This window comes from Oenanthe melanoleuca, chromosome 1, assembly GCF_029582105.1.
Source record: "Oenanthe melanoleuca isolate GR-GAL-2019-014 chromosome 1, OMel1.0, whole genome shotgun sequence".
NCBI classification, from domain to species: domain Eukaryota; kingdom Metazoa; phylum Chordata; class Aves; order Passeriformes; family Muscicapidae; genus Oenanthe; species Oenanthe melanoleuca.
The window spans coordinates 51,697,444-51,769,532 of NC_079333.1; the positions used below are offsets into that span (position 1 = coordinate 51,697,444).

General features: G+C 41.6%; 1 long non-coding RNA gene across 1 annotated transcript; it reads right to left on the bottom strand.

The window, feature by feature from the left end:
* Nucleotides 1–1,321: 1,321 nt before the first annotated feature.
* LOC130255056 (uncharacterized) lies at nt 1,322–29,587 on the bottom strand. Its single transcript, XR_008840855.1, has 3 exons — nt 29,516–29,587; nt 9,407–9,532; nt 1,322–1,730 (listed from the first exon to the last, which is right to left on the bottom strand). It is a non-coding gene; the product is annotated as an uncharacterized LOC130255056 (long non-coding RNA).
* Between the last annotated feature and the right edge of the window lie 42,502 nt (nt 29,588–72,089).

Genomic DNA, 72,089 nt, shown 5'->3' on the forward strand with positions numbered 1-72,089 from the left:
GAGTTGATAAATGAATCAAGAGCCTTTGAGGTATTGTGTACTGTCAACGGAATATATCTTTCAGATGCATCCACTGCAACAGAGCTGAAAAAATATATATCATGAGACACTTAATAAAAAAGATACACAGATTTGTCTTTTACAAGATCATGGGACTTGAGTCTATCTCCAGGGAGGAGTTCCAACATGAGAAAGAAAATACATAGTTCAAAAGCCCATGTTTTCAATTTGTGGCCACATGGTTTAAATTATCCCTGTATTTATTAAGGGCGCTAAATGGGCAGCTTGACTTAGGGGAAAGGGTCATTCAAGTTGAGAATAGTCATGTTTAATCCCTCAGCTAGCTGCAGGTTAAATTTACTTTAAGATTCTGAATATTCTTTACATAGTGTGTGTTAAAATACCACATGAGACACAGCTGGAGGGTTTTTGGCCATTTATTGTTGGTTTATTTGGGTTTTGGGGTTTTTTTACTTTTGTATAGCTGCACTGCAAGCAACAATATAAAATTGTTAAGCACCTAGTGTGGAAGCACAGCATTGTTGTATATGCCATACTAAACCTATCATATTGCCACCCCTTGTACTTCAGTTTTACACATGTGTGCACAGTGTTTTGCAGTCAACTCATGACTTCCCTGGTACTCAGTGTTGTACATTTTCATGTAATCAGAACCACAAAAAGAAGAGCACTGTTAGATGTGTTTTCCACCTTGTGCTGAGGCCTTGAGATAGTAGGTTTTTGGATATTGTGTGTATTTGCCCGTGAACTTGCTTGTTCAGCATTTCAGGAGGGAAAAAATGAAAATTAACTGAAATCCAAAAAGCAGAAATTACAGTAAAGAAAAGAGCATTTCCAAATGGACAGGCAATATAAAATCAAAGTATTTTAAAGCTTTGAAAGATGAAAATATATAGCTAATGATTATCAAGGCAGTTTATCCTAATGATAGTATTCTTTTGTATTGGTGGTTTGCCTACAGACACGCCCTGGTGGGAATTGAACATTTCTTGTTCTATCTATCTCTTAACTCACCTGGATTTTGTTCATGAGATGCAAACTGATATCTGCAAACATCCAAAAGGCCCCCTGTGTTTGACACAGACCTGAGCTTGTTGCTTCTGTCCTTCAGTTGTGCTGAAGCTGAAGGCTGTGGAAACTGGGATGGCTTGGGTGCTCACATTCAGCTTCAGTGTCTGAATGTTTTCAATGAGAAAAAAAAACCAAACCCAAAAAAACCCAACAACCAGAACACAGAGAATTTCTGACCAAAGTCATGTCTAAAGTCACATTTAAATTCAAATAAATATTTGTGGGAAAACTGCTTTCCCTATTCTCCTAGCACTCATAATTTAATTATAGTGGCCGCCAGGCATCTTTAACTTTTGTGACCAGAAGATCACTCTGGGTCTCAGTGACCTTGGCTGTTGTAACAGGGTAATATTTTCACAAGGATGAAATGTTCTTGAATACATTTCTCCAATGTACTGGTGTTTGCAGGCATTTCTCAGTAGATCTGACCTGAAGTGCAAACATAATTCTCTTGTTTCACCTAGAGGTTTATTGACAAACTCCAGAAATATCGTGTTCCTCTTCCATTTGCTGAATCTCACTCTCTGTGAGAAGACAAAGATGTTGGTATTCTTCCTTTGAGCTCTTCATCATCAGTGGGAGTCTGAGCCAAAGGTCTGAGCCTGGGAGCCTTTGAAAATCATCCAGTGGCCACACATCTAAATGTGAAGAGAAACAAGAGGCAATGAAAATGAGCAAGAGAGAAAACAGGTAAGAACTCAATACTTTGGGATTTTTTCAAGACAGTTCAGTGTAATATTTCATATAAAATTGCTCCTAAAGTTCATTGCAAACATTTGTCAACAAAGTTCAATGAAAAAACCCAGGCAGGTGGGAATTAGTGTTCTAAAAATGCCACTCTTTCACTAACACTTAAAGTAATAGTTGTGAAATGCAGGAATTAAATCATCAGCTCAAGAAAGATGCAATAACCAAAATCTCTGCATTTGGTGACCAGTTTTCTATTCTACACTCATTCATTGTCACTTTTGCCCATTTCTTCAGAAAATGTCACAATCTGTTTTATCATATTAAAAAATCTCATGTATTAAGACCCTGAGCTTATGACCTGTTGCCCGTTTTTCTATTTTGGATCATGCAAATGCAAATCTTTAGCTTTATCACAGGATCAAAGGATCATAGGATGGTTTGGACTGGAAGGGACCTTAAAGATCATCTAGTTCAACTCCTCTTCCATAAGCAAGGACACCTTTCACTAGACCAGGAACACTTACAGGGATGTGGCATCCAGCACTTACCCAGGTAACCTGTTTCAGTACTTCACCATCTTCACAGAGAAGAAACTCTTCCTGATATCTAATTTAAACCTACTCTCTTTCAGTTTAAAGCCATTTCCCAACATTGATCCCAGAGGAATGCCACTTGTCACTGCTTTCTGCTTGGACATCAAGCTGCTGTCTGCAATTCTTTAAGTTTGACCAACCAGCCAACTCCTTATCCACTGGGTGGTCCATCCATTGTCTCTCCTATTTAGAGAAAAGGATGTCATGGAGGACAGTGTGTACAGTCCAGGTATAGGACAATCAGTTTCTTTTCCTTGATCCAGGGTTTTAGTTTTCCTAACATGATCTCTGCCTACCCAGACAAATTATCTGCATTCTTCCCAGGCTGCATATCCTTCCTTTCACTCTCTGTAAGCTTTCTTCTTTTGGATGAGTTTGTCCAGAAAACCAGTTGAAGACCTCCTGGTATTTTTGTTTGACTTGTTCTTTGTTGGGATGCATCACTCCTGACCTTGGAGGAGGTGATCCTTGAATATCAACCAGAATTCTTGGGTCCCAATTCTCTCCAGGGGATTCCATGGTAATCTTCCAAGTAGCTCCCTAAAGAGGCAGAAGCTTGCTCTCCCAAAGTCTAGAGTAGTGATGCTGTGCACTCTCCTTGCTGCCTAATGACCTTGGATTCCACCATTCCATGGTCACTACACCCAAGGCTGCCCTTGAGTGTCCCATTCCCCACCAGCCCCTCTTGTTTGTAAGAACCAGGTTTCAGCAAAGCACCTCTCCCTGTTAGCTCCTGTACCACTTGGAAAAGAAGCTATTGTCAATGCATTCCAGAAACCTCCTGGATTGATCATATCCTGATGTGTTGTCCCTCCAAAAGTTATTGGGGTGGTTGAAATCCCCCACAAAGACCAGGACTTGTACAAGTGAGGCTGCTCGTATCTGTCCATAGAAGGACTCATCCTCTCAGTTTTCCTGGTCAGGTATAGCAGACCCCTACTGCGATGTGACCTCTGCCCTCCTTTTAATCCTGGCCCATAAGCTCTGAGTTGGCTCTTCATCCATTCCCAGGCCAAGCTTCATGCTCTCCAGCTGGTCATTGACAGGGAGGGTAACACACCCTCCTCGTCTCCCCTGCCTGCCCTTTATTGATCTGAGTCGTCCATAAAAGTTTCAAGGAAGCTTAAGAAGGCATTCTGAGCACATTTGTCTCATTCAGAGAAATGATGTACAGCTTGCTTTTCCAAATGCCATATTTTGGCTAAGTACAGTTAGTCTTTCTCTGCTGGAAGCTATTATGTTACTCCTGGAGAAATCATGGTAGTATGATACCAAGTATACAAGTGACATGCCTTAGGAAAAAATATAAGGTTTTGCATTCTTGTATGGTTAATGTCATTTTCTTGAACAAGGGGATAAAAAGCCCAAAATACTGGAAATTTAAGAGACAAGGAATAGGCCTTCTCAGAAAACATTTCAGCTAATTTTTTCAGACCCCTGAGTTTGAACAGTTAAATGCTGATACAAGTATTCTCTTAATCTTTGGGCTCTTACAAAATGGAGAGACAACTCCAGTTTAGCCTTTATTTCTATATCAAAGGCAGATTGATCAACAAAAACCAAAAGGTTTTGACTATCTGGAGTGGTTGCAGTGTGCTTAATGGGCCTCAGACACTTTGAACCTAAACCACAAATTCAGTCTGGTACAGTTTCATTATGTAAGAAAATCTTCACTGAAGAAGGTTTCATTAGCTAATACAATTTGATAAATAACAAAGATAGGCTTGACCTGCTGGGTTTTGCTTTATATGCTAATGATTTTTGTTCACAATCCTATTTTTCCCAAGAAAAGATAGGTGGTTATTTCTTATTTTAAATCTAAGGGAGTGTTTTTACTCAAAAGGAGTCTCAACACATACATCTAAAAAGTTTATCTGACTGATATGACTAGAAAACCACCATATAAGTTACTATAATGCAACCCAACTTTAGTGTTATGGGTTAGTTTACTGGGTAGCTTTATGGAACTGAAGTTGAAACTAGGAAATTTCAATAAGAGCAATATTTGGAGAGCCAAGAGTACACTTACAACATCTATCTATTCAGAAAGCCTCAGGTACTTTTGGCAGGAGACAAATGTTTGTCTCTTCAAACCAGGAGACCTGTCACCATGCTCAGAGCTTGACTTCAGATTCCTCGAGTGACATCACATGAAGATTCCAGGATGCCTGAATCTTCTCCATGTTCTAGGTAATTATGACCCCATATCTAGTGTGCCACTTAAAAGCCAAAGTCATTAGTTTAACATACATGCTGTGTTATTAATTCAAGTATGTAGGTACCCCAAATGCCATATAAACTTGTATTTAAGGCCAAATAGGTTACCTTGACTTCCCTGCCTAGAGATGAGGTCAAGGTGGTCCCATCACAGTTGTGTAAAAGCACAGATCCTCTGGGTAGTAAGAAAGCAATCACACCTACAAGGTTATGACTAATAGTTTTAGTAAGAATCTTTTCTTCAACTTACTTTCTCTTCAGATGGTTTATGAAGGGTTGACAGCAATACATCTCATACTACCATGCTGGATTGCAGCTTTTTTTTAGCAAAATAGGCAAATATGCAAGGTGTCAAAGCTCAGCATTTTGAGGGCTGTTTCCTGCAATGGTCATGAGAGCAGGGGGTGAGCAGGAGGAATGGAGGAGGAATCCCAAGTACAGATGTACTGAGCACAGACCCAGTGCAACCAAAACCAGATTGTTCATCAATGGGCTGAGGCCAACTGGATGAGGTTCAATAAGGCTGAGTGCCAGGTCCTGCACTTGGGTCACAACAACCCCTGCAGTGCTGCAGGCTGGGGGCAGAGTGGCTTAAATCTGCCAGCAGAAAACAACCTGGGAGTGCTGGTCAGTCGTGGTTGCACATGAGCCAGCAGTGCCCAGGTGGCCAAGAAGGCCAAGGGCATCCTGGCCTGGATCAGCAGCAGTGTGGCCAGCAGGAGCAGGGCAGGGATTGTCCCTCTGTGCTCATCATTGGTGAGGCCACACCTCAAATCTTGGTGCAATCCTGGGCCCCTCAACTCAGGGTCAGTCTCCCAAGTCAGTAGTGATGGGACAAGAGAAAAAGGCCTTATACTGCACTAGTGTAGGGTTAGATTGGACATTAGCACAAAATTCCCCTAAAGGGTTGTCAAACATTGGCACAGCTCCTCAGAGAAGGGATGGAGTCACCACCCCTGGAGATACTGAAAACATGGAGATGAGGCACTTGGGGACAAGGTTTAGTGGTGGGCTTAGTGCTGTTACATTAATGGCCATATGTGATGATCCTAAAGGTGTTTTCCAACCTAAATGAGTCTTTCTTTCTATGGTTTATTTTTCTGCCAACAGCAACTTTAGGGACGGATTTGCTGATTTTAAAAGACTCCAAGCAGCAGCATGTTTGCTGTCTCATCCAATATTTTAGTTCTGTGTTTGATTACCTTCACTACAGAGAGGACATAGCAAGTATGCTAGAGGGATATTACAGACTTAAGAAATCACAGTTAATTGTTCCACAGGCATTGTTCCTCTGCTATAATAGATCTTATTGTAAAATGAATTATTCATTCAGTTTGTATCTTTCTGTAAGTTTAAAAACAGAATCATCAGTTTAACTGCTGGCTTGGAATAATTTAGATTAGACTGCTGGAGGTCATGAAGCCCAACCTGCTCAAAACAGATCCAGCTGGGTTAGGTTGCTCAGCACAATCAGGTTTGAACACCTCCAAGAGCAAAGACATCAAAACCTCTTGGGACAACCTGGGCCAATATTTTTACTTTTTCCCTTTTTTTTTGGTTGAAATTCTGTCTGCTGCCTATTATTTTATCAATGTGCACCTGTGTGGGCAGTATAAGCCTGTCTGCTCTGTCTCCTCCCATTAGCTAATGAGTAGCAGGGCCAACAGCACACCTTAGGTAATTGGCTCATGGATCTGCAGTGTCAGAAAATAGCTCTTGCCAGTCTTCAGAAACTTGCTGGATTGCCTGTGCCCTGCCATGGTGCCCACTCAGGTGGTTAAAGTCAACCATGAGAGCCAGGGCCTGCGGTCAACTCCTTTCTTCTCTCTGCCAACTTCTCACAGACCAAAAAGTGTAGTGAAACTGAAATCACAGATTATGAAGAGTGATTTCAATTTTTTTTTCAAATTGAAGCATTTTAACCACAGCATTTTGGTGAACATTTATTGTTCTCTAGTCTTTTTTTACATCTACAAAATGACAACAACTTTGTAGCAAAACTTTAAAAATCACTCATTCTCACAGTTATGCTGGAAATTCCTCCTCCTCCTCATCATCATCATCATCATCTTCATCATCATCTCCACAGGTAATAAATTTACTTGTCTGTGGCATATCTCTCTTGATTGCAGCTAACAACATTCCATGTCACAACCCAGCATTTCAGATAGGCACAAAAAAATCATTTATCCACCTTTCTCCCTTTTTGTATTGGCATTCATGATTTTATCACAGGTATCAATAGGCAAAAAACTATTTGGGCTTTTTACAGGCTTAAAAGAACAGCTTATCTTTATAAACTCCATTGAGATCATACCTTTTTTCTGTTCTTTATATATTTTTAATGTTTCATTCATTCTTTGTTTTACTAGGGAAATTTTTTGCAGGTGGTCTTCTACATAACCCTTTTTTTTATGTTGATGAAATCATAGGGTTTAGAAAAAAATAGCATGATATTCTTGAATAATTCCTTATTTTTTTCAGTGCCTTTCCCCTTAAAATGCCTATTCTCAGTCAGTTATGCCAGCAAATGCTTTAAGCTTTGGAAAGCTGCCCCTATGAAAGTTCCAAATGGGCAGATTTTGGTCAATGCCCTATTTCATTTGTATAAAATAAATCTAAATTGACTGTGATCTCTGGTTGCTCAGCAACTGCACTTTTTTAGGTTTGTGACTAACACTTTCTCATGCAGCAGACTTAAGTCCACTATCAGGTTACCTTATACTTGATACAGGATTTCCTGTTTTGCAAAGAAAACATTATTATTATTTATAGAAACACTAAGGAAATTTGTTATTGGCTGTGGGACATCAGCACCAAAAAGCTCTCTGGTTGAAGTCATCCATGATAAGTTTCTTTCTTGCCTTTTTGACTGGTGGTATTTCCCACATCCCCTATAAATTATCAACTGATGCCTAAAGAATGGCCCCTTTTATCTCCTAGAAAATTTTCCTGAGATGTGAAAAACCTTTATCTGTAACCTATCTTTTGCTTTATATAACTATGAAATCTGAGCTTTTAGGTTTAAGCAACCTTAAAGATACATCTAGAGAGTGTGAAGAACTGGAGTAGAGAGGTTGGCACATAAGTAGGGACCCTTGGATACAGCACAACACCTGCCTCTTTAAGAGGATGAGTTCCAGAGGGAACTTACCTCAGTAACCTGGACACTGCTCAGGACACAGCAGGTGTCAGCACTGCCACCTTCTTTGTTTGGGCCAGACAAACATGGCTAAATTGCATCTGTGCACTTGCCTTCCTTCCCCAGCACACATTCAGCTAGCTCAGGTGTCTCTGTACCCACCATCACCAGCTTTCCTGGCACTGAGAGCTCCAGGTTTAGTGTGGAAGAGTAAGCTCAGATATCTCTGAACCTGTCACTGTGATCAAGATCAAAATCTCCCCTCACTCTTCTGTTTTTCCCCTTCCATTCTCCATCTGAACCCTTGGCTTTCTGGAGCAGAGGCAGGGAATAGCCAAAGAATTAATCAGGAATGAGAAAAGCTGACAGCACTAGCTGTCTCATTCTCCTTTTTCTTTTTACCATTAAGTATAGGCACTGTTTTAAATTACACAAAAATAGCCTGTAAAACTCTCATCAATCTCATTTGTTCAAATGCAGCTTTTCCACATGAATCATTTACTGGGACACAAGTAAACAGTGCCACATGTTTCAAGTGAATGGTGCTCTTACTTTATTCATTTGGCTCAAGGTGCACTGGTTTGCATGAAGTCTTACTCCCTCTTTCCTCTCTTTAAAAAAATCACATGAAAAAGAAATCATACAACCATGTTTTCATTAAAGAGTCAAACACAGGAATACTCAGGGAGCAGTTGTCTGCAGGCTGCCCAGCCAAGGAAAGGAAAGTGTCACATTTCAGCCTTCCTGCACTCATCCTTCCTTTTTCTTTCTGCCAATAAAGCCACCCTAACTAGCTCTAGACATTCATGATTAAATATTGCAAACACGGCTGCTTCATTAGCTCAGTGTGCCACAAAATCTAACTTTACCTGCTTCTAAGCAGACATATGACCATACTTCTTGCTAGCCCAAACCAGCTTGCTGTCTGCATCCAAAGTATTTTTCCTTTATTTTTCCCCACTCAGTGTAACATTTTGGTGTAAGAGAGGGGAGCATCCAACAGTTGTTCAAGAAAACTGACTTCCCACTTTTACACATAGTGAGTTATGCTAAAAAGTCATGGACAGGTTTTAACCATCTGTTCATTGAGCTCTGCCATTTAGATACACTTTATAGTATTTTTTTATTTTCAAAATAGATTTCAGAGTAGAAGGAACTTCAAAAGCAGAGGCTGAATCTCAAACCCACAAGCATTCAGTCCTGGGGTGTAAATCAGACTCTATCCCCAAAAAAAAAAAAAAAAAAAAAACCAAAAAAACACTCCCTGTTGCTACAAGCTCCCCTGATTCATCCAGCATTTCACAAATGTAAAGCTGGTGTTCAAGTCCCAGCTTGGAATGAAGACACTGAACACAAACCTCAACTCTCATTCCTGCAGGAGAAGTTTCCGTCCCTCCTGTTTGCAGAGAAAGTTTGAAAACATGACCTGACTGGGCTCAAGCAAGCTTCTGGGAAGGGAGAAGGAGCTGACTCATGATTTTTTCTACCCAGGGATTGCAGTGTTGGGACATTAGCCAGAAGGGAGAAGGAGACTTTGGAGCCTCATTTGTTATTACAACTGTGCTGTTACTCTGGAAGATGGCACTCCTTGCTAGAAAGGAGGCCAAGGCAAAATGGTTTGGTTTTGAGGAGAGTTGTCAGTCAGGTGACTTCTTCTTATAATCAAACTTACCTTGGAGAGGGCTCCATTTAGTGTATTACAAACAGAAGATCTCTGGTGCCTGGCTCCTCCTGGCTCTTCCTTCATGGATGATGTTTGTGAGCATCATTGCTTACAAACTTCCTCCATCAGTGGTCCCTAGTGAAATAACCCAAATGGCCCCTTCTGTTAGTCTTGGCTATCTCTGTAGAGTCCAACCTCTTGACAAAGCTCATATTAAAATACAACAAAACAACTGCTCTATTTTTATAAGAACTTCCTAATTAAAAAGCATAAAAGCACCAATACTGTGATATTAAAAGGGCAATTGAGTAGGTGTGGTGGTACATGGCACTGATGTATAACAGTGTATCAACTCTAGCCTCATAACTGGCTAGGAAAAACTAGGGAGAAGGAAAATGGTGTAAGCTTTTTTCCAGAATATGAAGAGGAGGAGAAGGAGAAGGAGAAGGAGAAGGAGAAGGAGAAGGAGAAGGAGAAGGAGAAGGAGAAGAAGAAGAAGAAGAAGAAGAAGAAGAAGAAGAAGAAGAAGAAGAAGAAGAAGAAGAAGAAGAAGAAGAAGAAGAAGAAGAAGAAAGAAAGAAGAGAGAAGAGAAGAGAAGAGAAGAGAAGAGAAGAGAAGAGAAGAGAAGAGAAGAGAAGAGAAGAGAAGAGGAGAGGAGAGGAGAGGAGAGGAGAGGAGAGGAGAGGAGAGGAGAGGAGAGGAGAGGAGAGGAGAGGAGAGGAGAGGAGAGGAGAGGAGAGGAGAGGAGAGGAGAGGAGAGGAGAGGAGAGGAGAGGAGAGGAGAGGAGAGGAGAGGAGAGGAGAGGAGAGGAGAGGAGAGGAGAAGAGAAGAGAAGAGAAGAGAAGAGAAGAGAAGAGAAGAGAAGAGAAGAGAAGAGAAGAGAAGAGAAGAGAAGAGAAGAGAAGAGAAGAAGAATTGTGAACAAAAAAGATGGGATTTTTAGTATGGTATATTGCTGAAGCTTCCAAAGCTGATAAGAATTTCATTGTCCATATTAACACATGTAGAAATGCCAATCATCAAGTAAATTCTGTCTGTTTGCATGCTAAAACCAGCAATAACATACTCTTGGATTAAGAAAAACCTTGGCTAGCTAGAAAAAAATATGAAACCTGCATTTAAACTGTGTATTCTCTGATTGCAAGAGGAAATGTTGGCAGGAATGAGTGAATGGCAATAAGTGATTCAAGAGGACTAACTGAGATCTGACCATTCTGCTAGAGTTCCAGCTGAACAAAACATGAGGGTCTACACAGCTCCTGCAGAGCACTCTGTACCCGAGTTCTGGCTACATGCTGGATGCTGAGCTACTTGCTAAGAGTTTGAGACTTGTTTCAACAAGCAGAGATGCTGTACGTGCCCAGTATCTGGATTTCTCTTCACAAATTCCATATAGCTTAGCAGCTATCTGGAAATCTGCTTAGGATGAGAAAATGAAGAAGTGAGGAAGGGCAGGAAGGAGAGAAGTAATGTGTGTGTGTATATACTGATATTTTTTTATGTGCTGAGATCTTTTTTTACCAGATTGCATTAATTTTTTGGCATTTCATTTCTCACTGTTATCCTGACCTTTGGGTGTGGTGGGTTCTGAGTTTTGCCCTGTGTGCCTTTAGAAACACTATTCTCTGGTCAAAATTGCTTTTCCATTTCATTGCAGCATTGTGGTTATGCATTTATTTCATAAGGAAAGAGGGTTATTTGGCAATTTAGGTTCATATTGCGGGTGTGATCCCTGACAATGTTTTTTTCCTGAGTTGTCTTTGTGAGTGGTTATTTCTCTGGTAGTACACCAGTGAGGACCACACCATTCTCCAGACAGGATTTCATTTTGTCTCCCATTTTGTGAAATCACCTATTTCATCTGGGCCACCATCTGTTCTTTGCTGTGGCAGTCCTGGGCTCTTCTCAGGGCAAGTGGCTTGGCTACCACCATAACTTACCTGCAGCACAGAGCCTTGCACAGGCATATTTCCCCATCACTGGCACCCTGCAGTATCCCAGTGCTCTGTCCAAAACTAGCCCAGGCATCTCTCTTTGCACAGCACTTGACTGGAGCATAAACCTACCTGCCCCAAAGAAACTCTTCTAGCTCTAGAGGGAGGATACAGGGAGAAGGAAGGGACACAGAAGCTGGCAATGGAAAGCCATTTCAGATGCCACATAAAGCATTTTTTATGCCTCATGATCACTCAAGGAGCAAAGAGCACTTCTGTTCAACCACAGGAGCAAGGGAAGGAGTGTATTCACACCTCCCATGGCAGGTGTTCATATTGGGAAGGGAGTCTCCCTCTTTGCACTGTGTATTCTCTCTCTTTCCAGAGTACAATTAAGTGCTTGAGCATGATTTCTCTCAGCTGACTATGGATATGGAGCTAAGGAGAATAGCCTCTTAATTCCAGGTACATCAGGTATGTGTCTGTCATGCAGTGATGTGAATGTATCATTAGACCTGTTCAGAGTATGAACCTCTTTGCTACCCAAAATCATACCTTCTGCAAGAAAGCTTCGCTGGGCAAGCACCCCAAGGTTTGCACTGGTGCATGTCTGTTTAGTATGTCCTGAATATATCACAGGAAATGCAATTCCTAGCCAGAGGATCAGGTCATACCTGGATGAACCTGCTCCTCAGACCCAAGAGTCTGGAAAATCAACCTGTTTTCCATTAAAACGAGGGGGTGGGGGGCTTCACTGGCCAAACACCAGGCAGACATCCCAACAGCAGCAGGGCTTGTGCCTCCAGCACCAGGAATGTGACCTAAGGCAAAGCTTTGCCTCCAGCTGCAACAGGAACTGCAACCCTAGCAGAGCCATTATTATGGAGAGGCAGTAAAATCACACACATCACACCATGGTATTACAGGCACAAATTAAAGCAGGTCTAAGGCCCTTTAAAAAAATTAAAAAGGCCCATTAGGTTTAATTTAGAATCTCCTTCCTCTCAACTACAGAGCAGATTGACAAAACAGACTTTTTAAATCACCTATGAAACTTCAACGAATGACAGGATAGCAAAAAGACTCTTTTGTGTTAAAGTGTTAATTATTAAAACATGACCAAGCAGTTAGTTCAATTTACAGCATCGCCATTAGAAGGAAGGCTGGAAACAATGTGCACATTAAAAGGCTATGTTATATGTTCTGTTACTTGGAGAGTCTCTGAAGTGAGAAAAGACAAGTTGTGGAGCCAAAAAATTCTCTGCTGGAATGGTGGAAGCTCTTTTTTTTCTATCAGTACAATCTCATTTATCTGAAATGCAAAAATAATTCAGCCAACAAGAGATTCAAATCACCAAAAGAAATCCTGGGGAAGCAATTCAGCCAAACATTTGAAGAGAATGGACAGTTTGGAAGAAAATGTCAGTTGCTCAGGCTAAGTGGAAGTCCATTATCCTCCATCGTTAGTTTGTGGCTGAACCACTTTTCTTGCAGTTTCAGGGATCATTTGAACGATTTATAAAGCAATTTACAGAAGGTTTCCAAAACATTCAAGAACAGATGGATGTGTATGTAGCTGCAGCTTTCAACATTTCCCCTCAAAAGTGTCTCTTTCTGGAAGACAAGGAAGGGTGTCAGGCTGAAAAAGCCACTTTGCTGATTTAGAAAATTCACTGCACAGTCAGACAAACAAGAAAGATACCAAGGTTGTAACTCAGTGATTTATTTCAAAGCATGTAAATACCAAACTGAGATTTGGGCTCATTTTGTAGCAGCATGAATCCATTGAATGGAGACAATAAGATGAGTATTTCTGTATTGACTTGGGCTAAACAAGTACAGCATATTAAAAAAAATTAAAAAAGCAAGCCATACATAAAATATTGAAACAAGTTTAGTTACAATTTGTATAATTATCTACTATTCATAGCAGCAAAAAAGGAAGCACACCCAAACTGCCCTGAAGAGCCCAAATCACATCAGCTCTTCTGAACTCATCGAGATTTGTGTAATTTACCCTCATCTGGGGATCTGTCCTGGAATCTACATGTATTTCACAAATTTTTTTCCCAGACTTTTTTTTTCACTCAGACCTGTCATGTACAGTAACAAAACAGGTTCAAAGCTGTGTAGAAGTTTTTAGGTCAGTGATTGCAAACTGGTGTGAAACAAGAGCACAACCAGATCCCGTGACTTGCTGAAGGTTTTTGTCCTTCGCTCTCATTCTCTCTTTAATTTACAGCCTCAAGTTCTATTCATCTTCCTCCATTCCCAAGTCCTTAGTAATAACCCTATTTCCTCATCTCTTTTCTCATAAATAATTCTCCTGAAATAACATGAGGAGATCCTACTTTGCTAGCACAGTCCCCCCTGGAGAAGGCCAGGAGATCAAATACTCCCATTGAAACACCACGGGAAAGGAGAATTTCAGAGCAGGATTTCACACAGCAGCTTGTAACAACAGGCTGGGAGAAGGAAAAGCAATGGACAATTTTATTGTGTGCTCCTATGTAGCAAAAAGAGTTAAAAAGCACCCAGACATGACTGAAAGTTACTCTCCTCAGTGCTTATTTCCAATTGACTTTCTCAATGTCCAAGTGTTATCATCTCAGTGACAGCTGCTGTAGCAATATACAGACTACACTATACAACCACAGTTACCTTTAAGTTAGCCTACAATAAAATCAGACATCTGTGCCACCAACTCACTGCTGCATTGTACAGTGAGACAACGTAGGGAAAGGACTTAAAGAACTTAAAACTAATTCTGGTGCAATGGAAAAGATCTCTAAAAAACCTGTTTATTAAATGTAGCAACTGCTTTTACTAAATGTGTTTTACACTTCATGTAATTTTACATTGCTTTTGAGTAAAGTGGTTATTTAATTAGCAATAAAAATGCCCTCATTGTAATATTTGGAGCTAATGTTTGTGGATTATTTCTAATGCTGTGCAAGTCTGTGAATACAAATAGCATTATTTCAACTTAGTATACTGGTTTAATTAGGACCATCAAAGAGTACAGTAGCAGTATCTTTGAATAAAAAATACACTTTTGAGAGTGGGGGAGGTAATAACACGTATTTGTCCATATGGTATCTAAATGAACCTTCCTTTTTCTTCCCCTCTTCAAAATAACTCTCAACTCCAATTTTAAGTGCAGAAGTAAGTGACCTGGCTGGAGGAGGCATGTTTGAACATGTCCTCAATGATAAGGACAATTTCTTAATTTCTCTGAAGGTTCCCCACCTAGATTCAGTCCAGTCAGTTTTAAAAATAAAGATAAATATGTTTGAAGCTTTTCACCTCTGAATCTCTCATTCAGTTTTAGGGTATTTTACTGGCCTTCTCCATTTTAAAGAGGCTTTTCTTTCCTCCAGGAGCAGGGGGACCTGGACCAACAAAAATGCTCTGGATTTGGATTCAGTGAACAGGTGATAATCAGGGATGTTAAAGGATCAGTTTACACATACCAGCAAACGAGCTAAATAAAAAGAACAGCAGGAAAATTTTCTCTTTCAGTTATGTCTCTTGACACATTAATATTAATTTAAAACAAATGAACAAACAAATAAACAACAAGCCCCAGCAACAAAACTGTTCATTTTAAACTCCCTAAATTTCCAGGACAGGAACAAATTTTATACTGGTGTAGCATAGTGTAACTCAATCACAGAACTTTGCCTATTTATGCTGACTGAAGGTCTGTCATAAAACCTTCTATTATATGAAGATGTGCTGGTTCTTTCACAATGAGCAGGATATTGTACTGATTTAGAAACATCCTTCCTTTCTTAAGACCTTGTCCTCTTATTTTTGTTGCTGATTAGTGCCAGTTCCATCAAATTACTTTTGGGTTTACAGCCAGTGTGAAAATATAGAGACCAGACCAAGAAGATGGAGGCAAACAGCAATTATTTGTTACAAGAAAGCTTGATTTGTCTCAAGTGTAAAGGTTTTTTATCTCCTGCAATGACATCTCCTGGCTCCCTGAGAAAACAATGATTGTCAAAGGCAAAACTGTCTTTAACACAGAAGACCTTAAGCAAGAAAAGAAAGTCCAAGGGGAAAGCAAGGAGGTCAAGAAAAATTATTCTGGAGGAAAGATTGGAGGTCTGGTGCTGTTGAGTCTAGAGAAGACACAACTGGTGGGGACAGTGTGGCAGAAAAAATCCACCCTTCCATGCCATACTGAATATAGTAGGAAAAGTAGAGCTGGAATATACTTTAGCTGGTACAAATAGCTTCCCAGGCACAGGACATGGTTGGAGACATGTGCCTGCCGTGATCTCAGCATGGGACATCACCCAGGAGCGAGGGTGGCCAGGTCAGCACAGACCTTTGTGATTCCATGGGAAGGCAAACAGTGGCCAGGGAGAGAGAAAGCACTCGGTGTGAGTCAGAGCAACACATCTTTCAGGGGATTAGGAGATGATGTAGGAAGTTGAGACTGCAAGTTGCCGACAATGAATAGCAGACGGCCGGTGAGGAGCTGCCAGCTCATCAAGGACCTGACTCAGCAAACAGCTCTGCTTTCTGCCACTGCTGCCAAGGGTGTGCTGTCCCATGCCTCAAAAGACAGAACAACCTCTCTCCTTTTTCTTTCTTCCTTTTTTTTTTTTTTTTTTAACTGAGGGAAATCCTAAGCCAGTGTCTCCTAGCCTGGGAAGGCAGAAGATAAGTGAAGAAGAGAATCATGGCTCCAGAGCTCCCTGTGCTTCATGCCCGCCTATAGACGCACAGCAGCTCTACAGTTCTACAGTTCTACACATCTGTTCTCTGTAAAACAGCTGCTTGCCAGTCATCCCCCCACCCCAGCTACTGTGGAAACCCTCCTGTGGCAACCACAGTGTCTGTGCTCCTCATCTGCTCCACTTGCCTGCTGCTGGGCAGGGGCTCCCTCTGTGCAGCAGCAGCCCTTTGCCACCCACCCGCACATGGGAAGAGGATAAGCTACCCAGACAGGGTACAGACATACACAGGGGGGAAAGAGAAACAGGAAGGGGGCTTTAATAGATGGTAGATTACCACAGGTGGAAAAAAATGGGGATAAAGTGAGCAAAAAAACTTGCTGAGTGGCACGGATCAATGGTTGGTGGCAGTTTGCATCTCCCATGAATGACAAATGGGCATCCAATATGTCTCCTTGCTTCCTGCCAGCAATGCCCAGGTTCTCAGACAGTCTTTTGCTTGCCCTTTCCACCACCACATGGACACTGGCTGGTCCCAAGGTCAGTATGAAGCTCTGCAAGTGGGTTTGTATTATGGCCTCTATTCTAAAAACAGCTGAAAAAAATGGTTTTTACATGTTGCATGTGAATTCTGATGTAAATAAAATTCCTCCTTCAAGCTAGAGAACAAGACTGCCACAGATCATTGTTCAAAAGGAAACAAATTTGAAAGATCTAGCTGATTTATTCCAGAACAATTAATTGGGCTGTTCCTTGCAGTTTGGACCACAGGGTCCAAGGCCCCCAGCAGTGTTGCTGCAGTGCCCTAGGTATCAGCACAGGAGACAGCCTGCAGTGAGCTCCCAGGGAATGGATCTGGTCCTGACAGAGACCTGCCTGTAATACACAGGGACACCTGTAGGTCTCCTCAAGACTCCTGCAGTAAAATTCTTGTTCACCCACTGCAGGTGTTTAATCAGAAAGTTTATTGGTGTGTTATTCACAATCTCACCTGCAATATTTGGTCTATTTTATTATTTGTTTGGTTTAAAATTGTTTATTATAAACTTTAATGCCCTACAGATAAACTTTCAATCAGTGCACTACTAAAGATAAGCTATTAACATGTTCCTCTTAAGAAGCAATAATAGGGTTAAGTATTTGCATTTATTAGAAAAATGTGTGCAAGTAACTCAAGGAGTTTTCAGTGAGTTACTCTTTATGAGTTAGATTCAATCAAGATTTCTCCTGGCTTCAAGGCTGCAGTAATTGTCCAAGGCAGAGCAGCTGCCCAAGCCTTGGTGCCTGCACCAGGCTGATGTGGCTTCTCAGGGCAGCTGAGCATGCACAGGGTCTGTGCCCTGCTCAGCCACCACACAGCCAAACCCAGCAGGTCTCCAAAGCACTCAAGAAGGGATCCCCAGGATCCCAGGGGGCCTCTCTGCCACAGCAGAGTGGAATGGCAGTGGTATGATGGGGTGGTATCCCAAAGGAAGCCTCAGATGGGCCAGGTCAAGTGTCAGGGAGTGCCAAAGGTGGGTTGAATGACCCCAGCTCCTCAAGAGCTCCGAATTTACCTGAGCCAATAACATGGGATGTTTTCTCACGGAATGCATCTCTGGATCTTCCACATGGGAAAGAGTCCTGCTCAGCAAGCCTTGCCATTTACCTAACTGCAAGCATTAGAAAGTGGATTTCTCTCTCTCCCCCATCCACAATAGATTATTCTTATTTTTGGATAAGATTTATTTGACCTGAAATAATAATTTTTATTAGCCTAGATGTATTCATTCCCATTTTCAAGCTGAAATCTTCTTAAATTGGTGTTTAGAAGATGTTTTCAGTTAGAGACTGACTCATTTTATTTATTTATTTTATCAGGACTAAGCAGGCCAAACCCGAGTTGTTCTATTTTGGATTAAATAAACCCTTTCAGGTTGACTACCCCCTCTCATGCACTTGAAGTACAAAAAAGAAATAGGCTTTGTTGAAACAAAGATAAATGTATAAAACACTTTCTGGCCCATTTTTCACACAGCTGCAGTCAAAACCTCTCCTACTTGGATTAACTCTTCCCACTTCTTGACACAGCTTGCTATATTCCAAGCACTCAAGCAGAAGATGTGAAAACCACCTTCAAGTAAATAAGAGCTACCTGCCAGCTGCAAAACAAAACACTGGAAAGCAGAAACAAATCTCTTTTTAATCTGAAACAGAAATTGCAAGCACTGAAATTTCAGCATGTGGCCCCACCCTTAGAACTGCCTGTGTTGGCTCCGCTTGTGGTAAACCAAGCCACAAGCAGAATGCTGAAGCCTTTGGCAAACCATATCCCTAAGGAGCAAATGCAGTGTGAATGACACTGGGGGCCAAGTCTTTGGTAGATTATATTGGGGTGGCTTTGCTGAAGTCAAAGATGACACAGCTGGAACAGCAACAGTCAAGACCCAGTGTTCTGAGGTCTCTGTACCTTGGGGCAAATATTCAGTGTCCATTCTTCAAAAACTTTGCTCAGTTTAAAATTAGATAGTCTCTAGCAGCATTTATTCAGAGGCAACTACCAAAACTCTGCCTTCATTGGATGAGTGGTTTTCAACTCCTCAACGTGTGTTTTTCACGTGCTGGAAAGAATAAATAAGGTTAAATAAATAAGGTTAAAAAGCAATTCTGTTCCCTTAGCAGACATCAGAGAAATTGCAGCTTACAGCACAGACATACCAAATAAAACAGGTTTCCAGGGGCTTTCTTCCAGTGCTGCTTGACACAGAATATGGACCACTGTGAGTGCACTGCTGTAAGAGTGATGACAATAAAGTCCTTGGCCACTGGGACCCAGTTTACATCCTTTTTTGTTGTTTTGGTTTTGGTTTTGTTTTCCTCCATTTCTTAGGGTCCAGCACCAGATCCTAGAAGACCACTTAGTTTATAAGCAGTCACATCTCTATTGCATCCAGACACCTCTAAGGTCTTTTCCCTTCCTAAGTCTGTTGCTTTTATCAAACCAGCCTTGTTCCAGCTCATGCCCATTGGCAAGCAGCCTGTTCTGGGTCCTGTCTCCCTTACCCCTTCACACAGAGCCTGGCTGCAGATCACAGCTCACAGGCTGGAGGGTTTTCTGGTTTTTTCAGAAGGGAAAGAATCCATGCTCATGAATGTCCTCTGCTCCTCTTTCCTCCAGGACAAGTCTGCAGGAGGTCTCTGCCAGGTTGATGGGACACTCTGGGCACAGAGCTCCTGCACTGCTAGGGAGGACTCTGCCCTTTCTCAGAGGCTCTGTTCCCACCACAGCAGCCTGTCTCCAACTGCAGTACCATCCAGATTGGTGTGCCTGAGCCAAAGGCTAACTCAGCAGCTTTTCCCACTACATAAAGCCAGGATGAGCTTACATCATGAACACTCTGTACAGTTCTGGATGTTCTTCCACCCACACAACTTAAAGATACAGTGCAAACTGGAGTAGGGTCAAAGGAAAGCAACAAAGAAGGGTCAGAGGTACAGTACACAAGGAACAGCTGAATGCCCCAGATTGCTTCAGCCTGGAAAGCAGAAGACCTGGAAGCAAAGGAAAGGGCTTAATATGGTCAAAAATCAAGTAATCACAAGAAGCATGGAAAGCATAAGTAGAAAAGCCCATTCACTGTCTTTTCCAGTGCACACTGTGGAGCTCCCAGCTGGTAGTTGGATCAAATCCTATGAAATAGGGTGGTTTTGCACAGAGTGTGCACTATATGGAATGCCAAGACTGTACATGGGCTCACAGGGAGATTGGACAAGCAAAAATCCACTGAAGGTGGTTCATTGTACTGCAGAATTTCTGGTTCAGGTTGTCCCTGTCTGTGAATGGCTGGATGCTGGGAAAGCTTCTGTGGAAGTAGCACGTACACTTGGATCCCCATAATGGGCATTCAGCCACTGTTGACCATTGCCAAAAATTTGTCACCAGACTAGACAGACCTTCAGTATGCCCCAGCATAATTTGCTAACACACATTCCCACACAGAATCATGCTCTTCCTCTTTTCCCTGGGATTTCACTGTAAACACGACATGTAAACACTGATGCACCAAAGTCCTTCCTCTCTTCCCCAGGGTGTGGCACACCCCACCCACAACCAGTCCACTCTGATGGGGATCAAGCCATATTTTTGTCTTAACTTTTGCTCTTCTGTCTGCTCTCTGAAGCCTCCCAGCTCCTCTATGCCATGTCCTAACTCTATTTTCCCCTGGCCCAGCATGCCCAGAGCTAACTGAAGATTTGTCAGCTTCAGAGGAACTTCTTTAGTGGGTAAAAGTATCACCAGGGTGGGAGGTTGAGCCTTGCCCCAGAGAGAAGGGATTTCTGCACCACTGCCTCTAAGGAGTGGCCAACATAAGCACTATAATAATTTTCTGGACATTCAGCAGTTTTACCTTGGCTGTTAAAGGCAGCTTGAGTTAGGAGCCCCATGGTGGTACCTGCACCAGCTCTGAAGGCATCATCAGGTCTCTCACAATGGGCTCAGGCAGACAAGCCCTTGCTGGGCCACCCTGGCCCAGGCAGAGCAGGACAATCATGAGCTAATTGGGGGGAAAACATTCATACAGGCTGAATTGACAAATTTCCATTTGGGTCAGCCCAAACCACTACATTTGACCCAGTGTGAAATACTTATTTTACTTTTGGTAACAAAATTCTTCTCCCCGTGTTCCAATTCAGTAAAAGGTCTTGTTTTAAAAATGTTCATGGCACAAGTGTGTTTCAAAAAAACTTATTTTTTTTCTTTTACATTTAATGGGGTTTTCTGACTTCAGCACTTATTTGTTTTTCCCAGCCCTCCCCACCAAAAAGAAGTGTCACTCAGCTGACTTCACCACGGGATCTCTGGCATAAAGACTGCAACATGGTGCCATAGCAGTTTTCAAATACAAATAATCATGACCACAATTAAATAGCCCAGTGTTGGGGATGGATCTGATCACAGACTGTTGAAGCCTAACTCATTCAAAGCAGAGGAAGCAGCAGCACAGCCAGTGAGGTACAGGCAGCACCACAGCACTGAATACAGGCAGTTGTTGACATGGTTCACTCCTGGGTTCCAATGCTCCAGGGGAATGAATGGTCATTTTAGCCTTGTGTTTTAAATCAGGTGAGAAACAAGGGCTCAGTGGAGGCAGAAAACACTGTCCTACCCCCATAGTTCCTCTGCTCCTTGCACCTGAGCACTTTGGCCTCTTCCTTACATTTTAGGAAGAATTTGGTGTTCACCCATGCATGTTCACAGATACGCACTGGCTTCACTAAATTATCCTCGAAAGTCTATTTCATTCAAATTAAATTTGTTTAACAAAGTTAACTTTCTTCAGGCCAATACTATGTTCTTTGGTCTTTTTCAAGTGTGTCCAAAGGCTCTGATTCTCTGTCAACATGAGTTACTAAGAAATCCCAAGAAACTTTGGAAAAAGCTGAGTCTACATTTGAAAAGAACGTGCTGAGCAGCTTGCCAAAATACCATGCCTAGCCTCAGAGAGATGTCTTAAGAGTGTGCAACATGTGACTGTAGGACCACAAGATACCACAGGTACCCTAAAGCCCTGAGTCCCACAGGGGTCCTATAAAAACTCTGTTTCCTATTCCCATGAAAAGAGCCCCTTGCAACCCCTTGTCTAGAGTCATGACATCTCTATTCTCCCCAGAGATTCAGCTTTCTGAAGCTGAATAAAACTGTTCACCACGGTGGCTCACTCTGCAAGTGCACCTAATCACAGTCAGTTAATTCATCAGTTCTGCTGGTCTCATTACTCTCCCTCTCCCCTTTCACAGATAAACTACATTTAATGGCTGTGTTAAATAACAAGTAGCATGCCAAAGAATATCTGGCATACTTCAGAAGGGTAATGTCCTAGATTTATCTAGGAGCTTAAATCCCATTTTGAAAAAGTTCTCTTGGTTACTGAACCAATGAATACAAATTTCATAATAATTTATTTCAGAAGGGATAAAGAAATGAGAAGTTCTTAGATTTTCATTGTTTGTCTACACATTAATATTTAGATTTCAAGTCCTCATCCTAGGGCTTTCCTCAGGTGCAACCTGGTGTGTTCTCAAAGTATTTGCCCTGTAAATGTGTGTCTCAGTTTCCTGTTCCCAGACATAACCACTCCAAGCAAAGACCTCAGCTTGGCTTGGAAAGGGCCACACCAAATCCACCTCCCAATCCCATCTGCAGAGAGGCAATGGCATCCCACCACTGAATGCTGTCCATACCTGTGTACACACATGGCCAGAGTCTGCACAGACAGCAAGCAGCACACTGCATTCAGTCCTCACCAAACCCTTTCTGTGTCCACCCAGCATGCCTGTATGCTGCAGAAACACCATTTTCCAGTTCTTTGTTTATTTTTAAAACTGAGTCTTTGATCTTCTAGGTAGTAATAATTTTCCAGCCATCAAACAGGCATAAGGAATGTGGTAGGTGCCTGCCACAGCCCCAAACCACAACTGAGAGCTCTAAATACCCTCTGTCATTAGCCCCTACAGGACACCAAAGCCAGGCTCAGATGCTGAGCCCTCACTGTCTCAGCTAAACTTATGTATTTTGCTGTTAACTACTTTTGAAACAGGATGGGAGGATGGAGCAGAAGCCAGACAATGGGGGTCTGTCTGTATCTCTTGCCTAAAGCAAACCTTCCCAAAATATAGAATGGCTTTTCACCTTGAAAGTGGAGATTCATTGGAGGATCTTATAATAGATAGGAAGGGGAAATCCACAACCAGAAGGCAAAATTGTTGAAGGATTTTCTCAGAATAGACTATGACTAAAATCATGCTTTTCTCAGAAACATCTCCCCTCGTTTTTTCAAATAATCTTTTTATGGGTTTAATTCTTTTTAATTGCAACAGAATGTAAAATCTCTAATTAGGAAGCACAGAGAAGGAAACTCTCAAAAATGTCAGCGTAGGAGAATCTACTACCAAACTTAAATTAAAAATTACTTTGGATCCTTAATCAACAATGACTCTCCATCCTTTACTATCCTGACTGTGATTTGCTCCTGCCTCCCTCAGATAAGTCCATGCCAGCATGGTGGGTGTATCTCTTCACAGGTTTGTTTTCAGCCATGGTCAGTTTGCTTTTTTGAGGGACTGTTTATATTTCCTTTGAAGAATATTTCTCTAAGTATCATAAGGTTATACTGTCCCTTGGCATTTTAGCAGTCTTCACAAGCTATCATTGAGCTATTTTTTATGCTTTCATTGAACAGCTATTTTGTTCCTCACCCAAAGATTTCAAACCTGCCTATCACATGCATCAAACATGACTAAATAAGTGCGTGATGTCTGGAAAACAGTCTGATGAGAATTTTTGGTGTAGAGACTGTAAGGCAGGAAAAAATAGTAAGGAATTGAACTTGTATTAATCAGGCTTTTTTTGCTGTAGCATTGCAGCATGAAATGATGTCAATTTTTTGCCATGCTTTGGAAGGCTGCCTGCTCCCCATGCTGTGTGCAGGAGAGCCAGAGCCTCCAGCAGGACACTGCTGTGGCTGCCCCAGCAAACCACCTGCAATTCACCACCCTCCATGCAGCACAGCCCTGAAAAGAGACAGAAATCTGGTGGGTTTGTACTTTTATAACCACAGAGATTGCACAGACAGTTGCATCTCCTGTAAAACACACTAGCAATCATGGCCAGCATTTATATCTACAGTCCCTGCCATTTTCACACAGGAATTACATATGCCTACTGCAGAGCAGAGCGATCACTGTGGACCAGGATCTGATCTCATTACCCTGCAGTGAATCCAACATTATTCAGTCACTCACGGCTGGTACTTTGGACTTGCACCAGTGTCACTGTGATCAGACTCTGCCTCTTTGCCTGCTCCAAAAAGAATATTTAGAAAAAGATGCCAAAAGAGTCTTTTCCCCAGTACAGGCACTGGCTAAGAGCATGTCCTATGTCATTAGAAACCTCTCACCATCTGGTCACACTTATTGCAAATATTACCATCACCTCTGCAAATCCACACTGTCCTGCAGCACTGGGTGCTCCAGGGGGCACAGTGGGACCAAGCACCACAATGAACACAATGTCACTGCCTGCAGAATATTTTGGGTCACTGCTCAGCCCAGCTGTTGACCAAGTCTGCACACAAGGGTCCTGGCAAGGCTGGAGAGAGAGGCAAAGCCTGCACAACCTACACTTGTCTAGTTTGGTGCAGGGAATGGCTCCTTTTATCTGAATCAATTGCTCCATGTGGGTTAATTACCCTGCCTACAATAGTGTGCTCAGGGATTTGACTGCCTGGGGAGAAAAGTGACACTTTCCTCATTGCCTTAGAAGTACAGATGGAGTATAGGGCATAAGCAGCCTGACTTGATTAGATTTTACACTTGTTTCTGAGAATGAGGATCAGAATTAGACCTGCCTCAGCTGATGGGCAGTGGAGATTCAGACCTGCCACTACAACACCTTGTGCAGCAAATCACCCTTGCTTCCCCTGCTCCTGAGCTTGAGACTAATACCAGACTTCTTCATGTTTCACTGCTTGAAGGTGCTACTGGGTGAGATCAGATGTGAGTTTGAGTAAGCAAAATAAAAACTGGCATGTTTGCATTCACAGAGCATCTAGAGAGCTAATTAGCCTTGGTTTTGGTGAACCCACTGGGGGTAATGATACCAATCAGTGAAGCTGACTTGCCATGTTCCTGGAGACCTTCAGTGCATTAAACATTACTTTATGATTTTGACACCAACACAACTCCATCCATGCTTTCTACATACCACTGTTACTGGCTGCTTGTGGAGAAATTGAAAACTGCCTCTGTCTTTTGAAGTTTCTTTAACAGGCTTGGTCCTGCATCTCCACAATGCTTTTCCCTGTGGGGTGCCAGCAGCCACCATCATCTGGAATTATTCTGAGCAGTTTGCCATAATTTGGGCCCTAGTTAGTGCTGTTGTGGGAGCAGGAGCCCTCAGGAAGCACAGTGCCTCTTGAGGGGCAGTCCCAGGGCAGAAAAGGCGGCACAAGCTGGTGGAGAAGGAGGCTGAGATCATCAGAATCTCAGATAACCTCAACTCCATGAAGATGAGCAATAATGCAATGACACCAACAGGGTCACCCACAATGACTGAACAATAACAACTTCTGCTGTAAAATGGAAATTCCTCAGTATTGAAACACCAAGGAGGACAGAAGTCTGGGTGTGCTCCCAAGTCCCAGGATAAAGATGCTGCAAAGATCTTTGCAAAGGAAGCCTTGTGCCATTGGGGAACACCATAAGAGCTATAAAGGTCTGCAAGGCTGAAGTGCCCTAAAGATCTAGTTCCACACAACTACAGCAAACCTTAAGAGAAATGTGTCATAGTAGAGTCAGGCAGCCAGGAGGAAATCAGCCAGATCAACAACAAGATGCCCTGTAGGTAAAATTAAAGTAGAAGCAAGCAAAACATTTTAAAGCAAGTGAATAAATACCATAAATATCAGAAGAGAAAAGTTTGCAGGTCTGAGGGCAGTGAAGAGACTGTCATAATAAAGTATAAACAGAAATAGGTGGAGCAGTCCAGTAGAGCCCCTGTCTAATCCTTTTACAACACAGCACCATAAAAGGTCTTAAAGCAAGGCTGGTCAAAATTTTCCTTCCAAACTTCTCTACTGAACAGTAAAAAGAGTACTTTTTATGATTATTCTGGGGATTTTTTGACCCACAACAGCTGCTTTCCATGAAAATTTTCAACATTTTGTGGAAAGGCCAAAAGACACCCAACCTTCTGTTCATGGCAATTAAACATTTTCAGACAAAAAAAAAATTACATTTTGGTGAGAATTAAAGAATAGCCTGTAGTTTTGAGACATGACTAATCCCTTTGTTGCCAAACAAATACTTCTTGGTTTTCCTCTTAGAAGTCCAAATTATTCTCTGGGTAAGGGGGGCACTTTCCAAACCAGCAGCATTTTAAATATCCAAATAAAAAATTCAAACTCAGTTCCAACCTTAAGGGATGGCCAGTGCAGAGATCTTTGTAAAGAAGGAGTATTGGGAGCTGGTCAAAGAGCAAAACCAAGCAGGAAGACTGATTGTGGACAGAATACAAAGAGAAATGGAAAAAAACAGGAAAACCAGTGTGGTGGGTTCATGCTGGCTGGCTTCCAGGTGCCCACCAAAGCTGTCCTATTGCTCCCCTCCTCAGCTGGGCAGGGGAGAGGAAATACAACAAAAGGCTGACAAGTTAAGGATGGGGAGAGGTCACCAATTACCATCACAGGCTCCACTTAGGGAAATTTAATTGAATTTTTTAGCAATCAGAAGAGGGTAATGAGGAAAAAAAAAAATCTTAAAATACTTTCCTATCACCCCTCCTTTCTTTCACAGCTCAGCTTTGCTCCCAAATTCTCTACCTGCTTCCATCCAGCAGCACAGGGGTTTGAGGGATGGGGACTGTGGTCAGTTCCTCACAATTTGTCTGCTGCCCCTTGCTCCTCACCCTCTGCCCCTGCTACAGCAGAGTCCACACCAGTGGGTCCCTCCCAGAGGAGACAGTCCTTCATTAACTCCTCCAAAGTGAGTCCTTCCCACAGGCTGCACTTCACACTCAGCTGCAGCATGGGTCCCTTCTACAGGGCACAGTTCCTCAGGAACAGACTGCTCTAGCACAGGTCTGGCCTTGGTTTACAGGTCCTGCCAGGAGCCTGCTCCAGCATGGGCTTCCCACAGAAGGGTGACAACCTCCTTTGGGCATCCCACTGCTCTGCCATAGGGTGTCCACAGGCTGCAGGTGGATCTCTGCATCCCCATGGATCCTCCACGGGCTGCAGGGGCACAGCTGCCTCACCATGGGCTGCACCAGGGGCTGCAGGGGAATCCCAGCTCTGGCACCTGGAGCACCTCCTGTCCCTCCTTCCCCACTGACCTCGGTGTCTGTGGAACTGCTTCTTTCACACATTTGCTCCTCTGTCCCACTGCAATTGCTCTTGTACAGTAATCACAGTAATCATTCCCCCTGTGAACTCTGCTGTCCCAGAGAATCCCCTGTCCCTGCAGGTCTCAGCTTTGGCCACTGGCCAGCTGTTGCTCCATCTTGGAGCTATGTGGCATTGGCTCTGTCAGACATGGGGGAAACTTGTGGCATATTTTCAGAGAAGTCACACCTTGCTACCCAAACCTTGACATGCTAATCCAATACAACCATCAAAAAATAAAGTAATTTAAGCTATTAAACTGAGAGACAGAGTGAAAGAACTGGAGCTCAGATTGGTGGTTTTGTTGTAGGAAGTGTCAAATGGTTTGGTTTTGGATGGTTGAGAAGCAGTTTCCAACTAAAGACTAAATCTAAAGACTTGGAGACCAAGCAGTTAGTCTTGAATACTTGGCCAGTCAGTGGCCCTGTCTGCCTCAATATCTTTGGTTGCTTTATAATGAGAAAGAAATGCTGGTTATATTTTTTAAATCTGTCTTTGCCAGGGCAGGCATTGTCAGGCCAGAGAGGTTTCTCTAGCCTAGTGAAATATCATCCAGTAAAATAAATACATTATTGAAAGAAGTTAAATCAAAGTCTAAAATACTAACATTTATTGCAGGAATCCTATCTGGTGCTGTATATTAAAAATAGTTATTCGAGGAAACTGTTCAGTTGGACTGGAGCCAACTCTTGTGTTTTTAGTAATAAAGTATTTCATCTCATTTCACCTCTAACTTTTGATCTTGCTGCAGGTATCACCAGAAGATGGCAGGGTAAGCCAAGGCAGCTGTAAATGTCATCATGCATTAGTATAGGACCTGGAATTAATTTAAACCTATTTATTTGTGTGATTCACTTGCTTTCCTATCACCTAGCAGCTTACTTTACAAATGCAATTGTAGCCTGGGGTAGATTTTTCTCATGAAATTTCAGGTTTAAACACGTTACTGCAAATGATTCCCAGCAGCTGAAGTGATAATAGAGGCCAAGTAGCATAAACTTCTGGAGAAGAAAAAACACTTTCCATGGGTCCCCTATAACTTCTGAAATCTTCACCAAGCCTAAAGAGAGATAAAGTGTAACACATCTCTCAAAAACATGCAGCCTTCTGTGAAAGCTGGGGAAGACACTGGTGGAGCTGATGGTCTGGTATGTATGCTAGAGCAGAAAAGGTAGTAAGGGAAATGAAAAGACCTGGAATGAAAAAGGCAAAATTGTGGAACTCTGTCCAGCCACGTTAAACAGGAGGAAGAGAGGGAATTATCCCCCTGCAAAAGGAGAAAGCAGGTCACACAAGGAATTAAGGTGAATTAATCAGAGATTCAGTAAAAAAAAAAAATCAAAGCCTCCTTAAAAATCAAATACTTGTGGCCCTGCATCCTGCTGGTAAAGTTGGACAACATGAACTCAGGGGAGGAGCAACATGTTGGGAACAGCACCCTGAGCTAAGCAATGAGGAAGGAAGGAAGGAAGGAAGGAAGGAAGGAAGGAAGGAAGGAAGGAAGGAAGGAAGGAAGGAAGGAAGGAAGGAAGGAAGGAAGGAAGGAAGGAAGGAAGGAAGGAAGGAAGGAAGGAAGGAAGGAAGGAAGGAAGGAAGGAAGGAACTGATAGGATATTTAACAGACACTATAGGAGTGCAATAAAGGACTCACAGAAGAGAAGGAAGAGACTGGTTTCCTGAGTTCCAGGTAAGCATGGGGAAAGCATCATGCTTACATTGCATTTCTCTTCAGATTCAGTGGAGACGTGACAAAACCACAGGCAGTCACAGGCATTAGTGACAGGAGAAGAAGGTTAAGAAGAAGTAGACACAAAGGGAGAAGAGGAAAGCTTGGCTGGGACTTGTGGCTCAGTCTACGGTAAATGGCAAGGCTATGCAAGTCCTGAATTTCCTCTGGGACCAATCCCAGTTAATTTACTTTAAAGAAGCTCTTTTCATTTCAAAGTAGTTATTTTGGTTCCCATCCTTGCACGTTAAGTATTATGGCCTTTTCATTAAGAATGTGCACAAATTTCACTCTGTAGTGGCATTCATGTCAGGCTGGAGTGCTGGCAGCAGGTTAACTTCAACCTCACAAAAAAAGCATTGCTTATTTTCAGTCCCACTGTAGGGTGAAGAAAACATATAGTCCCTTCCGTTGGTTTGCTGCTTAAATAAAACTAAAAGACATTAATGCAAACTGTGAAATACAAAATCTTTAACTTAATTAATTCTCCTTCACTAACTTGAATTTTTAGGCCCTTTTCCTTAGAGCAGGATAAATTTAAAAAGCTACTTCTGAACTCATTAAGGCCAGTATAAATAAGGAGTAATGGCTCATGCTAATGGTAATACACTTGTGTATAAATTAGTGAATCCAGATTTAGTTTCACTCTAACTGTTTCATGTTGTACTATGTCTCGTTTCACTCCGTCTTCACAGTTGCATTTCGAGAGGTGTTGCTGTGCCTTGCACACTTGCACAACAAGTAAAACTATTAAATAAACAGGGATACAGCAAAAATATGAAGTTTCAGAATATTCAGGAAATCATCATTTCCTGGAGCTGAATAAACATTTTAGAAAAAACTCACCCAGCAGGAAATGAAGCTATCTGAAGTGGCCAGTAGGTTCAGGGGATGTGGAAAGGGGTTTGTTCAGAGGCGTTAAATAAACAGAGTATAAAATGCCTGGGGAAATAGTTCCCTTTATTTGCTTTCTGGGCTAACAATGTTCATTTTACATTCAGCCTTCAGCACAAGAGACACAAACAGTCCCCCAAGCTGAGTGCACAAGCTTACCAAGCTGACACACAGCCCTCCTGGCTCTTCAGGCATCCTGAATTGATAGTTAAAGATCTCGCCACCCTGTACAATACCTGCTCATATTAAGTATTAGGCAAATTAAATATTATCTAAATGACCATCTCACTGCTCTCAACAGGTCTGCTTATCCTTTGGCCAACTGCCCTCCAAGTCACAGGAAACAATACAACCATATATTGACAGAAAAGCCTGTGGTACATCAAAACCTGCTAAGCAGGAGGTGACATCAAACCTTGAGTGTAAAGATCAGTGACACAAAAGGGAAGAGTGCAAATCATGCCTTTCATGCTTAGATCTTTCCAGCCTTCTGTCTCAAAACATCTGTGAAGCTGACACAGAATGTCACAAACACTATACTGGAATATCACAGAGTACAAGGACTTTGCTGCATTTTTAAGCTCTAGCCATGCCTCAGGAAAACAGGCATTTCAGTCCAGGTCAGAGTCAGGTAGTGAGCACAGACTATAAAATTTTCTTGTTGTTTCTCCCACTGTTCTCTCTTCTTCCCTTAAATTCCATTGAGTTTTAACTCCCCACTATGACACTGTGGAGAGAAATGGATGGTCTTGAACTCTCTGAGTATTCTTGACTTGGACACCAAGTTTTTCTGTTTTCTACATGGGTTGTTCCTATACCCCAGTAAAATCAATAGTTTGGATGGAATTAAGACAGTTAACATACATAATGATATCAAACTGGGGAGAAAAAATGTGTTCACAACTTTATGTGCAAAACAGTTTAGTAAATTTATCCTTATTTTCCACATGCCTCAGTTGCTGGTGTGTAAGGTTGAGGCTGTAACCCCTTTATGCCTGTGGAAGACATGAGTACTTGTGGCACAAGAGCTATGTTTTCCTGCCCAGCTACACAATGCTTGGCACCCATGGGCCCTTGGCATTAATTGTTAATAAAATATCAACAGCAGCAATGCCATTTGGGCTTGCATCTCTCTGCTGCTCTGAGGTCTGAGAGAGCCTCAAGGAATTTTCAAAGAATATGCCCCATTAGTGAAGTTGTCCTTCATGATGCTTCTGGAGAAAAACAGGAGAGTCCTGAGAAATTAATGGCAAGGGCAGAGAAAATGGAAGACAGTGGAGAAATGGAAGGCAGTGGAGAAACACAGTGAAGGAAAAACTAAGGGGAGAGATTACAGCAAAAGAAGCCAGAAAACATATATTAGGGATTTTGAGAAGAAGCAGAAGTGAGATCTGGATGGATGAGAGAAGGTGGACCAAGCGAGTGAGGGGAAAAAGTTCCAGGGTCTGATAGCAGAGCTCTGATGAGGCTTCACACATTTCAAACTAGAAATATGGGCCCCTCCCCAGCAAAACCGAGCTTCCACTGCCAGCAAAATTGTTTCCACAGCTGAGACTGCAGTGCCAGCAAATGTCTGCAATCAGCCCATCCAGGTGTTCTGTGATACAGGCTGCACCAGACTCAACCCATCAAAGCAATGGGAATAAATCTGAGGGCCAGGAATTGGACTCCAGCTCCTGGGCTTGGCTGCCGCTGTGCAGAAACGAGAACTCAAATAGCCAAAAAAAGACACATTTAAGGTATAACTCAACAAAAATAAGAAACAGACCTTTTGATAGCAGACAAGCTAACAAATCAAGTTCATGGAATAAGAACCAGTTATCCTGCAGGAGGGACAAGGACTCTGGACGCTGCTGTAGGAGTCTGATGTGCCAATTTGTAGACATTCCATCTATTTCACTTTTTAAACTGGACTTACACAGGCAGACTATTCTACCTGAGCTTTTAATGAATATTGTATGAACTACACAGCCTACAGAGATGAGTTTTCAGTCTCTGGCATCCCAGTGAGCACCAGTATGACTTCTGTGCTGGACCCTTGGTCTCAGCAGGTGAGTGCAGCAGTGTCAGTGGTCACTACACCATCACCACCAGCAAACTGTGGCACTGTTTCATACTGTCTCAGGGGAGCCAAAGGCACTCAGTACTGCTTGTTCCACAGCTAACTGCATGGACTTTGGGGGGATTGTTAATCCAGTCAGTTCGAATAAGAGCATGGCAATTTGGTCTGATGGAAAAGAGAGAGACACTATGACCCAGATCTGTTTTTTCAAGCACAGTTCCAACACATTGAGTGCATTATATAGCAAGGGGTAGGCAAGATTTTCTATAAACAAAAGAGTAACCCAAATCCCAGTGAATACCTTCTCATGGATCTGTACCAGCAAACAATAAAATTAAGCTGGAAGGTGCTCTCTGGTGTACCACGTCCAACTCACTTTGCTGCAAGCAATCACGTCACAGAGTCTCCTCATAGCCATTAATTCACTTTTTTTTTTTTTATTAGGGCATGAGGGTGTTATCTATTTAACTCTGTCAAATATTCATCTTTTTATCACTGCAACAGACAGTTTTGTGAAGGAATCCAGTTCTTGGACCAGAGAGGGAACAACATGGCTGCTCATGCGTCAGCTTGTCTTGGCCTCTGTCTGGTCTTTGTTTGCACAGGACTTGAATGTTCACAACATATATTTAAACTCACAATCAAACCCTGATATGATTCAAATTTATGGGAGTGTTCCACACTAGCTAAACTGAACCAAAGCCTTGCTCTGCTGGAAGATCATTTTAAAGATAACCACCCACTTTCCCGGGAGGCTTTCTGCAATCAGCAGCTGAATGACTCTGAGTGAGTGCAACTGGGCTCACATATGGTGCTCAGCATGTGACTGGCAAGATCCCTGCCCTCGTGTTACATGGGACATGGGAAAGCTACCACATCAGGAGATGGTGTTTTCCGCAGCACCCCACAGTGCTCCATGTTATGCTTAGGCTGTCCTCCCTCTGTTAGCCCCTTGCCTGGGCTGGGCTCCACTTCAGCTGTCAGGGAAGAGACCCAGGAAACTTTTCACTATTGCTCTGTCTTGAATTCCTCTTCATTGCAAACTCTTCTGGAAAAATACCCTCCTGCAGTTACATCAGCACTGTAACAACACTGAAAGTTTGTGGTTGCACCCAGAGGGGACTAATTTAAGCAAACTGTTGGGCAGTATTAGAGGAGCACCAGGAAGGGCTGAGTCTTGAGCAGCTTCACTTTGTATTTTCCCATCCCATTCCCTAAAACTTCTGCAGCAAGGAGCCATGGATCCAAATTGGTTATGTTAGCTGCCTAAAGTATTTGAGGATAGTGCAAATAAGAGGTAACCAAATCCCCTTTTCCTGCTTTCAAATCTGCCCAAACACAACATGCAAAGTCAGGCAAGACACCAACTGGACACTGATTTTGCAGCCCTCCTGATTTCAGTCTCCCTTGGACTTGTGCAGCCCCCCAGTGCTGGCAGCAGCCCCCTTCTCTGCCTAGGCAGAGCAAAAAGGATGGTCTACTGATCCCATCCAAAGCAGGAGGCTAGCAACCTCCCTCCTTGAAAGACAAAATCTCAGGCAATGCAAAAGGGAGCCACCTGTCTGCTGAGGAAGCTCAAATCCGCTATAAAGGAGAGAAAGGAATAAAGGAAAATTTGCCACCAACTTCCAAATGAATGATGTGCCTCCTGGGAAGAAGACAGTAAATTTCTTTTGGTAAATCATTAGTCACAAAACACATTTCAAGTTGGCTGATCATTCTCTGAAGTTTGAACGGATTCAATAAACTGGTTTTGCCAAAACAAATTGTCTGGGGGGGGTGGGGGGGAAGGGGGGTGTGTTTAATCTATCAAAAGCAGTTTGTTTAGACACTTTCTGAGCATGAGCCCTTCACATTTTGAAATATTTAACTTTCTGGGTACTTACAATCAAGGTCATGTAAATAAAGGTCATGTAAATAAAATTGGTGGTGGTTAACTTCCCATCCAATAACATAAAATTAATACCCTCAGCTAAGAAATGGAAGATGTAGGTTTGATTTCTTCATGTGGCCCAAGGAGCTGCACTCACATTCCAGAAAACTCCACTGCCCATAAGTGCTGGTGTTTCTGCTCTCCTGGATCATTGTGGAGGGTGCTGTAGAGTCTGCAAGTAAAGTGTCCTGATTAAAAGGACTGGCTTGAAGTAAAGCCCTGTGTCCCTTTGGAGGACAGTAGTCACTTAACCAGCTGTTGGCCCCTCTCAGTTTTTCCCAGTGCTCTGCCAGGTGTGAGGCTCAGATGCTCCAAGCAGGAGAGCAGTGCCAGGGGGTGAGGGCGAGGCCAGGAGCAGAGCTGGCAGAGCTGCCTGCAGCAGCACTCCTTGAAACATGGGCAGAGGAATAACCAGGGCTTCCCTTCAAGTCAAAGAGAAGTACAAGCTGCTGCCAACTCTATTGATTTAATTTGCTTGGCTTTTATCTCAGAACTCCAAGCAACAAACTTTCCGTGACTTTTTACCCCAAAGCTTGGCGGTTTTTTTAAACCTCTTTTCTCTATGGCAAATTAAAATCCTGGTGTTGGGAGAGTAGAACACGATTGCATTTTAGTTATTTATTTCAATAACTTTGCAGATCAGCAACAAACTTATAACTTGGTCCCTCCTTGCTGCCCTCATCTGACCCATTTCCATTTTATTTAGATGTCTGGGTAAAACAGTCTGATTTTTTTTCCCAAATTATCCCAGAAGCAGTTGTCATTTTACTTCAAATAAGGCACCAAGGAGGCCTAATTGTTCACTCCATCTGTGGAAAAAACTTAACCTTACAAACATATAGCTTCCAAATTAATTTCATACATCACTGTCTGCATTTCTAGTAGATGGAGTGGAAAATAAAGAGTCCACTTGTTTGGCATAAAAAGATTAAAAACCCAACATAATTTTCCAATTTCATGTTTTCTAACATGCTTCATTGTATAGCTGAGGGAGAAATCAGCTGAATTTCCCTCATGCCTGACCATATGATCAGGAGGCAGCTACTGCAGGTACAATTCTGTGAGGGAGCTCTTTGAAGTCGGAAGCCAAAAAGACTTTCAGGGGTTTAAATGCCTTTTTTATGTGGTCTCTTTTCTGTGTGGAGTGCAGTCCACACTTAAAGAGCATTCAATGTGCCTGTGAGGAATGCCTTTCTTGAAACTAATTTTTCATCTCTGCTCTACAAACTCTGTGCAGAAGCTCAGTAGATCCTCACATGCTTCAGTGTGTGCTCATCTTAACCAGGGTTCTGTGAGATCCCAAAACCAACAGAAGATTAGTCTGGATCAGATAATGTAGGTCACAGTCTAAAGCTGAATGCAAATACTTACTATGAAAGTAACAAAAAACTCATTTTTCTCCTTATTCCCTTTAAAGTCGAGGACATCTGCTTTGCACTGAACTGATTCTACTTTTCACAGGGCGGCCTCATTGTATGTTAATTTGGGGACCATCACTCAGTGAGACTGCTCCATGTCCTAGGCTGGTAGCAAGCTTGTGGAGGTCAGGAAGGACCAGGTCCTTGTGCCCCTCCAAACACAGACTCAGTTAGCAGGACAGGCATCATTACACTCCAAAAAGTGTTTTCTTAGGGAAATATTAGTAGGCATTGCCTCAAAAAGGGCAGAGGGGTTCCTAACACAGTAAGGTTTGCTGCCCTCTCTCATAATGACACATCTGGTGGGAGCTGCCTCAGGTGCACAGTGCCTTTGGGTAAGGCTTGGTCTTTCCTCTGTGGCACCACAGCTGGGGGACTGCTGCCTTGTGCCAAAACACCCCCTGCAATGTGCTGGGCACCATCAGTGAGGCCCATCATGGCTAGGGAAATCAGCTGGCTGTATGCCCTTCCTTTGAGCTTTGAGCAACAGTGGAAAGAGTGGCTCTGGAATCCCCCATTTCTCCCCTTCCTCACTGACTTTCCTTCCCAGTGTAATCATGCAGGCTGCACTGCACCCCCAGACTACAAGGGGGAAAAGAAAGGGAAAAAAAGGGGAAAAAAGATCCAAACACTTTCTGGAACATTTCAGTTTTCAGTCTTGTCACCCAGTCTGAGTGCAACAGTCAGAGTAATTATGCAACCTTTTAAAATATCACAGTGACATATGAGGTAATGCCATTTCTACTCAGGCTCCGTTGGGAGCTGCTAGGCTGAGCCCTGCCATCAGCAGTGTTGGGAGCAGCATTCATCCACCTTCATCTGCACGGGAAGCAGGAGTTCCCAGAGCCCAGACAGGATGTCATGGCACAGAAACACCCCTCTGATGTGAAACTCCCCTTCATTTCTGAATGATTGTTTGATGAAAGAGGAGTTGCTGTAATTCTGACCTGGGAAGATAAAATATTTATTATCTGAATGGTTTATGGATCAAGCTGGCTGAGATTGGCTCTGAGAGTGTGTTCAGCCACAGAGAAACATGGAATAAAGCTGGAGCTGTAACATTTTTATAGCCTGATTGCTAACCCCTCTCCATGGATTTTGCCTAAAGTCACCTAGAGTCTCTGAGAAAGCAAACAACATGTTTTCTTTTACTAGACCCGTTAGTTGTTATTTTAGCATTTATTTCGCAGTGAGCACATGGAACAAGCAAAGCCTGACTAATCCTAAACCTTTTCTTCTACTCCACTCAGCACAGCAAGCCCATCACATCACCCTAGACTGTAGAGAAATGAGAAATTGCCCATTCCACCCCACCCTACTCACAGTGGGTGGGAGCCCATCACCCTCATAATTTCTGTCTCTCTCACTGGATGTTTCTTCAAACATGGCCTGGACTTGAAGCTTACATGAAGTGCTGAGGAATAGCCATGTTTGGGACATGGATCAGCAGACCTAGCAGGAACATTTGGTCTTTACACAGTCTGCTTCAGTGAACAAGGTCTTTGTCCTGTGCAAAGGTGTCAGACGTGTTTAGGCTCTCGTAAACAACTCCAAAACTCAGCCTGTGCCTACACTGAGCACATGTTTGCACACAGACAGAGAAGCCTGCATCAGGAAAGGAAAGACTCGTGATTAATAGACAATGCTGATGTGTCTGGGGACACTGGAGAGCTGTGCTTCATGAAGCCCCTGGTCCCCCAAGGAAACAGAATTGTTTTCGGCTGGAGAGGACAGACTTGATTATTTACATGATATGTGATTCCTCTAATGTCTCTATGGAGAAGAGATGTTCTTGGGAGGACTGCCTCTTTGAGTCTGCAGTAAAAGAAAAGAGTATTTTTAAAAATAAGTGACAAAGAGGATCCAGGCAGCTCAAAGGTAGTCACTCTTCTCTTGGTTCTTGAAAAAATTAAGGAGCAAGTCTTTTTGCAGGACATTTCACTGCAAGTGAAAGGAAAGACAGCAACTGTGAACAGCCAGCATGGATTAACAAAAGTTGAATGGGTCCTCATGGATTAAAAGACCAATTTTTCTTTGAGAAAATGGTGCTTTGTGGATATGGATCTTGCTGATCCCGACTGTGGGAATGAGAGCTGTGCACATGCTCTGTGAAGGCAGCATTCTGAGGAAAGTACCTATTCCTCTCTTCTCAGAGAAGATACATCTGGAATAGTGGAATAGTGTGTCCCAGTTTGGGCCCTGATCAAAAATAAGGAAAAATTTTTACAGTGATGGTGGTTGAGCACTGGCACAAATTGCCCACAGAAATCGTGACATCTCCATCCCTAGAGGTACTCAAAATGCAACTGGACAAGACTGAGCAACCTGATCTAACTTCAAAGCCAGCCTTGCTCTCTGCTGAAGGCTGGACTACAGGACCGCCAGAGATCCAGCCTGAATTTTTCCACAATTCTATGATTTATGATAGCTCTCAGCAAATCCTGTGCCATTATGTTGCTGAAAAAATGGTCTATACTTTTACAAGGGGAATGTTTCAAGCAGTATCAGCACTTCCTATTAAAAGTTTGGCAAATGCATATGTCAATATTTTTAAAATGTAATTGAGCATTGCTGATTTCATTATATTCCCTACTTTCAGGAAGAAAATAGATTATTAGTAAACATGAATTTTCTAAAATTATATCATAAAAATTCTGGCAAAACCCTCTGGAAATACATTGTAAAAATAAGCAGAAAAAGTATCAATTTCAGATCATAAGGAGTGGAAAGATCTTCAGAATGTCAAAAAATAGTGAAATAATTTAACTACCTCTGTAATTTCTATAATGCAATAAACATATGCATTACCTGCTGGGTAAAAACCATGAAGACATTTTCCATTTGAATTAAGCGAATTCAATCCCATAATTTCCATTCTTTGGTGCTCATTTTCCTTAAATTATCTCCTGAAAGAGTTTCTTGGCAAATACGTTCCCTGGAACAATTCACTTTAAATAAATGTTGCACACATTGCAGAAAAAGCAAATTTCACTTTCATAATTGCCCCACATTCTCACTACAAACTGAGGCACATGAACAGTAGTACTGCTCATAACCTTCATGCAAGTCTGGACACATGAGTTTCCAGTAGCAAATATTTCTGATTATTTTCTCACAAACATGCAGGCAGATGAGGCTGGCCCTTCCTTCTTTGTTTATGCTTAGCCTTGCCTGCAACACAGAGAGTAATTCCTTCTTCTGATGTTCCTTTAGGTGCTGCCAAGAAAAGTAACCACTTTGTATACCAAAAAGAATTGGTTTTATGGGAGCACCTGGGAATCTGACATGCAATCTGCCTGAGAAACCAAGAAAGTCTGAAATATCAGAGGTGGCACAGCCTGCACCATTTCCACCTGTATAATTTTGTGGGCTTACACAAAGTGCTGTTCAGACCTCGAGCAACCTAATATAACTAAATTGTCCTGATCCTAAGGAGCCTTGTAAACTGATTTAGTTTGTGTGATTGCATCATCTCAACATGCTATGACTGTACTTGGATTTTCCTCTACAGAGCTCCAGACCTTGGGCTGGAGTAATGTCCAAGATATGGCTGAGTGCTCATGCAGTGCATTGCTGGAAAATCTCATCTTGGGAGTAAATTCTGACCAGCATTGATCTGAGAGCAGAGGCATATCCTCAAGATGGAGTTAACAAAAAACAGATCCACATCACTTCCACCAAAATCATGGCTTATCAGGCTGGCCAGTATTGTGTCACTGCTCTTCCATTCTCTCTTTGATTGTTCACATCTAAATCTTACATCTTCCTTTGTAGTAAAAGATTGTTCTTCATTATTCTATGTACCAATATACTTCTAGTTATGGATATTAATAAATATGTCAGCAACTATGTCATGTCAACACCATGTAATTCTTTCAGTAGATAACAATATAAGGAAAAGAATGGAAATCCTTTCCACTTATTTAATTCAAATAAAAACACATATGTAGAAGACAGAGAATTTATGACAAAACACACACAAACCAAAACTGGGCTTATATCTTTATATCTTTATATCTTTATATCTTTATATTTTTATATCTTTATCTTTATATCTTTATATCTTATATCTTTTAGCAATAATGGACTACTGCTGTCATGTTTCTTCTTCATTCTAAATATCAGTATTTTTGAACTTCTTTCTTTAAAAATGTCATATTTGTATTATTACCCAGCTTTTCTCCCTAACTCGGTATATATTTTTATTCTTTTTTTTCTAAATGCTGCATTAATAAAATTTGGACCTTACCTGGATTATTAAGAAAGCCAGTAATTAAGACACATTGTAGAAACAATCTTTGAAACAAGTAAAGGCAATCCAAATTGCTCTGTTTTGTGGGCATTTATCCAGATTTCATGTTATACAAAATGTTTTTTAAAAATTTGATTTAATTTTTTGGGTAAAACTTTATTAGATGTAGAGATATGCAGTTCTGAAGTATAAATGCTGTTCTTCAGCTTGCTTTAATAAGTATGATGAAGTCAATATGGTTATGTTTCCTTTCTCCAGCTGAGACTCTGACCTTCAGTATAACATTTACCTCATTTTCTTCTTCCACTAATTAGTCTAGGCTATAAAAATGGTTTGTCTGGCAACATTTAGTCTTGACAAAACAGTACAGGTTATTGATCAAAATTTTACTGTCTTCTAGACATTCAAAGGTTATTTTCCTTATCAGATGTTGAGTTTTGGATTAAAGTACTTTAAAAAATGGTAATTTCTAAAAATATTCTCCTTTTTGAGGATTGCTAGTGTTCTTCTCATCTCATTCCAGTCATTTCTCAGTGTTTTCAGGTTTTTAAAAAGTAACTGCTCGTGGTCTGGTAAGTCCTTTAGCTTGCTAAGACCTGGTTCATATTTCTTAACCTGTTTGTCTTGACCTTAAAGTAACCATATGATGGAATTCTGAAAAATTAGCAACACTTAATTATTTTAGAGGAGAACTTTATAAAGGTATTCATTGCCTTGATCTTGAATTGCCACTAATTGTGTGCCTGTTCACAATTCACAGTGGATTGTTTCCTAGGTTTTTAATCTTGCCTTCTTTAGAAACTAAGGAGGATTTTATTTACCTTATAGATATAGAAGGGAATAATTTCTCCTCAGAAACAAAAAAAAAAAAAGAAGGGAAAGCTTTAATTTTCTTTTACCTCAATGACTAATTCACAGGACACTCACAAATTCACCCAGTTTACACTTATTCCACACCAATACCAACAAAAACCACTTACTGAATGCAACAGTTTGTGAGTAGTCTTTGGCTAGGTTTCCTTACCCTTCCCCACCACTGAATATTTTATTACCTATCCCACTGTGATTTGAATTCACAATCAATGGAACAATCTCTTGTTGAGGCTACATGTGCTCTTCTCAGCTGCAATCTTAATTCTGTTCCACTCATGCAGAATCACAGAATGGTTGAGGTTGGAAGGGACCTTTGGAGCTCATCTGGTCTAACCCATCTGGTAAAGAAGAGCCACCCACAGTAGGCTGGCCAGGACCATGTCCAGCCAGCTTCTTCCTACCTCTGAGGAGAGACAATCCACAACCTGCCTGCACAACCTGTGCCAGTGGTTGGTCACCCTCACAGTAAACAAACCTGTTTTCTGATGCTCAGAGAGAACCTTCTGTGTTTTAGCTTGGGCCCATAGCCTCTGGTGCTGTCTCTAGGCACCACTAGAAAGAGCCTGGCTGTGTCCTCTTTACCTTTCAAGTATTTATACACACTGATAAGGTCCCCTCTGAGCCTTCCCTTCCCTTCCCTTCCCTTCCCTTCCCTTCCCTTCCCTTCCCTTCCCTTCCCTTCCCTTCCCTTCCCTTCCCTTCCCTTCCCTTCCCTTCCCTTCCCTTCCCTTCCCTTCCCTTCCCTTCCCTTCCCTTCCCTTCCCTTCCCTTCCCTTCCCTTCCCTTCCCTTCCCTTCCCTTCCCTTCCCTTCCCTTCCCTTCCCTTCCCTTCCCTTCCCTTCCCTTCCCTTCCCATTCACAACTCTCCCAGCCCCTTCTCACAGGACAAGTGCTCTAGTCTCTTAGACATTTTTGGGGCCCTTTTCTGAATTGTCTCCAGTATTTCCATATCTCTCTTGCTCTGAGGAGCCAGGACTGAACCCATCACTACAGGTGAATTTCCCCATTCACATCAAAGAGGCCATGGATAATTATTTTTGTTTTGTTTTTCATAAAATTTTGCAGAAACTAATCATGTGTGCACTCCTACAATGAGTGGGAGTTGTAATGAATCAGAGAAATTTTTAGTTGCCAGCCTGCCCTTTATTCTCAAATCAGCACTGAGAAGCACAACAAATCCCATTAGAGTCAATGGAAAAACTCTGTGCAGATTTCTGCTTGTGGAAGTTTGACCAGGACCCCTCTGGGTTATAATTGCACCTGTTTAGCTTGAATAAAAACTATTTGTTACAGTTTCTTAGATGGATTCAATTTTTCAGTTCATGCAGGAGGACATTTAGATAAATTTTTAAAGCAATGTTTTCCTCTAATATCCAAGGAAAAGGTGACTGCAGCTCTCATATGTTTACCAGATTTAAATTACTCATCTCTCCTAAGTTCATTAAGAAATAATACAGTTTTTTAATAATTTTGCCAAACAGCTAGAATGTGAGGTTTCTGTGCTACTCCATCAATTACTTCATGGCTATAGTGGAAAGGTTGCTGCACTCAGGGGCCAAAGGGTGATTTACTCAGCACAGTTAGTACAGTTAACTGAATCTTTGGCTTATTTAGCAGAAAGACAGGCATTTGCTGACACAGAGGCAACTATTTTTGAAAAGCTGTCTGTGAAGAAATGACTCATGTTTTGGGAAGCCCCTAAAAAGTCATATTTAAATTGAGGGCACTTCTATTTGAAGAATGCAGCCAGTGTAATCTAACAGCAGCAGTGACTTCAGTGGCAGTTTTGGGAAGTATCAGGTTATCAGGTTTTCTGATCACTTTGGGAGATGTGGAAAGTGAAACTTCAGTGATTGTATAGATATAATCTCAATTACCTCAGTTATAAACTTGGATATTTCTACAAATGGCAGCATTGCTTCATTACAGAGGGAGGACCATCATGAAGATCCTCTATGCTCTCTTAGCTGGAATTCAATCACTTTTTTTTTTTTTTTTTTTTTTTTTTTTTTTTTTTTTTTTTTTTTTTTTTTTTTGGGTCTCTCTGTCTTCTCTATCATCCAAACTCTTCTTCCAAGAGTTTCCACTGGATTGCTGTCCTGAAGTAATTTCAGTAATCCCTTACACATTGCAGCAAAGCACTGCTGGTGGTGCTAAAGATGCTGGGCTGTACAGAAACTAGCAGTAACTCTCTACTTCTGGGCTTCCTCACCCTGAATGCTTTGGACTATGAAAATGGCTTTTCACTGGACAAAAAGCTGCCCAATAAGATGTTCAGTGGAGGGAGCAAAATGTTCTTGTTCAGACCTGGAATGAAGGCCAGGCTGGATGGGGCTTTGAGCCCATGGGAAGGTGTGCCTGCCCATGGCAGTGGGGTTGGAACTAAGTGATCTTTAGTGTCCCTCCCAGCCCAAATCATTTTATGACTCTTAGACCATACAGCAAGATTCACTTATGCATGTATTCTTACCATGTTTTCCTTTAATTGACTAATTGCACAACTTCACTTCAAATAATATCAGAAAAAACAGATAGTCAGAATAACATTCATGCACTTATACTGTAATTTAAGGCTTCTGCTGTTTGAAAACCTAGCTTTGTTACAGGCATCAGATGAATGCAGAGTTTTCCTAAACTGGCATGAGTTTCATTAACAACACTGCTACAATTGTCTGCAGGCACATTGGATTACTGCCATGTGCTGAAACAACCAATAAATAACCAATCAATGAACTTCCAGGGCACGGCCATACATGCATCAAAACAAAGATTATGGGCTTCAGCCTCTTTCCCCCACAGACATGTGCTATTGGTTCAATTGCTACAGCATTCTCCAGCAGTGCCCATCAGAAATGGAAATAAGGGCTACGTGGCCATAAGCAGGAACCTTGAGCAATATGATAAAATTTGTTTCACAGGCATGACTGACCCATGGAATTGCACACATTCTTAAAACATAATAAACACAAAGATGAAAGGAGAGATTACAAACTGCAGTATTTTTCTTATTAGCTCAGTAAGAAAGCCACTGATGGGAACTGACCGCAAAAGAGGCATGAACAATGAGGAATGAAAACCAGCATTTAAATACTGTATAGGAAAAATATAAAAACAAAGTAGTCTCAAGACATAGATCATTAATAGTGAAATCAAGGAAAATTTTCACATAGATTTTTCTCCAAGATGGCAGCTGCTCTTAGGAGTTGATCCAAAGCCTACTGAATTCAATGGAAAGATTTAACTTCAATGGACTTGGGGTAATTTTCCCTTTTGGCTGAGAGAGTTGCATTACTCCAAGTTAAAAGAAAGAAAACTTGGCAAACAATAACTGAGACTATAGCATATTTAGGGTCAAAAGACCTTAGCTGCTAGACCAAATCATCCCTGATGTGATTCCACCATATCCAGAGGATTTGCTGAGTCAATTTTGTAGAGACTGATGATGCCATTTGTGATTTTCAATGAGTTCAGTTTGCAAGTCATGACACAGTGTATGTGACCAAACTGAAAAATTTAGCTAATTTTAATACAATAGCACTATTGGTTTAAATAACTGCAGCAGTTCTTCTTAACCCATTAAATGGCTATATTTTATGACTATAACCTCACAGCTATGAAATATAGCTCTCCAATGATATAACTATTCTATATAACTTTCTTCCCAACAGCTGCTGGTGGGAATTTCACTGTTTCTGAAATAAATACGGTGTGCATACATACATACATGGAGGGAAAGGGAGAGCAACAGGAAATACAATGAGCTGACTCAAGATATGTTATTTATTTGCACACATTTTTAATGATCTCATATCTCAGAAGTGGTGGAGGGAACCTGAGCCACTTGTGGATTATGAGAGGTCATCAATAACTCATAGCAATATATGACACATCCATTCAGGTCATCCAGACTTATTCCATGCTTGGATCTGTTTATCTAACACCAGTTTTAGTTTAGTCTGTACTGTGTGTTGATTTCATAGTACATCATGTAGCAATGAGACCTCTTGGCTACACTCCCATGTAAGATGACTAAGTTTGAAGTATAAAAGAACCTGAAACAAATTTTCAGAGTATCAGTTGGTTGAACTGAACCACACATATCTACTTCCAATGACATGTTGTGAGCATTAAGTAAAATAACTTAAATATATCAGATTGGTTGTGTGCACGTGCATCTGTAAAAACACTCTCACATTTCACACAGTGGAAACTCAAAACTTTTCCTCATGCATGTTTCTCTCCCTAAGAAATTGAAATAGCAAACATGCAACAGAGATTACTTTGATAGTAATAGCACAAGACACTCAAGTACTACAGAGATGAGCATAGTAGAAGAACGAAATGAATTGCAATCCAGTTTTTTTCTGTCTTAAAAGAAAGCTAAAAGGCACATTTTGTTCCCAGTCACGTATCTGAAATTCAACAATTAGGTATAATCCATATAGAGACAAGGGTATAATTTACTTTGCTATTCTTAAAAACTGTTCAGGCTACAGTTACACATGTTTTAATTATAGCTACTTTGTGACAGCTCTCAGACAATAAACCATATTTGAAAAGGCAGTTCTGAAAAAAACCCCATGATTTTAAATGGGTTATGTCCAAGGAATCTTAATCAACTGATTAGAAAATATTAAACTCCTCTGCTAGTTCCTCTTGGTGATACTCACGATATCAAACTGACCAGGCAGTGCCCATTATAGACTGCCAAAAGTCCACGGCAATACCCTGGGGCAGAGCTCATTTCTTCCAGCCTCAAGCACCCCTGTGGTTATCACTTCATGAGCTAATGTGAGCTCGGTGTGGGAAATACGTGGCACGTGGGGAGCTGTGGGGAGCACACATTCTAAGCAGTGCTGCATTCTCAAAAGGTGCCTAATGATAGCTCTGTCATCACTACTCACACGTGCAAATTCTCAGCACAGACCAGTATCCAACAGCCACATGGCAAGACAGGATGCATCTTGGTGACCTACAGATGTGCTTTTTGGGATGGCTGCAAACATTCAGGCCTTTGGACAAGCACCCCACCTGGCTCTATATCAGCCCAAATGCTACATAAACTATTTTGTAGTGCTCTTGCATCCACTTGGCATGAAAAAAAATAAGTATCCAAACCAAAATACTCTGAGCACTTCTCACATCACACGTGCTGTTTGAGGCAGACACCAAAGTCATTTATCTGCACAGTTGTTCTCCAAATTGACAAAAAAACCCAAGCCAAAGGGTCTTTGATATAAAAGAAAAATTAATTCCATGCACGCAATTCTTGGTCTTTTCAACTACTTTAATCAAACTCTCATGGTAAGTCATTTCACATTTTATACATGAAATAGAACATTCTGTTTATAAACCAGAACACTGCACAAACACTGTTTTTGTTAGGGCAGGAGAACAGCTCTCAAGCACAAAGCAACACTTTCTACAGGCTGCTGGGCACTCCACACCACAAGATAAAGTGAGGGTTACCTGTTTACAGCCAGAAGATGGAAGAAAACTTGGTCCTATCTTTTGCTGTCAAAACCTTCCCCCAACTTAATGGCAAATGTGTCCATCTAAAAGTGACAGGTCACACTACAATTAGTTTTAATTTTTTCTCCCTCACCCTTTTAGAAAGTTTCTTACTTTTTTTCCCCTTGTATCACCTCAAAATTTGCTTTAAACAACTGGGTTATCAACTTTCATCAAACTGTTTTCTTGGTTGCATGATTGGTTGGAGTATTTTTCTAAAGAGGACAGCTAACTTTCTCAAAGTTAAAATAAAAATATTGCTTGCAACAAGACAGCTGAGTGAGTGGCGAAGCATGGTGGATGATCCCTACCACAAATACCCAGAGCTGCAACCCACAAAGCTCAAAACTGCACAATTTTATAACTGAAAGCACCATCAGATATAAAGCCAGAAGGGGATAGTCAGGATGGCTGAGGTTCTGCCAGGAAGTGTTTCTATGCCTGACATGTTTTAGAAAGCAAGTGCAGGGTAAAAAACAGGCCTATCTACTCTTTCAACAGGTTATCCACCTAAGTATTAAAGCCAGCTCAGAAAGCCAGGCTACACTGAAATTTTCTCCTAACCCATGAGAGGACAATCTTCTGGAAACAAACCACCATCATCTACAGAGCTGTAGAGAAGCTCATCTATCAGCTACCAATATTGCTCCTGCCCTGGGGATGAACAGAGGCCAGAAGTCTACAGTGCTTCCCACAAGGCTTTAACTCTTCAGATCCACAGGTAAAAACTTCAAGTGAAATAGAAAAAAGCAAAAATAAGAGCCTATAGTTTTAAGTTAGCACCTTTTCCAGTTATTGTATGAGCACAATGGTCAGATCAAATCATCCAAACCTGATTCTGACGTCACCACATTAAATATATTGCACTATCTCTGGCAATTTAAATCAAATCGCTGCTGATTTTTCCTGCCATTGGATCAGTTAGGCAAATGAACTGTTCAGTATGACTGCAGAAGTCAGGTGCTCTGAGTACAGTGTTGATGGGTCCTATGCACAAACTTAAACACAACAAAACAGAACACACCAGAGCCTGACTAACACAAGTCTGGCATGAGACCAGGATCTAAGTCTTGTTTTTCTCATTCATACATCACCACCACATTTTTCAAGTGCCACTGTCGTTAAGTTAAGATACAGAGCAATCCATCATTGAAAACTGTTAAATAAACTTTTTGGGTCAAAAATATGACCTTCCATATAACTTGGTCTGAAAAGAAGAGCACTTTCCTGATGTGGCAAAGGGAATTAAGCAGAAGAATGCAACACACTATCAACAAGTAAATCTAACAGCTTAATCACTAATTAATTATGATTTCCACAGGATTTGTGCTTCATGGTTGACTGCACCTTCAAACAAATCACAACAATGAACTCATCCTTGTATTACCTACAGCCCCACCACAATAACCTCAGATCCCTTGTTCCTCCTCACTGCAGGGCTCCTCATCCCCTAACATAACATCCTTATGCCCTTTCTATTCTTTCTTCTACTAGGTAGATCTTTTATCAACTTTGTCTACCTTGCTGGTGAGCCAAGAGTCATCAAGATCTTTGTAGGGACCAGGGCTACATGAACTGTTTGACTGGCCAGGACACCCCATGTTGGCTGCTCAACCAGTCAGTCAGGAGTCAAATACTTTTCCACAGCAGAGTCCACAAGAGTGCTTCAGGTGCCCTGTGATGAATTTTGCCACACTTTTGGAAGGAAAAGACAGGACATGGTGAAAGTCAGGTAACTGTGGATCCTTGTCTTCTTTCACCATACGTACCACAGACCTTTTGCAGAAATTTTGTATATTGGAGACTTAAACCCTCTGTTAAATCTTGATGAAATTGGCTTGTGAATTGAAACAATAACAATGAGGAAAAGAACTGACACACGTCCCCCCAGAGTGACTACATACATAAACTCCTTAGTCTAAGAACTACCACTGATAAGACACAAGTACATAAAAAGGTGCCACTTTAGTAGACAGTAGAGATTTGCTCACAGAATGTAAAATTTAAAATTCTTCTTGTTGTACAATTTTCATGCAGCTACTCAAAACTGTAATGTAATGTTCAAGCTGATAGAGAAAATATGGGAGTTGCAGAGGTAGGTTCTTCTCTGACTAAATCACCTTGGCCAATGGAAGTAGGCTTTCTTTAGATGCTCTTCACTTGTCAAGTCTAAAAATAAAAATTATCAGGGCTAAGAATTACCTAGAGTTTTTTTTAAGCTTTTTGCAGTATTTAGAGGAAGAAAAATTCAACTCATAGAGGCACAATCTTCTGTTAACAATAGAGTTTCAATGCTTTTTCAAGTCCTGCTGTCAATAATTACCCTTCTGCTCCAGAGCAGCTCTGCCATGCTCAAGCTTTTGCTTCTATCCTGAGCAATTGCTTGTTCTGCATTCAAGCCATAGGCACTGCAACTATTCCTAGCTACTTTGAATTCTAGTCAATATTTGTGATGTCCAATGTTTTCCCTCATTTAATTTATTTAGGCATTTGTAACAGATGGGTGAATGACAACGGCTGATAAAGATAACAGCAGAAAGGCACACCAGCTGAATAACTTAATTCACAATCCCACTTAAAAATCAGTCTGTTCTGGTTATCACTATCCTCTACTTTGCTTTCAGCATGATTTTTAGCAACCACGTTTCTCACAAAGTCCTGGGCTCAGCAAATAATTCTTAAAAGCTAAGCCACTCAAAATTAAAGTAACAATGTTCTAAAATTGTCTACTGCCTCCATCCTTTATACAGCTGCTGCTAAAATGAGGATGGTGTGGAAGCAGAGAGGAAAATGGAACAGGCAATTATTTTTCATGTGCAAATCAGTAAGATTCCATAGAAACATTGTGTATAGTCAGAAAATAAGCATTCCAAAGGTGTACAACATTTCTTTCCTGTTCATGGTACTTCATGATCGTGAAGGTTTGGAAATAACCACATATTCTTTTCATCCCAGCAGGAGCTAAGGCTGTTAGTCAACATGCCAGGATGCTTTATTACCACTGGGAGTCGGGTCAGTCCATCTGTACTGTTACTGGAAGATGGAGAGTTGTCCTCTGGTAATTAATACATTTCCACCTCTGTCTAATTAAAGAGATCTAGTGCATCCATTCTCATTAAAAAAGAAATGTGGAGCTTTGCAGTTTCTCCAGTTTGGGGCTGTAAAAGAACTTCAAACATCAGAATAATTTTCTAAAAGTAATGAGTTCCCTCATTCTAGTTGGAGCTACAGCCCTGGTAATAAAGCATCTTTGCTAAAAACTGCTGTCTGCAGACTGATTCATTCTGGTGGCATGAGAGAGAGATTCAGACTGCGAGTGCTCTGCAGGGAATCTGTGACAGTCTTTCATCAGCTGCATATTCTTGACTTACAAAAACAAAAGCAAAGGCATATTGAGAAGATCATGGAGCCTCATTGCTGGGCTGCAGAGTGTTTTAGCTGGAGATTTCAGACTCAGATACAAGAGTGTATTTGAGAAAAGGGTACCATCTAAACGTAAAATCAAGCGTGAGATTTCTGTCTCCATTGCTGTCTGTACAAATCAATGAAATCTCAGCTATTCTCCCTTGAGGCATCTTGTGGATTTTATTTTTCTCTTAACAGACCCACTCTACTCCTTTGAAGTGGCGAGCAGAGACAGTGGCTTGCCTCTCTGGGGCAATATGCATAATGAATGTGTTCACATACAACTGCCTCCTTTCTTGGCATTTCTGCAGGATACTTGCACCAGATTCTCATCCAGATCATACCAGTGTAAATCTTGACTAATTTAGACATAAATCATTACAGCTGAGGAGAAAAAGCACCCAACAGGCTCCAGCAGGAGAATGGCCTAAACAAAGTCTACAAAACTGTTGTAAAGATACCTCACAGGATTATCTTCAGAAGGCAATGCCACAGCACTAAGCTCCTAATTTACACGACCTTGGTTGGTTTCCCAAATTAGTCAGAATTAGGGAAGAGACAGAAGCTTGGGCTACAGCCCACCTTCCCTTTGCTTTGCACCTTCTGACACCACTGGGGCTCCTGGGAGGAGCAGTTGTTCTGCTCCTTCGAGTGTGGGAACCACAGGCATTTCTGGCACTTGCATGCAGAACTTGCAATACACTCTCCCCTCTACTCACACCCACATTAAGCATAGAAGACAGTGTTTTCCATCAACACTTATCAAAGTGCCAGTACTCTGAGATGAAAAACTGAGGGGAGAAGGGGAATTCAGCTAAGAAAATCAACCACTGCCGTCAGCCCATTGAAAACTCTTCTAAAAGCTTTTTTCTTCCATATTCTCCACCAGAGTGCCAAGCAAACAGTAATTAAAACATATATTATGTGCAAAGGCACAGATTATTCTTCCCACTGGATTTCTTGAGTGGTTCTCCTGTCTTCTTGCATCAGTGTTTCAAACTGTGAGCTTTCTGAGACATGACTTTCATTATCTCTGGGTCATTAGCAGCTCATAACTCAATGTCAGATAATACTGATAAAAAGAGACAAAGGGCAGACCCTTTTCAAATTGTGGAGCCAAACATACTGCACTGCATTGTGTAAAGTCAAAACTGTATGCATTAGTTACCAGGCAGTGACAATGCTGGACACTTGTCTGGCTAAGCAAAGTGGATGGCACGGCACACTGCCTTCAGCAGTGGGATTCACACAGCTGCTCAAAGGCACACACTGACAGCCACATTGAGTCAAAGATGGGTCTTCAGGGATCTTGGTCACCAGAACAGAACCCATGACTCAGATTAGTATAGCTGGGGCAGAGTAGTAGCTTCAGAAAAATAGTCTAAAAATACTCCTGGAAACCCCAAACCTTGCATTCCACTGTGACCGATAGGAACCATGACCCACAGCAATGTGTTTGGGCTTCCACATAACTTAAGGATTTCTGCACCAAATGCAGAAGGTGCCTCCAGCTACTCAGCACTTGCAGGGCTCCATGGGATCTGCCAAAGTCATCTTGGAAAGCAGGCCTAGGATCACTCTTTTAATAATCTCAGTATTTTATAGGAAAAGCAATTTTTAAGAGTATCCTAGTGACTATGCATTCACAAAGCAGAAGACCAGCCCTGGGGTGCACTGCACCAGATGAACAGCCTGACCCTGAGCAGCCTGAGTCATCTCCCATCTTGGTTTTCATTCAAGCCACACGAATCCCACATTATATGCAACACCATAACACCAATTCAGCAGGAAAGGTTGGAAAAACCCTCCCACGGGACCTTATTTTCATGAGTATGACTCAAGGTACTCCCCAGTTCAGTAGAGAATGTGGGTTTGAATGTCCTCAGGCTGATGAGGGTGCTATACCCAGCTTACCTACTCCTTAGTCATAGCACCTAACTCTCAACCTAGTGTGTAAAGACACTGAAGTTTTCCTGTTGGGGTTTTTTTAACTGAGGAAAGGACTGCTGAAGGTGAGGTGTTCCTGTCTCATGTTCTCTGTGCAGGGAGCATGACTCTGCAACCACACCCTTCAGATGACCATGAATAATACTTTTCTGATAGTTAGGAACATGATGCAGCCCAAAGACTGTTGGTTCTGTCAGCATCCAGAGGTTCTCTGGCACCAAATCAGAGATGGCCTGACAAGGAACCTGCTGAGAGAACAAGTGTGGGGAATCACAGATTTAATTCACCTAAAGCTTACCAAGGTGGTGGCAATCTTATTATAGATCTGGCAGCATCTGGTTTTCTTGCACTAACCTGAAATAACCTCTTCCAGGATATTGGAAGGTTATTATTGCTTATCAACAAACCTCAGGCAGGGCTCCAGTGCTCAGCCTTCACTGTGTCTCACTTGTAGCTTTCTGGAAGCAACTGAATAAATGACACCAGGGTATAGAAAATCTCTAGGACAGTCTCCTAAGAAGATGAGTTATTAGGCTGAGCTGAGAACAGTATATGGGTTTTTTTGCCAGAAGATCTTCAAATAAAAAAACTTTTTTCACATAACTTTTGGAACCTTGTTTTGTCAGCAGGACAAAAAAAAAAGTCCTATGTAGTTAATTAGGAATTCTCTTTTTTATTATCATGTCAATAATTTTTCTTTGCACCATTTTATTTCTTTTTCTTCAAATGTCTATTGTGCTTTAAAGACTTCTCAGTTAAATAAGCTAAAAAGCAACTTGTGATCCTAGACAGACACAGATGAGCCGTGTTTAATCAGTCTGGATTTTGTTGCTAAATATATTTTTTAAATGAAATCCACATCTTTGAAAGGATGTTAGGGAGAAATGATGAAAATGAAGTTATTATACAACCTGCTGAAATTCTCTGTTTCTCTGGTGTAACATGTCAATGTGTTAAAATTCCCCTCTCCCACTACATACACACAGGAACATACTAAGCAGGAAAATGGTTTTGGAAGTTGGGGAAACTCATGATCAAGTTTAGAAATGGGGGAATGAGTCTGCCATTTTCAAGATGTAAAATTACACAGACATCTCAATTGAAGTATAAATTATGCTTGAAGCACAAAGGTAGGTGGCAATTCTACCAGTACTAGGTGAAATATTAACAACACAAATTTAGCTCCCTGATTTCAGAAGATCAAGGAAAGTGGATTGGACTTAAGTGACAAGGTTGAGGTGTTATCTGCTCAATAGGCTGAGGGTACTACAAAGCACAAAGTGGATATGGAAACTCTGAGACTCCAGAGAGAGTTTCATAGGATCAGAGAAAGCTTTGTGTGAATAGGTTGGCATAAACATGGCTTTGGATGCCAGGCCTATATAATCAAGATGGCAGGAAAGTGATTTGAAACAATAGTGCTTCTATTGAGAAAAGGTACCTTGGATGCTTTGGAAACAGAAAATCTAAAAAAAAACCTGTTTGGAACCATCTGCCTCCTTTTTCATGATAAGGGTCTGCTGCCACCTCCAGCTCAGTTTCCACCATTGCTAAGTGTCTCCTGCCTTCAATCTGGTGAAGAAAACACCATGACTATGATCTCAAATGGCCCCACCTGCACTATGGCACTGAATAACCTGAAGGTCTGAAGCTGAGGCATCCAGGAGCCCCCATCACCCTGCCAGGCTGCAGAAATCCCAGCACTGCTCCCTGGGAGGCACTTAACCTCCAGCCAGGGCTCACAGTGCCATCTCTACCTGCACTGCAGGTGGCTGCCTGGCTCCTCATCGGTTCCTGAAGTTATCATGTCTGGCTAGAAGGGTTTAGGGCTATGTGATCCTTCCCAGAAGAGTCACCATAGAACCAGGGCAGCAGCTGTGTGCTCACAGCCCAAGCACAGCCCATGTGCCCTTAAGGAAAATCAGCAGTGCAGACACCATGTAACCACACCCTTCCCCCAACAAACCTTGCCCGTGGCCACAAGGAGATTACAATGGGCAAACAAACTATTACACATTTCAGTGCTCTTTACAAACAGGTGTGTCTCAGATATTATATAACTGTGCATGAAGGTAAGAGTTTTGATTGTTTCTGCATTGCAGAAGTAACACTATCAGGAATGAAAACAGCTCTGCTCTGAAAATTTTTGTAGTTGAATGGTCAGACCATGTTTTGTGATTATGAATAACAGGGAGGAGAAGTTCTTTACTCTTCTCATTTGTACCATCCACAGTGGTGCCTCTGTGAAAATACAAGACAATCATCAAGGACAGGGGCTGCAAAGCAGGGCTGCCATGGGATGGTTGAAAAGCAGAAATGGAGATGGACAGCTAATCCTTATAACAAAGATCTAAGTCTGACAAAACAGAGCCTGGGAATATAGCAATAGTATTGGAAAGAAAAGGTAGGTTTGGGAAGGTCATTGTTTCCTTTAACTAATTTGAGGTTGAGGCAAGGTAGGGCAGATGGAAAAAAGAAATTAAAAATGTTCTTTAAATGGTTTTATTAATCGTGACAAGATCTAGTGCTGAGGGTGGGAAGAGAAGAACTTTATGCTTTCTACTAACATTTTAAAATAGTCCCACCTTCAGATGAACACAGTAAAGGAGTATTCCTTCAAGCAAGGGATACTTAAAAGTAGGTTTCTGGAGCATTTGTAACTTCTTCCTTCATGATTTTCTGCATCCATAACAGAAATAGTAACTGGTAAATACAGTAGTAAATTAAGGCAGTCTAGTCCCTGTCCCTGAGGGTAGCAAGCTGCAAACAGCCCACATCTGTATGACTAACTTCACTTACTCTCCAAAAATGGGTTGCCATTACCAAGTTGTTCATTTGGAGTTTCTCCTCTCCTACACTAATTCTGGACCTACCAGCCAGACACAGAAAGCTGAACAAGGCCAAACACATGCTAACAGTTCAGCACTATGGGCAATCACTTTCCCATAGCCTAAGGGGCTGGAATTATGGAGCCACGTTCAGCAGCTCTAAGGAGGCAGGATCCCACTGGACCTCACTTCCAAGATAAATTATCTCACAGACAAATTTCATTTAGCTTAATCATCTTCCCCTTTGCCTATAGTTAAGGTGGAGCAGCTGGAAGGCTTTCATCCTGGTAATTTTATGCCAGTGGGAAGTTCCAGTGTAAAGGTCCTACCTCAGCTCACTGATCAGTGATGTAAATGTCTCTTCTGGACCTGAACTTGCAGTGACGACTAGCTGGTCTTTTGGGAGCACAGAACTGGCCTTTGCTGTGTTCCTGCTCAGGTGTGGCATCTGGAGGAAATTGGGAAAGGACCCAGCCAGTGGGTCTGCAAGTGTGAGAATCAAAAAATTTGAAAAAAAGGGTTCTCCCATTAACAGGAGACAAAAAGGTAACAGCTGTCACCACGCCCTTGTCATTGCATTCCTAGTGCTCTAGCCCCAGTTTTGGGAAAAGGACCCTGTCCCAGACCCAGTCCATGGAGTGGGGGCCCAGCAAAGACTGTATATTCAACTGTTAATCATTTGATCTTCCATATTTCATCAAGCAGAGCACCTCCAAAAAGAGATGGGAGCTTTGCCTGAGAGGACTCTGCAGGATTTTGGTCTTTCATTTTAATGGTTAAGTAGCTCTGAGTCTCAACCTTCAGCAGGGCTGAGCAGATCTGTGCAGATGGGAGAATGCTCCTTCTTTTCTTGTGGTAAAATTAAAAAGAAAAAGAAGCTCATACATCATAAAATGTGACAATTCCCAGAGTAGCTCTTTTGGGGCTCCTTCTACCAAAGAGCTGTAGCACTGCCAGGCAAAAGGAGAAATAATCTTAATCACCCAGACCCTAGGAAAACACTATATCTTCTTTGTGAATCGAGTTTAAACAGAAGTTATGCAGGAAGGACCAAGTCAAAAAACACTTTTTCCAGATGTCAGGAAGATTGAAACACACATGAGGGAAAAAAGCAGTGTTACGAACTTTTAGCTTGATATATCTTGTAGGTGAAAGAACTAATGCTGTAAAGAAAATGTTTGTCTAGTGCCGCTGAGTCTGCTCTAGACTGTAACACTGGTCAAACAGCACTTTCACCAAGCATTTCTGAGCCACTCTGCTGCTGGAAGAGCAGAAAGTACAGGGAGGAGGAGAAAAAGAAAAACCTAAATGTGAACACTAAGTTCTATTTACTGAGATAAAGATTGAAGAAATAGATATGGATATAGAAAATGCTCTAGAAATATGTTCCTTGTTATAAATAAACCATGTTGCCAGCACTTAAATAAAAAATATAAAAAAAAAATCCCTGTTGAGAGTCACAGGGGAGCAATACCATCGCCGGAATATCTGCTGATGCAGCTGAACTATGCTTAAGACATCTGCTGAGATGAAACTACTTTGTGGCTGGAGGTATTAGGAAAAAGAGAGTTACTTCAACAAAAAAAAATAGCCAGTGTGTGAAAACAAAACCACACCAAACTCTAACAGATCACACACTTCTACAACTGTGGCACCACCATACTGTAGTTATTCCGTCAATCTGTCTGCCTTGGAATTGAAGCAGAAGATTGTAAAACAGGCTGATAAATGAAGAAACCTCCCCCACAGCACCACTTTCTGTTGAAACCTCAGATCCTGAGCAGACTCGCAAAATATTAAGAGAAAGCGAGGATGAAAACAAGCGGGATTTGCAGCCAGTTTATGAGAGCCAGCGCCTCGCTCACTTTGCTGCCAAGGCTGGGCTCCAGCCCGGGGCAGCCTGCCTGGCGGTCCCGCTGTCGCTGTCCCCACGGCCGGAGGGCACTGCCAGGGCGAGTCTAAAACTATTTCCTCAACCTGGAGCGCTCTCACTTCGCCTTGTGAGATGGTGGCTTGATGCTGGCTTTGCTGCAGTTCATTCTTTGCTGTCTGCAGCTACACCGGATCAACTGCTGGACCACAAGATACAAAAGCGCCTCATTCTAATTAAACTGCTTTAAAAGTCAGCTCCAGCAAAACACAAGTTGTTTCTGCACACACCATACCTTGCCTTTTGAAGCCTTCCATTTAGTTTTTTATTAGTACAATTCTCTGCACTTCTGTCAGGAAAGTAGGAATTCTTGTTTTCACTTTTACTATGAACTCTTTTACTCCTACTTTTTGAAACATTGCATTGTGATAACTAACCATTGGCCAGATCTTCAGGCAATAAGGGACAGACTGCCAGACCTCATGCATGTGTACATTAGAGATATAGTTCAGGAATACTGAAGAACAGGTACCCCCTCCCATGTCCAAACTCTCACTTGAAATAGCAAAGTGTTGCTGCTTCTCCCCTTTCTCCTCCCATTCCCTTCTCTCTGTTTTCTTCTAAAATTATCACAGCTGTTATACACAATTGTTGTCTCAGGTGTCACTTAAGAAGCATCTTTGCTGTTTTCCCCTGATGCATCTCCACCAGCATTTCAAAAAATATTTGCCAGCCACTATACAGGGTTCCCAAGTTCCCCTTTCTAGCCAGCCTAATGATGTAATTTTCCTCAGTTCCTGGGTTTAAAACATAAATCAACTTTGGGATTACCTTTTATTCTTCTAGAAAACCTGGGGTGGGGGCCCAATCTAAAACCCAGTTTCTCAAGCAGTCATAGCTGAAACCTTTTTACCTGTACACGAGGGTCAGGCCCAGATATAAGATACTTTGCACAGCCAAGAAAGGGTCAGGGCTTCACAGAGGGAGGATTCCACAGATAATTTGCTACCCAGTGGCAGCTTTTGAATTGATGAAACAACACATGAAATTTTAACTCCCTGCTAGAGCATTTTAGTGAATCAACAGCTCAGAAAATTCTCGAAGTCCCTTCTTCATGTGGAAAAACAGTGGTAGCCTCTCTGATTTACCTCTGGTCCCTTAAGTAATAACTCAGTAACTGAGGTAACTTTATTAATACCTACTTGACAGACAAAAAGGGTAATGACAGTCTTGTCACAACAAGTCTCATTGTGGCTTTTGCTTTTCCTCCCTGCTGTTACTTTCAGCTCCTGTTTACTGGGAAACCTGACTCATTTGCTACTTTTGTAATACACAGTAATGCAGAGTTGGGGGATTCCCTGAGGGAAGAGCTATTTATGATGTAGTTGTAACCAGAGTTCATACAGTACTCTGTGTGTGTGTGTTTGCAAACACTCTCTCCTGAATCTAAGGTGGTCTTGTATGGCAGCTTTTGCAAAAAAAAAACAAAAAAAACAAAAAAAACAAAAAAAAAAAAAAAACAAAAAAAAAAACCCTGTAGGCCATTAGAAAAAGCATGCAAAAACACAGCTCTCTGAGGTCAGACAAAACACAAATATTAGCCATCCTAGAATTATTGAAGAAAGAAATGAGATGTTCAGTATTAGGTATGCCTTTTTGATCAGAAATAGAGAATAGGTGACAACATGGTGCAGATGGTCTGTATGATGTTTTGATAAACACTTAATAAAAATGCTTCAAGCTCCCATTGTGTTAAGTGATACACAGATGTTCTTGTGGGCATTTCAACGGGGCCAGTTCTGTGGGACTCATTTTTAAGTATATCTGTTTTGGTTGCTCACATGTGTTCCAGTGCCATGTATAGTCCTTTTGAGTATCAAATGCCAATCCCAAGGTTTTGAAAATAATTCAAGGAGGTTTCACTTACAGCCTTTGCAGGAGTGCATTTGCATCAAGAATAACTTATGACCTAAAACGTCTGTTCCAAAATAAATTTCTTCAGAGGAAACAAGTGAGATCCAACACTGAACATTATTAAAAGGAGTTCTCTTTTTTCCTGCATATTCCCTGCATGGGACATATTCCCTGCATGACTTTTGGAGCAGTCATGCAGGAAATATGTACCGTGCTCATTGTGAGTAGAGCACATGCTCATCCTTCACATTAGAGAACATCCTATCCAAATGGTGTATTCCTCACTCACCAAAAGCCCAGAGAGAAGGGATTTTATACAACTAATTGCTGCAAACTGGAAAAACAAAACCAGCATAAAAACAAACAAACAATGCAGAGACAGAGATGTGAAGTATTTCCATGAATACATACATGCTGGCCTTTTCCACCCAAATAAATCTTCATGCTACCGTAACTATTACATTGATTTTACTTCAAAAGATGTGGACATATCTGCAAACATTTTCCTCCACATTTTTGTGGTTTTCTCCCTCTCAACCCATTTTCTGCTATGGAATTAATTTACAAACAATGTGTGTTGTCCCTCAAATGACTGTATGTGAAGGATACCCTGTGCAATGAGGCATTTCATACCATTAGGGCCACCCAGTCTGCCCCTGGAGACACATCCTTCTAAAAACTGTGTTTTTGTTGCCATTTTTATATAGTATTTGAAGTTCAGAATTTTCTCTTCAATGCTTGGCATAACCTATTCATTACTCTATAGTATACTTCTCACACAAAATAACAGGCAAATAAGAGATGAGGAACTGTATTTTTTAATAGCATTTCTGTCACAGAACATCTGGTATTACCTATGATTTTAAAATCCTTCTAGCATGTTAGAATTTGTAAAATTATTTCAATCAAAAAGCATTTGGTCCACAGATCTCGATGTGTATAACAGCTCACTAGCTCCTGAGAATTAAAGGGCACCAATTTTTGATAGAGAAAAAATTTTTCAGAGGCAGTGTAGGTGGGGTCTATCACCAGCTTCCCAGAACAGGGGGTTAAACCACAAAAAAATGAAAAAGCTTGAACCATTACAACCATTTACTATTTTAGGTGTGTCAGCACATATGATTGTTCACAGAAGCATTGTTTCAGACTAGGATAGGTGTAGCTGGTAGACACAACTCCACACTATTTTGACTACCTCTGTAATGAAATTTAAGGCAAAGCATGCAGTATTTGGGTGCAAGTAACCTTCCACCCTATAGACATCACTACCCTGAACAAGCCCAAAAAGAACTAGTGATGCTGCTTTGCAACCAGCCTTGCTGCAACAGAGCCACTCCAAACAGAAGTCCACACGGGGTCCTTGTGTGGTTCCACTGCAGCAGCCAGCTGGTCCTTCCCCCTCCTGCTCCTCCCCCAGGGCTGGTGTGTGGGGCACAGGTTCTGGGGGTGTGTGGAGCCATGCACAAGCAGGGGCAGCTGCTGGCATCAGTGCCCTGGCCCACCACGGGGCAGGTAGCCGGGCAGAGATGCTGGCAGAAGCTCCTGCTCAGAATGCCCATGGCAAGCTGGGGTGCACCTGGCCCCCAGCACTGCACACAAAGCAGAAGATCAAGGATCTTTGTCTGTGGCTCAGTGCTATCTGAGACTGTGAGCTTCACATTTTCTAGCTTTTCTCCACGACCACAACAGCTAAAACGTGATTTCCTTTTTAGTTTGTTAACAGAAGCTGGACACCTGTCTTCTAAAACTTGGATTTGAATTCCCCTTGTGCCCATCTAGTCTCTCACTTCTCTCCTCTTCCTTCTCTCCCACAACACTCCAATGCTCAAATTCAGGAAGATTTATGCTTGAGCTGCTGGAGCTGGCAGCATTATATTAGTAGCAGAAGGTGGTATTCGAGTAAGGGCCAAAGCAATGCAGAATTGCAGAGATGGATACAAGAGCAAACAGAAAAGAAACACCTACCATACGGTCCTGCATCAGAGATAGCTTCAAATTTTTAACTAAAGGAAATTTTCAGTGAAAATTGTTATTCATTGTTTTGACCAAAGACAGATTCTGCATATGGGGAGTCCACTTTTACATTTGTCCTTAAAATAAATGAACTACCAAACAAAAGATATTACAATAAGCACATATTCAGTTTTCAACCAAATTGTGTTTGACAAAAATCTGTCCATTCCCAGGGGAGAAAAGAACCTTTTTTTACCCAGTCCTATTTTATAAGCCTACAGTATTCAATACCTATTGTTTTCTGTGTTGTTAAACCTCTTACCATGGTTCAGTACTGCAGCTGGCTGTCATGCTTGTGTTTGTACACTGGATATCTGTGGAGTAGAATACTTCATTATTTATGTGTATCAATTCCCCATTTGGAAAGGGAGCATACCACACTTTGTCTGTTCAGCTGATAAGCATAGCAACTACTGTCTCTTACTGTGCTTGGGTACAGTGCCACTTAAAATGAGCCTTCAGTTTCAATGAGCACTAATGTTGTGCTAATGTCATGCAAACAATACGGAATAATAGTCTTAATAAATTAATATCTTCTGATCAGCTCCAAAGCAGACAAAGAAACACATGCTCAGGTTATTTTTTTTTCCCCAAAAATAGGCCTCATGAAGCAAATCTCCCAGGTTCTCTGACATTGGATGATGTCTATAAATCTTTGCATGTCCATGCTGTTTGCTGAGCAAACAATGAGGACGGGGGTATCCTCTAGGATTATTTGTGCACTAGTAATAGAAATCACTTTGACATGAGGCTAACTCAGTACTCATTTTTTCCTGTTCCTCCAACAGCTCCCCAGATTATTCTGTCTCTTTTTTTCCTCCTTTCTCAAAAGGATTTTATTTTTGCACTGTCAGTAGAAATGTCCATTACAAAGTGGTGCCATTTTGTGGCAGCTGCTTTTAACATGCTTGCCATCAGCAGATCTGAGCTAAAGTTTAGCATGGAGAGGAGCTGCATTTGCAGGACTGTCATCTCTGTGTGCCCTTTCCCAGAACAAACCAGTTTGAATTTACTGTCCCCACCCAGAAGACAGGGTCTGGCAGGAGAGGTCCAGCAGCACTTTCATGTCCCATCCCCACCACAGGGAATGCAAATGTTACTGATGTGCAGGAGAGTTGGACTTTCCTGCCCAGGTGGTCCTTCATATGATGACAGGATGCCAAATTCTCAAGTGCCTCCAGCCACTTGTGTCCTGCTGGGTAAGTGCATCACACAGCATTGCTGGCAGGGAGGTGTAATCCAGCACAGTATCACTGTTAGAAAAGGTGAAAAGGTCCAGGAAAAAACTGAGGATGGTACAGTCTGCTGTAAGTCCCCACTTTCAGGTCCTGATGTGGCTCTTCTGCTGGCTTCCCCCTGAGCCTGAGCCCTCACACAACAAGTAGTGCAGACCCAGTTCCAGAGGTGTGCAGGAAAAGTATGGTTTTGGAGTCAGCTCTGAACAGTAGTTTGATGCAGACAAGTACCTGGATAGCTAGAGATGTTACAGGCATACAGAACTCACTGCCTTCCCTGTGTATTTCAAGTCTAAATATCTGCAGCACTTGGCTTTGGTTGCATCTCTGAACTTTGCCTAAAGCACGTAACACTCATGAATCTGCAAAATTGGACTGCAAGTCTCCAGAGAAGAGAATTACCCAGGAGAATTTTAGTATTTCCTGCTTCCAGTTGGGCTGGAACCAACACAAAAACAGTTATAACAGTATTTGGCTCTGACATGCCTGGTCCCAGCCAAAAGGCAGGAAATTTAGAGGTATGTAAAGATGAAAAAAAAAAAAAAATTATGGGAGATTGGGGTGAGGAACAGAGCTGAGCTTTGGAGAAACTGAAGGGCAAAAAAGATTAAGTCTTGTCAGTTCTTATTTGTTTCTGAAGGATTTTGTTAATCTTCAAGGCTAGGTCCTCCCCTCTAAATAACACCTGGACTTTTGTACAAAAAACAATCCCTAAGGGCTAGGTTTTGGGCCCTTGGCAGTGTTCTATACCTCCCCAGAACAAAGTAAAACTGCCAAGTCAGACTGGGATCTAGCCCAGATTTTGTATTAATTAAATTATTTATTTAGCTGATAATTACAGGCTTCCTGGGCCTGAGTCTCTTTACACAAGTACTCTTTGGAGACCTCTACTGAATTCAGAGGAAAGCATAATCTTCTCATTGTTCTTCAGCAGATCTGGCAACAGTTAGAAGAACTGCAGCAACCCTGCATTATCACAGATCCATGCACAAATTTAGCACTTCAGACAGAAATCACCTATCAAGATGAACAGTGGGAACTTGCATTGTGAGCACATCTGGAAATGAAGGGCTTAGATGTAGCACTTGTAGATTTTTGCTGCTAGTAACCTCCATCATTAGCTCAAAAAACTGCACTTTGTCAAGGGGGAAGCTGGATTTGTACATCTCTGTGGCATGAACACAGTCTCTCTGACTGCTGGCTTCATTGCACTGTTGTCTGCAAAACAGAAAACAGACCCTTGTAAAAGCAAGCAAGGACTTCAGTAGTAATCACAAGGCATCACCAGAATTTTGTGCCTACTTACAGCACATGGCCATGCAGATTGCCTGGAAAGCCCTGTGGTTCTGGAGGTGCACAGGGAGGTGCCTCAGCATCCTCTCTGAGTATTGAAGGATTTCATCCCAGCTGACACTGCACCCAGTGTCTGCATCAATCAGCACAGACCCTGCCTGAAGCCAGCTGCTCTGTGGCCACATTGCCACTGGCTTCTTCTTCCCACTCTGATCTCACTCAAAATTTATGTTCTTAGACCAAATCTACATGTTTTCTGTATTCTTGCCTTTACTCTGGAGCTGAATAATCCAGTGTGTACCAGCTGCAAAAAGCTCTCATGTGCTCTCATAACCTGTTGTGTCAAATATCCTGAGTTGTTAATGGTGGGGCATGAAGGAGCATCTTGATTCAAGCTGTATGTGCCTGCAAAGAGTGTATAAGTGCAGCAGCAAGGCTGCTGGGTAATTTGCTTCTCCAGCTGGGACAGAAGGTGGGCAAGCAGAACAGCTCTGGCCAATGTCACTGGTAACCCCAGGCACCAGCTGCATGCTCAGCCTGGATCTCTGGGATCTCTGCTAAGTTCTTACTCCTGGGTCTGCCCTTCCCACAGCCCTCTGACAGATGGGACAGCTGATAGCTCTCAACTCTGTGTATATTTTGGTATGAAGCTCAGAAATCTGGCCATCCTGCTCTGATGAGTCAGCCCACATGCATCTTGATAACTGGGGATGTTCATCGACTCCTGAAGAGAGGGAATAATCTAATTAGGTTCTCACTAGTCATAAATTTGGAATTGTAACAGAAAATTTAAAAAACTGAGTGTTTCCAACTGGGTTTCATATTCCTGGAAGATAACTGCATAAATGTTTGGGTAATGGTCATCTAATTAGATATATATTTACCTGAATCCATTCCATTGTGGGAAAAAGAACTTATAAAAATTGGTCCTGAGTGATAGCTTGCTTTAGTTTTAAAACAGTCACCAAATGAAAATCATTTTAGAACCAACTCAATCCCAGTTTTTGTTTTACAAGAAAGGGGTAAGCACTTTGAATACCAAGGGCCAAATTAAAAATGAACCTGTTAACAAAAAGAAGAGAAAAATAAAAGCCTTGGGCTTAACTTACAAATAAAAGCATAAATGCCCTTGGTTTAACCTTTCTGTAGCCTCTTACTCACAATATGTTTACATTATCACCCAAATGCTTGAAGAGGAAAACTTTCCTCCAGGACTGTGACCTTCTCTCTGTTTTCTGTGGTCCTGCACCCCAGATTCACTTTTCAGAACAGAATATAACTCCTACTGCACATGCTACCAGACCACCCCATTTGTATCTTTGCTACATTTTTGTCCAAGAAAATGGGCAAGGGCTTTGCCTTCAGCTGTCTCTTTTTACTGGCATTTTAACTTTGACATCTTTCACCACCTGGGGCTTAAGAGGCTTCTTGCAATTGAGAAAGGGAAAGTCCAGCACTTTAATTTTATGATCCTGTGCCATGCAGGTCCCACTTGGTGATCAATGGAAGTGTCATGAAAATTCAGCAAGGCTAAACACTCGTTAACTACTTATAGGATTTTTTTGGCTCAGTAAGTAAATCCTTCAAAAGTTCTGCTTGCTTACTCTGCTGTCCCATTAGACAGTATAACTTTGGGGCTAGACAAGAGGAGATTTCACAATCCTGTGCCTTTGCAAGCAGAAAATCCTGAGTTTAGGGTGTAATTCTTGCACAGCTGAGATGACAGTCTCCTCATGCACAACAGTTTTTCCCTTTCCAAAATTAGACTACATCTGTGAGTGTAAAGGATCCTGAGGACTACAGCAAAACAGATAATAAATGATAATGTCACCCTCCCACGTATCTGGGGGCAGGAAAGCAGGATGGTGGTTGTTGTCACTTCTTCTTTTTCTTGGGGAATGCCTACCTCCTTCTTCTTCAGAGCACTGGGGTATCAGGGATACAGAACTAGATCTACTGATGCCTAGGGTTAAGGGGAAATTCAGACAGAATGATCCCTTCGGCCCAAATTAATCTCGCTCAAACTCCAGTTTAGTCCCTGCACACCTTTAGACCGAAACACTTTTGGGGTCCAGCAAGAGCTAGGAACACCTTGATTTAAACATGGCAATGAGATTTAGGTTAAAGGAGGATTTCTTTGGCCATGAAGTCTAGAAATTAAATCCTTATCTGAATAAGGCAAATTCACATTTACTATAAATATGCATCAGTAGTCATCCTTCCCTTTCAGTGAGAGGAGTCCTTCAGCCTGGGCAATAGATTTGCAAATTGCCAACAACAAGGAGAAAGCTTCCACAAACCTCAGTAGCACCTATAGTGTTTCCTTGGCACAATGAAAGCTGTGGTTATGCTCTCTTCATTCTCCAAGCCTTTCCTCTATGCAGAATTCCTACCACCTGGATCTTCTTCATCCTTCCCATAGCAAATATCCCTATCTTTAGTTTCATACCCACTTCAAACTCATCCTTTATATCTTCTTTCTTTCTTCAGTTTAGACCCACATGAATAATACCATTTCTTTTAATGACTGCTCTTTCCTTCTTATAAAAATATAGAAAAAAAATATGACTCTTGTGGTTTCACCCCAGCCAGCAGCCAAGTGCCACAGAACCATTGACTGCTTCCCATGGGCAGGCAGGTGTTCAGCCCTCTCCAGGACAGCAGGGCCTCATCACGTGTGACAGTGACTTGGGAAAATAAATGCCATCACTCCAAATGTCCTTCTTCTTCCCCCTCTTCATATACTGAGCATCATTTCATACAGTCTGGAATACCCCTTTGGTCATTTTGGATCATCTGTCCAGCTGTGTCTCCTCACAACCTCTCATGCAGCCCCAACTTCATTACCAGTGTTTCAGTATGAAAAGCAGAAAAGGCCTTGGCTGTATGTATCCTTGCTCAGCAATAACAAAAACATCTCTATATGATCAGTTATGTGTTCAGCAGAAATCCAGAACACAACCTCATACCAGCTACTATGAAGACAATTAATTCTACCTAGCCATAACCAGAACAGTATCAAAAACTATAAAAAAGAAAAATGTAGCATATTCATTTTAGCTCAGTTTCTTAGTAAAGACAAAGTTAACATTTGCTTCAGTATTTTCAGAGTTTCTGTCTTGTAACAGAAGCCACTGATTAATTTCAATAAAATTTGACAGGTGTAGAGAAATCTCAAAATATTAAGTTCCAACAACTTTGAAATGTTATACAGTGCAGCTGAAGATATAATTTCGGCCACTGGGAGATCAGAGTTAAAGAGAGGAGGAAGATCCTAAACAGCCCTTCTGCCTTTGGAAAAGCTGCAATAAGAGCTGACCATCTCTCAGGCTATATGCTGTTTTAATAATATTTCCCTAGGTTTCCATTTCCTACCTTTAACCCATGTGTCTCATTTGTTGGGGTTTTTGGGTTTCTTTTCCCTCATGTTCAGGGAAAGCACTGGTTTCACTTGTTGAATGCTTTTATTTTCCCTTTCATAAGCCAAATATCTGGTCATCCCAATAGTCTTGTGGGGAGTTCGTCATGCATCATGCTGCACAAAATCACAAACTTGGCCTTAATTTTTAGACCATACACATCCTGATCTATTGTTTCTGCATATCTGCAGGAGTCTGATATGTGGCAATAAATAAAAAGAGATATCCAAATGTCACATATTTCTTGGAGCTGAAATAGTCCTGGAACTGATCCATTAGTAGAGTTAACTTTGCATTATCCTTTTACATTACAGAGCTGAGACTACCATCAATACATCATGCCCAGTCACGTGAGGGAAAGCAGATGCTTGTCATTTCTTTCCTCACCATCCTGCTGGTACATAAATACAGTTCAAGCATTTGTCTGCCCTTTCTCCCAAGCTGGGATAAGACCTCTGTAAAAAACCCGAGGTTTGTCAGGGTGCCATGTGTCTGCTATTTTCCCCATCAGAGCTAAGCAATAACAATCCAGCTGTGCTGGGGTCAGAGACACAGTGTGCAGGAACAAAGGCAAGGTATGAACTAAGGTGTTGTATGAGATTGCTGTAGCCAGGAGCTGAACTAAGAGACTGAGGGCCTTGACATAAATCCAAGTACTACGTGAACTTTTCCAATCTGGTTAATCTGGTATCTTGCAGCAGTTGTGCATATCAGTATAGTGTGTGCCTGTGCTAGAAAACCAGATCATGCAGGAAAAGAGACCCTTGAGAGTGAGGGCTGCTAACACACTGCTAAGTATTCAGTGCAGGCAGACACCATCATGTTCAGCATTGTGGCAGCTGGTCAGCCCATGGGCTTAACCACAACCAGCTGATGTGATGTGAAACATTACAGTCCCTGTCTGTGTTCAGTGTTTAACAGCATGTTTAGCATCGTCTTAGTTACCAAGATTCCTCGGGGTTGTGTTTTATCACGATGAAATTTTCCAGTGTGGAAGAGCTCCAGAAGGCTAGTGTTTTACAACCACTGGAACATAAGACAGAACATTAAGTGTCAAAGAGAAATAGATGGGTTTAGCCAGTATGCTTGCCTTGTGGCTATAAAGAGATCTTTTTCTCACACATGATAGTGCCACAGGTGCAATCCTGGGCAAAAAGATCCTTCGGGAAGGAGGCACTGGTAGCAGGAATTTTTGCCTCCAGGGTCTGGAGCAGCCTCCACCACCTTGGTGTGAAAAACCTCAAGCTCACTAACTTGGGGGCATCCTGGCAAGATCAACCTGTTTTTCAGTTCTTATTGGAGATGGCAGGTTGAGTGAATCAAGATTACAAATTGAGAAAACCTTTTGTTTTGGCACAGGAACTGTTCCAGTAGGGCAAATTAAGATACTTGGATTTTTATCCATAGCTCTGGTGTGTATTTAAAATAATTACCCAAGTGTGGGGAGCCATCATAATGTCTGCTTTTTAAAGAAATGTGGAGAAATAGGAAAAGATAACACATTATGTCATCATAAACTCCTGGAGTCTGAGTTCTCCACTGAGCCTCTTCCCAGATATTTAAGGAACTAAGAACCATTCAGACCCAAAATCAACTTTGAAGAAAATTGAACCTAGGTTGACAAGCAAGTTCTGGATCTTCTTCCTTTATCTATTAGGAAATAAAGTCAGTCTTTGATCAGAACTTTCCTTAACTTTGAGAAATTATGAGTGTGCTCCAAAAATGGATCTTTGCCTCCTGCAGATTTTGTCCCCTGGACAGATGGATTCTAATGTGGATGCTCCTCAGGTTCTTGGCACAGTTGGACTGCACTGGGTTGCAATGGATCCTTAGATCCTTGACAAAGGCTCCTTAAGGAACTTTGAAGTTCTCCTGCCAAATATTGCAAAAACTGTGTAACTCTGCAAAATTAAACCTCCAAACAAATACATCTAGGTATTTCCTGTGTCTGTGTTTGTTTAAGAAACAAAGGAAGAGAATGGAGAATAATCCACTTTCTGGAATCATTAAAGTTAACTAAAAGAGGTAAAGGAACATAAAATTAAGGCACCTCTCACTAGTGGCATGTCCCACAAAGCTGATTGAAATTTTAGCAAAAACAAATTATCTTAGACACACATTTTATTTAAAAAATCACTGAAAAATGGTAATTGGAAAAATATTTTCTGCCCTTACCTTTGCATTCATACTGGCTATGCATAACAGGACAAACTAAAACAAATTTGTGTTGACACTGGCATTCTCTGGCTTTTGAGGAAAATAGAGTGAATGATACTTGTTGGCTTGATCCAAAGCCTATGAATGACTATGGAATTTTGCCCATTTGCATCAGGTATAAATCAGGCCGTACTATTTTAATGCTGTCCCAAGCAAAATGTAAATAAATTCTTACCTTAATCTCCTGCCTATCTCTGTAAATTGACCATGGAAGGTCCAGGAACCGATATTTACATATTTTATTTAAACTGGTTTTGCTCATTACTATGTTTTTGACTGCTTCTTTAGAAATAAGACAACTTAAAACCTATGCACATCCCAAAGATCTCTTTCTTAAGGTAGCTCTTTTTAAAAAGCCTGAATGTTGGATAGTCTTCTGATGCAGATACAGCAGATTTGTTGTTTCATTTTGGTCCTTTTCAACAGCTCAGCTGCCAGATAAGACTAACCACAGCACTTCTGTCACTTGCACATCTAAGTCAATGTGGCTTCAAATTCTGGAAACCCAAGATATGAAGGCAGACTCTTGTGAATAGCAGTGATGTTTCATGTTTTTCAGTGGGGGAAAAAATGTCAGAATTCAGATAAGACACTCAGCCACCCTTGGTACTCTCAAGAATAGGTCCTGCAAGGGGAGAAAAGAAGTGTGTAGGAAAAGTTCTGGCTTTCTTTTGTTTTCTTTAATTAGCATTCCAGACAATTATGAGAAGACAGTGTGCGATTTATTGAGCAGTTGAGATATTATCAAGGCTTCTATCCCAGCACCATCACATATACTGCTGTGTCCATAAAAAGTATCATCTTCAGGATAGTTTCAGTAAGTGAAAGGCTTGGAAGCTGTGTAAGGTAAACAAGACGTTGGTTTGTTGTTTTTATTCCTGGTGTACCCACACTTACAGCTGCCAAAAAGCAGGCAAGCTTTTGCCTCCAAAAATAAAAAGTGATTATACTCTGTCTAACCAGCTCTACCCTTAACTGCACCACTGCCTATCACAAAGAGAAGGACAGATATGTATTTTGTGGTATTGTTTTTGGAAACCTTCCATTCAGGAGTTTGCAAGAATAATGTGGGTGTGTTGTTGGTGTGGAGCTGAAGTTTCATGAGTGTGAACTATGGTCCTGTAGAGCACCCCACTGTTATCTTTGCATCTTTCTAGGGGCACTGGGCACAGATTTATTTTTTATTCACCAGAATATGACCAGGTCTCTCTAAAGGACTGATTCTTTACCATTGGTGTCTGTAGGACCCTCTGTGCAGACTCCAATGCAGTTATGATCAAGTCCTTTGAGGACTGATGATCTTTCCCTAGGAGATCACCTTCAATCAGCAGAGCAAGGGTGTGTGCAATTGTCTCCACATTCAGCTACACTAACCTGGCCTCAGGTTAACCTGGCCTCAATAGCTGTTTTGCCCAGACTTTTTCCACATCATTAACAAAGACAAACTTTGGTCCAAGTTTCAGACTTCTGTGCAATTTTGAGTAGGGGCTTTGTGACAGGAGGAGTAGGAGCATCAGCATCACTGGTTTGTTGAGATATTATTTCTGGCTGAAGGCTGAAATTCCAGCCTGTCTTCATGACACCTGTATGTGAACAGATCTGAGCCTCATCCAAGGGTGTCTCATACCTAGTTCTGAATGGTGAATGAATGGCCTCTTACCCTGGATTTTATTTTCATCTAATTTTGTTACTGCTACTGGCTTACTGCCTGAATTTGCCTAAGAATCTACAGTGATCCTGAGTGACCTCTCTGCCCCTCTTGCTTCTCACCCACCTCTCCCAGCAGACCAGGCAGATGTGCACAGCCACCTGGAGATGTGCAAGATGCAGAGGAGAAGGGAGCTGGATCTCAGCTTTGTGTTTCTCTGCGTTTCAGTTCCCTGCTAGCAATATGGCACTAACAACACATAGGCTTCCTGGCTGGTTTGTTATTTGGAGCATCAATTATTTAGAGATTACATATGTTTCTAATACCTTTGGGCTGTTACCCAAACAGGCTGTGCAAATTTCTGAGTTTGAATCAAGTGTAGAATTTATGTGACTAGCAGAGTACACTCAACAATGTTCGTGGAGATAGCAAAATAAACCCGTGCCAGCAACCCAAAGAACAGCCACAATTCTAACCCCAGGATAAACTGCAAGTTTCACGTATTCTTTGTGAGTAGATCTTTCCTATAATGTTTCTCCAAGTTGTGAAAAATGACCACTCCTTTCCAGGAAAAAAAAAACAAACTTCCCTTGCTAACAAAATTGTGAGAAATAATCAGAACAGCCAAGTCAAAATTATGGAAACAAAATAAAAAAATTACTCAAGCAACCCCCAAGCCGCAGGTAGAGCTGCTTTCTCCAGCTGATATCAGTTCTCTGAAGAGTGGCATGTTTCATAAATGAAACACTTCTTTCTTGTAAACATGTTAATTGTCTTTTGACAAGCCAGAACTATCTTCCCACATCTGGACTGCCCCAAGCCATGGCAAGGACACTGCATTTTTCCAAAGTCTCACCTACTGTCACGCTTTTTAGGCATAGCATTGCTTTTTCACTATATTTTACAGGTCTCAATTAGCAGAACAGGGCAGCAAAATATTAGCCAATTATCACAGGCAAGCAGCTCTGCCTTATAAAGCCTTTTCCACACTCAAAATTGCACTGGTTTAATTAAAGGTGTGTTTTAAAATCAAATTAGCTAAGCCAGTGCAAACACTGGGATATATTTAAAGTTGTGTTGTATTGATTTAGCTTAATGTGATCAGGAAATGATTTATACTAAATTGATACAGAGCAGCTTTAAATCATTCTGAGTGACCACATCTTGTACCAGTTCAACTAAATAATTTTAGAGTCAATTTTATATGGATAATATCCCACTCTTGTGCCAAGGAGCATGAGCTGAAAGGGTGAATGAAATAACCATATAGGAACTTTATCCATCACTGCAATACTTCAGTGTAAATCTGCTGTTGTAGAATTGTAGCTGGCCATAGTAGTAAAACTCAGAATGCAGCATAGCTTGATAGTGCCTCCCCTAAGCATTTTGTAAGGTTTCCAGTCCTAAAACAGGATGAGCTATTTTGGACATTTGGGTTTTGTTTGGGTTTTTTTAACAGGCCTGGCAGTAATTCTCAGAATAATTTCCTGAGTTGCATATTCATTTTTCATTTTTTTATTTAAAACTTCTGAGAATTTCTATCATTTCAGGCCTAAAGAAAACAATAATATTAAACCTTACTTGACTCCTTTTAAGAATTATTGCTTTCTAATCAAGGTTGACAGCCTTTCCTTTCTTACAGAAATGAGGTAAGCTCATTTTTATAATAGTGTATTTCCATCCAAGATCTGCTTTTTTCATTCTGCAAGGAAAGAAATAAAGTGGGGGGGGGGGGGGGGAGGGATGTTGCATTTTCAAATAAAATTTCCCCAAATTAAATCCTACAGAAGCTTAAAGTCTGAGAGAGGTTTCTTGTGGTGCTTTTATGTTGTAAATACTGAGGGTTTAGATTGCTTACATAAGTTTTAGTCACCAAAAGCGCTGGCTATAATTAAAAAAAAAAAAAAAAAAAAAAAAAAAGTGTGGGGAGAGATAGAAAGCTCTGAAACAGCTGTAGCACTGTATATGAGTCCCTTGGGCTGTGGCAGAGATGTGAGTGCTGAGGCAGGAGCATCACTGCTGTGTGAGCTTACTGAGGCACCTTGCACCTCCAGGCAAAAGGTGAGTAGTGTCTGCTGGGCTCACAATGAACAGGGTGCTGCTGGAAACCAGGCAAGGCACGGCAGTGGTGTGGTGGAACAGGAGGTCACCAGAGAGCCCCTGGGTGAAACAGCCCATCCAGCACTGTGGGTGTGTGTGCTGGAGGGTCTGTCCTGGTGCCCTGTGCTGGGAGGAGGAACAGGAAGGTTAACACAATATGGATAAACTGGGATTTTGGGGGCTTCTCTGCAAATCAGCACAGATAGCTCTGTCACCCACACCCTGGCAGAAAGTTGTCATTTATCTCTGGAGGCAGCAAGCATGTTGCCATGAATTACAGCAGTGTAAGAAGCTCACATTTGCAATTGGGAGCTGGTAAATATTTGCCAAGAAATGCAATCATTACTGTCAGGTGATGATGACGTTCCCCCACTTTGCCCATTCAGTAACTTTTTGGAGACTGTGTGAAGTCTTTGTGGGGGGCGTGGAATGAGGAGCACTGGCTTCCCTCCATCACTGCTACCAAAAAGGGTGTGTATTTTGGCAGGGGTTTTGCTTGGAATATTCAATTCAGATTAATGTAATTTCAACATCTACTATCCCAAGTGTGTGGTGGTGCCACTAAACATCCACATTTCCCTAGTATGA